The 72,089-nt window shown below is 44.6% G+C and overlaps 2 protein-coding genes across 2 annotated transcripts; both read right to left on the bottom strand.

Moving 5' to 3' along the window:
• Positions 1 to 10,373: 10,373 nt before the first annotated feature.
• LOC123405245 (TANK-binding kinase 1-binding protein 1-like) lies at positions 10,374 to 12,903 on the bottom strand. The gene is made up of 5 exons (XM_045099009.1): positions 12,818 to 12,903; positions 12,766 to 12,775; positions 11,706 to 12,137; positions 11,510 to 11,602; positions 10,374 to 10,888 (listed from the first exon to the last, which is right to left on the bottom strand). The coding sequence occupies exons 1-5, from the start codon at positions 12,901 to 12,903 to the stop codon at positions 10,862 to 10,864; spliced, it is 648 nt and encodes a 215-aa protein (XP_044954944.1). The 3' UTR covers positions 10,374 to 10,861.
• A 278-nt stretch (positions 12,904 to 13,181) lies between these two features.
• Positions 13,182 to 16,926, bottom strand: LOC123403377 (histone H3-like). The gene is made up of 4 exons (XM_045097317.1): positions 16,684 to 16,926; positions 16,391 to 16,486; positions 15,386 to 15,461; positions 13,182 to 13,535 (listed from the first exon to the last, which is right to left on the bottom strand). Exons 1-4 carry the CDS (start codon positions 16,876 to 16,878, stop codon positions 13,483 to 13,485), a joined length of 420 nt encoding a protein of 139 aa, XP_044953252.1. The 5' UTR covers positions 16,879 to 16,926; the 3' UTR covers positions 13,182 to 13,482.
• Positions 16,927 to 72,089: the final 55,163 nt, after the last annotated feature.

Raw genomic sequence — 72,089 nt, forward strand, 5'->3', positions numbered from 1 at the left:
TTTTCTCTCTTGGCGCATAGGGGATTGGTGGGCTGTCCCACCATCCCACTAAGGGCTGGTGTGACCCCCCCAAATGCCTATGGGCTTCCCCGGAGTGGGTTGCCCCCCTCCGGTGAACTCCCGGAACCCATTCGTCATTTCGGTACATTCCCGGTAACTCCGAAAACCTTCCGGTAATCAAATGAGGTCATCCTATATATCAATCTTCGTTTCCGGACCATTCCGGAAACCCTCGTGACGTCCGTGATCTCATCCGGGACTCCGAACAACATTCAGTAACCAACCATATAACTCAAATACGCATAAAACAACGTCGAACCTTAAGTGTGCAGACCCTGCGGGTTCGAGAACTATGCAGACATGACCCGAGAGACTCCTCGGTCAATATCCAATAGCGGGACCTGGATGCCCATATTGGATCCTACATATTTTACGAAGATCTTATCGTTTGAACCTCAGTGCCAAGGATTCGTATAATCCCGTATGTCATTCCCTTTGTCCTTCGGTATGTTACTTGCCCGAGATTCGGTCGTCAGTATCCGCATACCTATTTCAATCTCGTTTACCGGCAAGTCTCTTTACTCATTCCGTAATACAAGATCCCGTAACTTACACTAAGTTACATTGCTTGCAAGGCTTGTGTGTGATGTTGTATTACCGAGTGGGCCCCGAGATACCTCTCCGTCACACGGAGTGACAAATCCCAGTCTTGATCCATACTAACTCAACTAACACCTTCGGAGATACCTGTAGAGCATCTTTATAGTCACCCAGTTACGTTGCGACGTTTGATACACACAAAGCATTCCTCCGGTGTCAGTGAGTTATATGATCTCATGGTCATAGGAATAAATACTTGACACGCAGAAAACAGTAGCAACAAAATGACACGATCAACATGCTACGTCTATTAGTTTGGGTCTAGTCCATCACATGATTCTCCTAATGATGTGATCCCGTTATCAAGTGACAACACTTGCCTATGGCCAGGAAACCTTGACCATCTTTGATCAACGAGCTAGTCAACTAGAGGCTTACTAGGGACAGTGTTTTGTCTATGTATCCACACAAGTATTGTGTTTCCAATCAATACAATTATAGCATGGATAATAAACGATTATCATGAACTAAGAAATATAATAATAACTAATTTATTATTGCCTCTAGGGCATATTTCCAACAGTCTCCCACTTGCACTAGAGTCAATAATCTAGTTCACATCACCATGTGATTCCAACGAATCCAACACCCATATAGTTATGGGGTCTGATCATGTCTTGCTTGTGAGAGAGGTTTTAGTCAACGGTTCTGAAACTTTCAGATCCGTGCGTTCTTTACAAATCTTTATTTCATCTTATAGATGCTGCTACTACGTGCTATTCGGAAATGCTCCAAATATCCACTCTACTATATGAATCCGTTTCACTACTCATAGTTATTCAGATTAGTGTCAAAGCTTGCATCGACGTAACCCTTTACGACGAACTCTTTAACCACCTCCATAATCGAGAAAAATTCCTTAGTCCATTTGTTACTAAGGATAAATTTTGACCGCTGCTAGTGATTCAATCATGGATCACTCTCTGTACCTCTCAACATACTTTGAGTCAAGGCACACTTCAGGTGCGGTACACAGCATGGCATACTTTAGATTCTACGGCTAAGGCATAGAAGACGACCTTCGTCTATTCTCTTTATTCTGCCGTGGTCGGGTTTTGAGTCTTACTCAAATTCACACCTCACAACGCAACCAAGAACTCCTTCTTTGCTGGTCTATTTTGAACTCTTTCAAAAACTTGTCAAGGCATGCATCTTGTTGAAACTTCTATTAAGCGCTTTCGATCTATCTCCATAGATCTTTGATGCTCAACGTTCAAGTAGCGTAATCCAGGTACTCCTTTGAAAACTTATTTCAAACAACCTTGTATGCTTTACAGAAATTCTACATTACTTCTGATCCACAATATGTCAACCACATATACCTATCAGAAATTCTATAGTGCTCCCACTCACTTCTTTGGAAATACAAGTTTCTCATAAACCTTGTACAAACCCAAAATCTTTGATCATCTCATCAAAGTGTATATTCCAACTCCGAGATGCTTGCACCAGTCCATTGAAGGATTACTGGAGCTTGCATACTTGCTAGTATCTTCAGGATCGACAAAACCTTCTGGTTGTATCACATACAATGTTTGCTCAAGGAAACCGTCGAGGAAACAATGTTTTGACATCCTACGTGCAATATTTCATAAATAATGCAGCAACTACTAACATAATTCTAACAGACCTTTAGCATCGCTACGAGTGAGAAAGACTCATCATAGTCAACTGTTTGATCTTGTCGAAAACATCTTTGCGACAAGTCGAGCTTTTCTTAATAGTGACTTATCACCATCATCGTCTGTCTTCTTTTAAAGATCCATTTTTACTCAATAGTCCTATGACCATCAAGTAGTTCTACCAAAGTCTACACTTTGTTTTCACACATGGATCCTCTCTCGGATTTCATGGCTTCCAGCCATTTGTCGGAATCTGGGCCCACCATCGGTTTCTCCATAACTCGTAGGTTCACTGTTGCTCAACAACATGACCTCCAAGACAGGGTTACCGTACTACTCTGCAGCAGTACGCAACCTTGTCGACCTACGAGGTTTGTAGTAACTTGATTCGAAGCTCAATGATCATCATCATCAGCTTCCACTTCAATTGGTGTAGGCGCCACATGAACAACTTCCTGCGCCCTGCTACACACTGGTTGAAGTGATGGTTCAATAACCTCATCAAGTTCTACTACCCTCCCACTCAATTCTTTCGAGAGAAACCTTTCCTCGAGAAAGGATCCGTTTCTAGAAACAAACACTTTGCTTTCGGATCTGAGATAGGAGATGTACCCAACTGTTTGGGATATCCTATGAAGATGCATTTATCCGCTTTGGGTTCGAGCTTATCAGACTGAAACTTTTTCACATAAGTGTCGAAACCCCAAACTTTCAAGAAACGACAGTTTAGATTTCTCTAAACCTCAGTCTATACTGTGTCATCTCAACGGAAATACGCGGTGCCCTATTTAAAGTGAGTGCGGTTGTCTCTAATGCATAACCCATAAACGACAGTGGTAATTCGATAAGAGACATCATAGTATGCACCATACCAAATAGTGCGTGGCTATGACGTTCAGACACATCATCACACTATGATGTTCCAGGTGGCATGAACTGCGAAACAATTTCCACATTGTCTTAACTGTGTACCAAAACTCGTAACTCAGATATTCATTTCCATGATCATATCGTAGACAGTTTATCCTCTTGTTACGACGAACTTCACTCTGAACCGGAATTGAACTTTTCAACATTTCAGACTTGTGATTCATTAAGTAAATACTCCTCTATCTACTCAAATCGTCAGTGAAGTAAGAACATAATGATATCCACTGCGTGCCTCGGCACCCATTGGACTGCATACATCAAAATGTATCACTTCCAACAAGTTACTATCTTATTTCATCTCAATGAAAACAAGGCCTTGCTCATGTGGTATGATTTGCATGTCACTAGTGATTCGAAATCAGGTGAGTACAAAGATCCATCAGCATGGAGCCTCTTCATGCAATTTATACTAACATGACTCAAGCGGCAGTGCCACAAGTAAGTGGTACTATCATCATCAACTCGTATCTTTTGGCACCAATATCATGAACATGTGTAACACTACGATCGAAATTCAATAAAACCATTAAAGGTGATTATTCAAGAAAATAGAGTAACCATTATTCTCTTTAAATGAATAATCGTATTGCAATAAACACGATCCAATCATGTTCATGCTTAACGCAAGCACCAAATAACAATTATTTAGGTTTAACACCAATCCCGATGGTAGAGGGGGCGTGTGACGTTTGATCATATCAACCTTGGAAACACTTCCAACACGTATCGTCACCTCGCCTTTAGCTAGTCTCCGTTTATGCCGTAGCTTTCATTTCGTGTTACTAATCACTTAGCAACCGAACCGGTATCCAATACCCTCGTGCTACTAGGAGTACTAGTAAAGTACACATCAACATTATGTATATCAAATATACTTCTCTCGACTTTTGCCAGCCTTCTTATCTACCAAGTATCTAGAGTCGCTCCGCCTCAGTGACTGTTCCCCTTATTACAGAAGCACTTAGTCTCGGGTTTGGGTTTAATCTTGGGTCTCTTCATTAGTGCAGCAACTGTTTTGCCATTTCACGAAGTATCCCTTCTAGCCCTCGCCTTTCTTGAAACTTAGTGGTTTCTCAAACCATCAACTATTGATGCTCCTTCTTGATTTCTACTTTCGCAGTGTCAAACGTCGCGAATCGCTCAAAGATCATTGTATCTATCCTTGATATGTTATAGTTCATCACGAAGCTCTCAAAGCTTGGTGGCAGTGACTTTTGGAGAACCATCACTATCTCATCTGGAAGATTAGCTCCCACTTGATTCAAGTGATTGTCGTACTCAGACAATCTGAGCACACGCTCAACGATTGAGCTTTTCTCCTTTACTTTGTGGTCAAAGAATTTTGTTGGAGGTCTCGTACCTCTTAACAAGGGCACAAGCATGAAATCAAAATTTCATCTCTTTAGAACATCACTTATGTTCCGTGACGTTTAAAACGTTTTCGGTGCCTTGCTTCTAAGCCATTAAGTACTTTGCACTGAACTATCGTGTAGTCATCAGAAACGTGTATGTCGGATGTTCACAGCATCCACAAATGACGCTTGAGGTGCAGCACACCGAGTGGTGCATTAAGGACATAAGCCTTCTGCGCAGCAACGAGGACAATCCTCGGTTTTACAGACTCGGTCTGCAAAGTTTGCTACTATCAATTTTCAACTAAATTTTCTCTAGGAACAAAAAAAAACAGTAGAGCTATAGTGCAAGCTACATCGTAATTCGCAAAGACTATTAGACTATGTTCATGAAAATTAGTTCAATTAATCATATTACTTAAGAACTCCCACTCAAAAAGTACATCTCTCTAGTCATTTGAGTGGTACATGATCCAAATCCACTATCTCAAGTCCGATCATCACGTGAGTCGAGAATAGTTTCAGTGGTAAGCATCCCTATGCTAATCATATCAACTATACGATTCATGCTCGACCTTTCGGTCTCATGTGTTCCGAGGCCATGTCTGCACATGCTAGGCTCGTCAAGCTTAACCCGAGTGTTCTGCGTGTGCAACTGTTTTGCACCCGTTGTATGTGAACGTTGAGTCTATCACACCCGATCATCACGTGGTGTCTCGAAACGAAGAACTGTCGCAACGGTGCACAGTCGGGGAGAACACAATTTCGTCTTGAAATTTTAGTGAGAGATCACCTCATAATGCTACCGTCGTTCTAAGCAAAATAAGGTGCATAAAAGGATTAACATCACATGCAATTCATAAGTGACATGATATGGCCATCATCACGTGCTTCTTGATCTCCATCACCAAAGCACCGGCACGATCTTCTTGTCACCGGCGCCACACCATGATCATCCATCAACGTGTTGCCATCGGGGTTGTCGTGCTACTTATGCTATTACTACTAAAACTACATCCTAGCAAAATAGTAAACGCATCTGCAAGCACAAACGTTAGTATAAAGACAACCCTATGGCTCCTGCCGGTTGCCGTACCATCGACGTGCAAGTCGATATTTCTATTACAACATGATCATCTCATACATCCAATATATCACATCACATCGTTGGCCATATCACATCACAATCATACCCTGCAAAAACAAGTTAGACGTCCTCTAATTTTGTTGTTGCATGTTTTACGTGGTGACCGAGGGTATCTAGTAGGATCGCATCTTACTTACGCAAACACCACAACGGAGATATATGAGTTGCTATTTAACCTCATCCAAGGACCTCCTCGGTCAAATCCGATTCAACTAAAGTTGGAGAAACAGTCACTTGCCAGTCATCTTTGAGCAAAGGGGGTTACTCGTAACGATGAAACCAGTCCCTCGTAAGCGTACGAGTAATGTCGGTCCAAGCCGCTTCAATCCAACAATACCGCGGAATCAAGAAAAGACTAAGGAGGGCAGCAAAACGCACATCACCGCCCACAAAACCTTTTGTGTTCTACTCGAGAAGACATCTACGCATGAACCTAGCTCATGATGCCACTGTTGGGGAACGTCGCATGGGAGACAAAAAATTTCCTACGCGCACGAAGACCTATCATGGTGATGTCCATCTACGAGAGGGGATGAGTGATCTACGTACCCTTGTAGATCGTACAGAAGAAGCGTTAGAGAACGCGGTTGATGTAGTGGAACGTCCTCACGTCCCTCGATCCGCCCCGTGAACAATCCCGCGATCAGTCCCACGATCTAGTACCGAACGGACGGCACCTCCGCGTTCAGCACACGTACAGCTCGACGATGATCTCGGCCTTCTTGATCCAGCAAGAGAGACGGAGAGGTAGAAGAGTTCTCCGGCAGCGTGACGGCGCTCCGGAGGTTGGTGATGATCTCGTCTCAGCAGGGCTCCGCCCGAGCTCCGCAGAAACGCGATCTAGAGGAAAAACTATGGAGGTATGTGGTCGGGCAGCCGTGAGAAAGTCGTCTCAAATCTGCCCTAAAAGCCCCATATATATAGGAGGAGGGAGGGGGACCTTGCCTTGGGGTCCAAGGGATCCCCAAGGGGTCGGCCGAGCCAGGGGGAGGACTCTCGCCCCCCAAACCGAGTCCTACTTGGTTTGGTGGGAGGGAGTCCTTCCCCTTTCCCACTTCTCCCTTTTTTTTTTCCTTTCCTTTGATTTTTTCTCTCTTGGCGCATAGGGGATTGGTGGGCTGTCCCACCAGCCCACTAAGGGCTGGTGTGACCCCCCCCCCAAATGCCTATGGGCTTCCCCGGAGTGGGTTGCCCCCCTCCGGTGAACTCCCGGAACCCATTCGTCATTTCCGGTACATTCCCGGTAACTCCGAAAACCTTCCGGTAATCAAATGAGGTCATCCTATATATCAATCTTCATTTCCGGACCATTCCGGAAACCCTCGTGACGTCCGTGATCTCATCCGGGACTCCGAACAACATTCGGTAACCAACCATATAACTCAAATACGCATAAAACAACGTCGAACCTTAAGTGTGCAGACCCTGCGGGTTCGAGAACTATGCAGACATGACCCGAGAGACTCCTCGGTCAATATCCAATAGCGGGACCTGGATGCCCATATTGGATCCTACATATTCTACGAAGATCTTATCATTTGAACCTCAGTGCCAAGGATTCGTATAATCCCGTATGTCATTCCCTTTGTCCTTCGGTATGTTACTTGCCCGAGATTCGGTCGTCAGTATCCGCATACCTATTTCAATCTCGTTTACCGGCAAGTCTCTTTACTCATTCCGTAATACAAGATCCCGTAACTTACACTAAGTTACATTGCTTGCAAGGCTTGTGTGTGATGTTGTATTACCGAGTGGGCCCCGAGATACCTCTCCGTCACACGGAGTGACAAATCCCAGTCTTGATCCATACTAACTCAACTAACACCTTCGGAGATACCTGTAGAGCATCTTTATAGTCACCCAGTTACGTTGCGACGTTTGATACACACAAAGCATTCCTCCGGTGTCAGTGAGTTATATGATCTCATGGTCATAGGAATAAATACTTGACACGCAGAAAACAGTAGCAACAAAATGACACGATCAACATGCTACGTCTATTAGTTTGGGTCTAGTCCATCACATGATTCTCCTAATGATGTGATCCCGTTATCAAGTGACAACACTTGCCTATGGCCAGGAAACCTTGACCATCTTTGATCAACGAGCTAGTCAACTAGAGGCTTACTAGGGACAGTGTTTTGTCTATGTATCCACACAAGTATTGTGTTTCCAATCAATACAATTATAGCATGGATAATAAACGATTATCATGAACTAAGAAATATAATAATAACTAATTTATTATTGCCTCTAGGGCATATTTCCAACACCGCCGCCCCCCCCTTTCCCTGCCCTGGCCGCCACCCCCTCTCCCATGTGGGTTGCCGCACCACCTAGGGTGGGAACCCTAGGGGTGGCGCACCCCCCTCCCCTCCTCCTATAAATAGTGGGGGTTTTGGGGCTGTTGGAGACACCGTTTTCCCTCTCCCTCGGCGCAGCCCTGCCCCCCTTCTTCCACCTCTCCCACGGTGCTTGGCGAAGCCCTGTCGGGAGACCTCGTCTCTCCATCGACACCATGCTGTCGTGCTGCCGGTGATCTTCCCCAACCTCTCCCTCCTCCTTGCTGGATCAAGGTGCGGAAGACGTCACCGGGATGCACGTGTGTTGAACGCGGAGGTGCCGTGGTTCGGCACTAGATCAGAGTTACACCGCGATCTGAATCGCCGCGAGTACGACTCCATCAACCGCGTTCTAGTAACGCTTCCTCTTAGCGATCTTCAAAGGTATGAAGATGCACTCATCCCTCTCTCGTTGCTGGTCTCTCCATAGGAAGATCTGAATATGCGCAGGAAATTATTTGAATTTATGCTACGTTACCCAACAAGATATACTTATTGAACACTTCAGAATTATTGTTCAACAACACATCACACTTGGGGAATTCATTTTGAAATGCCCTCACCCATGTTTTAGGTTCTAACTCCTCCAACCAATCATGAGCCTCTTTGTTTATAACTAACATTCTAATCATGTTCTCCCTCCACTAACCATAGCTCTTGTCGTCCTGAATTCAACAAGCTTTAGTTTGCTTGATTCGGAGTTCGTATGTGAAAGTTATGACAATTTCAGTATCCAGCGGTCGTACCGCTCATGGTGCCAGCGGTAGTACCACTTCTGGAGCGGTACTAGTTTCTTACTACCGCTCTTGGGCGGTAGTACCTCTTCCTCGAACTTTCTTTGCATGTACAACCTCAACGGTGGTAGGCACGATAGTAATTTTTTACTACCGTGTGGTAGTACCGCTCCGCTCGGGCTGTGAGTGGGGGTAATGGTTGGATTCTTTCCCCCACTATATAAAGGGGGTCTTCTTTCCCATTGGATTGTATCCATCTGTTGATCTCGTGTTCTTCCCCATTGTTGACCTTCTTAGGGCTTGCTAACTCTCAGTCCCTCTAATGATTCTTGCTAGTTCTTGAAGGAAAAGAGAGAGGAGATCTAGATCCACATCTCCACCAATCACTTTCTCCTCTATGTGAGGGGAACCCCTCGGATCTTGATCTTGGAGTTCTTTGTGAGGTCCTTGTTCTTCCTCACATATTTCTCCATAGATTTTGTTGTTGTGGAGGGATTTGAGTGTGAGGGACTTGACCACTTCGTGTGTTCTTGCCATTGCATTAGTTGCAATAGTTTGAGTTCTCCACGGTGATACGTGGAAGTGAGAAGTTGATAAGCTTATTACCCTTGGGTATTTGGTACCCCTAGAAGCTTGATGGTTCCTCGGAGCTCAATCATTGTGTTGTAAAGCTCCTGCAAGCGTCGGGGTTTCCAATTAAGTTGTGGAGATTGCCCCGAGAATTTGTGGTCACCTTGAAGCCATATGCCATTGTGGTGAAGCTTCATGGTGTTGTTGGAGCCTCCAATTAAGTTGTGGAGATTGCCCCAATCTTGTTTGTACGGGTTCGGTTACCGCCCTCAAGGGTGCCTTAGTCGAATCAAGGCATCTTGCATTGTGCGAGGGCATGAGGAGATTACGATGCCTTAGTGGCATCTTGGGGAGCATTGTGCCTCCACACCGCTCCAAACGGAGATTAGCATCCGCAAGGGTGTGATCTTCGGGATACATTGTCGTCTGCGCGTGCTTCGGTTATCTCTTACCCAGACCCTTTACATATGCATTTTACTTTGTGATAGCCATATTGTTTCTTGTCATATATCTTGCTATCACTTCGTTGTTTATCTTGCTTAACATATGTTCTTGGTGTACATAGGTGAGCCTAGTTGTTTTAGGTTTTGTGCTTGACAAATTAAATGTTAGTTTTATTCCGTATTTGCTCAAGCCTAAACCATAATTATTTTAAAGCGCCTACTCACCCCCCAGACCCTTTACATATGCATTTTACTTTGTGATAGCCATATTGTTTCTTGTCATATATCTTGCTATCACTTAGTTGTTTATCTTGCTTAACATATGTTCTTGGTGTACATAGGTGAGCCTAGTTGTTTTAGGTTTTGTGCTTGACAAATTAAATGTTAGTTTTATTCCGTATTTGCTCAAGCCTAAACCATAATTATTTTAAAGCGCCTACTCAACCCCCCCCCCCCCCCCCTCTAGGCGACATCCACGTCCTTTCAGCATGACATGCATAAATTCAGAAAAGTAACACATGAAACAAGCATCAGTTTCTCAAATAAGAAATTCAAAGAAAAGCATGTTAGAAGAACAAAATGAGAAGTGCATTTTGTAAGCATAGCAACCTTACATGACTGCATACAGGTCTATTATATAGCATAGCAGAACATATGTTCAGGTTCTCACATTTCAGCATAAATAAAAGGAAAATTAGTCTTATGACATGTCTGCTGAACAAAAGTTCATACATGAACGTGCACTTCCATCTAGTTCAGTTTGCTAATGGACTAATTCAGTTGGCATTAGGATCTACTTCTTTTGTACCTAAATAATTGTTGTTGGGGAGAACTGAGAACTAACCTAGTTCTCCCCAACAGAAAATATTTAGGTATGGAGGGAGTACAAAGATTGGAAATCATCAATCCACTCTTCACTTGATGCATTTTGTGCGGCTGGCTCTTGTTCGGCTGGCACATAGGAGCTCTCTGAATCTGGTCCAAACATAAGGTTTCAGTGTGAGTTACAATGATCAAACCAATCAACTTCATAGTGTCACAGTCACAACGATCAAACCAATCTACCGTGAACTGGCCATCAAAATCACCTACAATGCAGAGAATGCAAAAACAATCGGTTAACACATAAAGCTTCAGTTAACACTACATAAAATAGATAAGATGTTCACTTCCGAGTGTCAAAAACAACATGCATTTACAATTCCAAACTGCCAAAAATAGCAGAGCTCTATAGTTAACATATCCACTTTCCAAATCAACTACTGTACCCACACCAACTTTCCAAATATTCAGTTAGCTACTGTAAAAAAATCCAGTTATCTTTTGTCCAGAAATTCAGCTATCTGCTGTCGAAAAATTTAGTTATCTACAGTTTCATGAAAATTACAAAATTCGGTACACTCATCCACTGTTTTGAGAGGAGCAAACATGTTCTAACAATCTTGTACACCGGGTGGTTAATTTTGCAGATATCTGAATACTCCAGTTAACAAATCACAACCCTTTTAAACCAGGTAGAAACCATGTGCAGTCGGCTCTATCGATGAATGTGAAGGGGGTTTCTTACATATCTGCGATTAAAAAGCATCCATCGATGAAATCAAGACCTAACTAACATCCACCGATTCGAGAAATTGAAAAAAAACCTAACATAAACAGGGGAGAGAAAGATCGCGAAGAGAGAAATCAAGGGCATGCTCATCATATACAGAGGGGCTCGCTCCCCAGGACCTCGCCGGCGGGGCTCCGTCGTCGTCGACGCCGCCGATCAACGTCGTCGTCCCAATCCACGCCGCCGTCACCTGCGAACGATCGAGAGGAGGGACATATGTCACGAAATACTCTGAATCGCTTGTACAGTAATTTATGTCGGGCTTGTCCATGACGACAAGCCAGTGCTCGTACTCGCATCCGGGAAACAGCGGCACCATCTTCGTGGGCGCGCGGTCCCCACCCTTCCCCGGCTGCAACGGCGACGAGCCATGCAGCGGACGGTGCCGCGACCGACACGACGCCGCTAAGCGGGGCGGGCGGACGGGCGCGCGAGGCGTCGCGACAGGAGCGCCGGGTGCGCGACGGCAGTAACAGCGCGCGCTGAGTTGGTCCGCTGGCGAAAGGAGACGATCGGAGGAGGAGGTGGGCGCGGGGAGAGGAGGATCGGCGGGGCACGGAGCGGGGCACGAAGGTCGCGGTGGCGGGCACGTCGGTGGCGGGGCGGGGCGAGGAGGACGCGGTGGAGGGGCACGTCGATGACGGAGGGCGCCGGCGGTGGTGGGGCGCAGGGGCGGGAGGTGCGTGAGGCAAGCGGCCGACGCGAGGCGGCGCGAGCGACGGTGGCTGCGCGAGGCGAGTTCGTGAGTGCGGGGCGTTTTGCGAGCGTGGATGTGGGGTGGGTTTCGTCAGCCATGGGATTAGTGGTTGGTTTCGTTAACGAAGGGATTAGCGCTTCATTAACGTTTCATTAGTGTTGTTTAAGGCCATTAGATTATCTAATATTCTTAGTTGGATCTTCCCTCTCGTGCTTTTTTAGTGGTAGTAGATAGATAGATAGATAGTAGATTACCACCATACCGGTACCTCATTACAGCGCTATCCAAATTCGCTCCCGTGTTTGGTTGAGTTACACTGTTAATAAATACCGCGTAATCGAATTACACTGCTATACAAATCCCATTACGCCCACCCCTGACCGTAAAGCAATCCCATCCCGATCCGTTGTTCTCGCGCCAAAGAAGCGAGAATCCATCCATCAGTCGAAACATTGCGAGATATTTTTCTCCCTCTCTCACTCAATCTGCCATCGCCCTGCCGGAGCGCCGCCATCACCAACAGCGTCACCAGCAGTAGCGCCACCTGAGCTTGTTGTCCATGACCGATGACCTATCCATGGAGCAGGAGATTCACGCGACGGTAGCCTGCCTTTTCTTGTCTCTTAAGGAATCGTTGCGTTCTCTGTTACCGTTACCTGAATTAACCTGAACGAACCAAACAACGTCAACATGGTGTAATCTCATTACGCGTTAACGGTGACGCAACCAAACACCTCCCATATTTCAAAAGCGTCTCCAATCTTCAGTGATACCAGAGCTATCTCAGGTGGCATATTTCAAAAGCGTCTCCAATCTTCAGTGATATCAGAGCTATCCCAGGTGGCCGTCAGTACAATCGTTTACAATATCTGAAGAGTAAACTTGGAGGCTGTGATTTAGCACCAGTCTGAACTTCCTGATGATACAAGTTCAAGGCGACCTCAGGAAATTCACGGAGAAAATTTCCAAACTCATTTTTTCTTGGTACTGATGAATGTTGGGGAGATTTTTTAGAGTGAAATCTTTAGGTGATAGCAAACAGTTTCAAACGCGTGATGTAAATCCACAACAATTTCAAGCCATTTGACAACCCATATTATTGGATCATTTGCAGAAACTCTGTCCGAATTAGATCAATTCAAATGGAGCAAAAGCCGACAAGTCAGATGATCCCAGCCATGCAACCAACCGGATCAACTTCGAAGACATGCTACCTAGATGAAAACACACCTACATTACTTCCTAATGATACACTCACAAACATATTGGATCACTACCATCAGCTCCTTCGCATTGCACTCATACAAAAAACATCTACCATTAGCATCACCAGTGTTTGCTCCCTACGATGCCTAAAACATCCTCCATTAGTATCACCAAAGGCTTCTCGTCCCGATACGCCTCGCAAGCTGCATGTCCTTTAGCACTGTAGCAGCAAAAAAAAAAAAGTCAGGTGAACAGAAACATGCTAATGTATACATGTATTTTCTGCATAAATAGGTTCAGTTTGTTCAGGAGCATCCTTTTCAAGATAATACATATGAAGTCATCCCTAACTGAAAACATTTATTTATTATTAGAATAGAAACAACAACCTTGTTGGTGATAATTCTAAGAGTGAATTGCAAAAAACCACCACATTTCGGGCATGTGTTGCGGAAAACCACCTAGTCACTAATTTGTTGCAAAAATCATCGCATATTCGGTAATCTTTTTGCAAAAAGCACTGACTGAGTGATTTAGCCCGTTTGATCACTTTCTAAAAAGTAAGGTCAGATTGTAAGGAGATGATTTGATGAAAATTGACATATTGTTCCCTGGATTTCACGAAGACACACTTATTCAGAAAATGAAAAAGCAATCAACCCATTCCCATCCCCGTCGTCTCCCTCCTCCTGGTCTTGCTAGCGGGGCGGGGCGGCCTCCCTCCTCCCTGGCCATCGGCTCGCCCCTAGCAGCTGTGGCTGCCCACGGCTGTTGCTGCTCGCCGCAGGTTTCTGCAAGAGACAGGAGAGGAGGGAGGACGACGACAGGGTTGCAGCTAGCCAAGGGGCAGCCATGGCGGGCAACAGGCGGTCGGATCCGGTCCGTCCAACGCCAAGGATGCGAGCTAGGGTTGAGGGGCATGCTCGCGGCGCCGAAACAGAGCCATGGCGGCGGTGCAAGAGATCAGAGAAGGGAAGGAGGGAGCTGGAGGGGGGAAGAGGCGCGCAGAGGAGGGTGCGATGCATTGCTCGTCCAACCGGGGTTGTGGGACGCCTGCAAGGCGGGCTGCACGTGAGCCTCGAGGTGCTCAAGCACTGCGCCGGCGTGCTGCTCCTCGAGTCCAGCCTCCGCGGCGACGTGCCCGCCGGCGCCACGCGCGGGAGCAAGCTGGCGCCGCCGCTGCTCGCTACTCACGGTCGCGCCGCTGCTGCTCGCCACCACCGCCGCGCAGCTGCTGCCCGCCGCTCCTGCTCGTTGCCGCGACCGCCCGAAGAAGCACAACGGCCAGGATAGGAGGAGAGAGGGTTGATTGCTTTTCTATTTAAGCTCTAAGGGTGTGTTTGTAATTTTTTTCACCAAATCATCTCCTTACAATCTGGCCCCACTCGTCAGAAAGTGATCAAACAGGCTAAGTCAGTCAATCAGTGCTTTTTGCAAAAAGATTACAGAATACACGATGATTTTTGCAACAAATTATTGCCTCTGTGGTTTTCCGCAACACATGCCCGAAATGTGGTCGTTTTTTGCAATTCACTCTAATTATAGTGATATCTATTTGTCACGGTAAAACAGTACACAAGCTTTAAGAGGAAACAAAAAATATTTTGCGAATAAAGTTCTGATTTGAAACCATATTTATATCAAGTACTCCCTCTGTATCAAAATTTAAGACTATGACAGTGTTAAAATACGTGCTATATTTTGATATGGAGGGAGTAGTGAGCAGGGTAATCAACCCTGAATTTCCTACTACACAATGACCAGATTTTATACGTAAAATGCATCATTAAGAAACTCTGGCCCATTCACAAGCCATTAGCATATCTGCTGTTTGTTTGTTACATGTTCACTAAGAACAAAATTTACAAGAAGTTGCTAAGATCGGATAACTGTGGATCTTCTGATCATAAATAATCATTGAATTCTTGCAGCTTGAAACAAAATCAAAACTAGATATCACATCAAATAGAAGGAGAGATGACCCTGAAGTTGAAATGCTTTTATAACTACCATGTTTCCTTCTGCATAATAATGTAAAAGAAAGAAAGTGTTCATTCAGTGATAACTTACTGATGGTAACACGGTGCGAATGAATGGCACACAGATTTGCCTTTCCAAATAGATCGACCAAGTGATACTCTGCAGACTGCAGAGGAAAAGGAAAAGAAATCATGTGTCAGTTCAAAGCAAATATACAGGACAGTGACTGAAAGTACAATTAGGACATTCAACTTATTTCACAGGACACATATGGAATATAGTCAACTCTATGTTAATTTTTCTGCTTGTGCAGAAGAATGCATTTCTGGCAAGAGGCGACTAAAGTAAGTCTATCGTGCAAATAACAATCTTGTATAAATGCACAACAATCTTGTATAAATGCACAATAAACTTGAGTGGTTCTAAAGTACTTCTGTGGTGCTGGATAGTGGATAAAGATTAATCCTTGGGCGTTCAGACTCATAACCATCACATGATAAAATTCAACTTTTTTTGGATCGCGCGAACTTATTCCTGTATAAATGCACAACAATCCTGTATAAATGCACAATAAACTTGAGTGGTTCTAAAGTACTTCTGTTGTGCTGGATAGTGGGTAAAGATTAATCCTTGGGCGTTCAGACAAGTAACCATCACATGATAAGATTCTTTTTTTTTTTGGATCGCCCGACCTTATTCCTGTATCAAAATTGAAGGTAGCGCTGGTCAGTGGTCACTACCTGTTCCAAGCAAAATGCAATCTGAACAACAATTCAGTTTTGCGTATGTGGCATGATTACGTTGCAAGACACAGTGCATGACTTAGACCAAACAAGAAGGAACTATGAATTATGGCACAAAGACAGTCGATTTCGGTTTTGAGTTACCAGCCACCACTCACAAAAAAAAACAATCATGCTGTCAAACAATCAACTGCATTACTACCAGAGCATTCAGGTTCAGAAACTATGAATTATGGTGATAAATTTATCCGTGTCACAATTCTCAGAACTATATTGCAGTTGCTGGTTTCTTTAATGGGAAACATCAGATCTAATAGTACACTGCAGGTTCCAGCACTGGCCATTGACCGACCTCTTGCAACGAGAGGAGCGCGAGAGGAGTCCATGGCGTCGGCTTGCTCTCCTTCTTGTTCGACAATGGCGTCAAGTTGTCGGCGATGTCCCTGACCTGCAAATTTACCATCAGCACAAGACAGCCAGCTTCCATCACACACAGTCTCCCCATCCTCAATCGGTGATGGAGATTCACATCTGAGGACAGGAAGAGCAGATCCTGAATCGGTGATGGAGATTCACATCTGAGGACAGGAAAAGCAGAGAGGGCTCAGGGGGGGCACGGGTACGGGGTACCCAACCCGCACTCACCAGGCGGACGAAGGGCGCAAAGGGGATGAGCATATTGGTGGACTTGCGGTACTTCCGGATCTCCCGCAGCGCCACCGTGCCCGGCCGGAACCGGTACGCCCGCTTCTCCTTCTTCTTCGGCTGCGACTGCGGCTCCGACTTGGAGCAAGGGGGGCGCTTCTCCTTCGCCGCCACCGTTTTCTTCGTGCGAGCCATCGCAGGTGGGGAAAGCAGGCAGAGAGAGAGATAGAGTTCGTTCAAAAAAGAGAGAGAGTGTAAAGTAGTACTTGTAGGAGTACTCGCTGGCTTGTAACAAGATCATCCTTGTATTTAAAAAATGCTTCGATATAGTCTTCAGACTTGCAAACACGTGACAAAAATGATCTTATGTACTCCCTCCATTTCAAAATAAGAGATTGTTTGGTCGTTCAAAAAAGAGAGAGAGTGTAAAGTAGTACTTGTAGAAGTACTCGCTGGCTTGTAACAAGATCATCCTCGTATTTAAAAAATGCTTCAATACAGTCCTCAGACTTGCAAACACGTGACAAAGATGATCTTGTGTACTCCCTCCATTTCAAAATAAGGGATTGTTTGGTTCCAGCCTAAGGTTGCCACGCCTAACCTTAGTCATGCCACAATATCTTAGGCATGTGTTTGGTTCATTGCCACACTTGTGGTTTGCCACACTTATTTAGTTATATGATCCACATGTCATACACTTAATTTTTTGCCAAATCTTGCCACACTTGTGGTGTCCATTTTGTTAGCCACACTTTTTGTGGCAGCCACACTTTGCCTAAGGTTAGTTGTGGCAAAGTTAGTCATGAACCAAACAGGCCTAAGTGTCTCAACTTTATACTAACTCTAGTATAAAATTATACTAAGCTTGAGACACTTATTTTGGAACGGAGGGAATACATTTTAAGATACATTCCATGTTTCCCCATTGTCATGTGAGATGCGGTTTGATGTAGCCAAACCGATGTGACGCACTTGACTTAAGCTGAGACGAGATCAACCGAGCCACGTGTCCATCACAAAAAAATCCCTAATCTCTCAAATCCCTAACCAAATCCCTAACGTGAACCTTTCTTTTGTGTAGAGATGGACGGCTAGAGCATGATTGGCGGCCCGCTGTTCGGCTTTGGCGAAGCGTGTGCGACAACGAGACGTCCCCCGTAGGCTGCGCCGCGGTTTTCATCAGAGGGTTGCGCACTAGGTCGTTTTTTGCAGTAAGTGTAGGGTTGCGGCTAGCCATAGCTCCAGTCAAAGACCGTATGTCTGCTCTTCACGTGCACGCCGGAATGGACACCGTGGACGAGCTCTACCGAGGGCTGGTTATGGCGGCGACGACCTTTGGCGACCGAAGCGATGAGCCGACGCCGACTGCAAAGGTTGTTGTCCTGGAGAATATGCACTTGGACAACTCCAGCAAAGTAGACATGAAACACGAGAGACCCTGCCAATTTTTGCTATGAATATGAACTTGTATAGCTCTAGCATAATTGACATGAAACGGTAAAGTAGACATGAATGCGCTTGAACTGATCTATGACTTTTGCTATGGTTTAAAAGTGCACTTGAACTAGTCCAGCAAATTAGGCAGGAAACTATCTACAAATAAGAAACACCATGGTATGAAATGAGAAACACCATGCCGATTATAGAACAACACATACATGTGTATGAACACAATCTGGCAGTGGGCGGACAAACAAGTTCATATATGACAACATAGAATAGTAAAAAGGAGTCTTTGAAAAAGATAAACAAGTTCATACATAACATCGTCTAGCAAGTTTAAAAAATAAATATGCAATGATCTCTCAATCCCTAAATACATCAAACATGCTTGTCCTTCTTGGCATTTTAAAACCTCTGGGGGACTGACTGGAATTTTCTCTTTTGGCATTCTTTTGCTGGCCCATACTTCCGTCATTTCCTTGCCTATCCTGCTCATTTCTTGCCCTCATTTTTTATGATCCCTGGAACTCTGATGATCTCTCCAACTCAAACCGCCCCTCCAATGCTTGTTGCCTTGCTTGCTCCTCTCTTCACATGTATTCTTTCATACCTTGTTGCATTTCACGCCCGTCTTCCCGCATCATCAAAAATTGTGCTTCTTCATATATTTATGCGTCCTCAACATGTTTTCTCTTCTCGTGTGCAACTCTTTTTCTCTCTGCAACTCTCTTATTTTTTTCTTCCTCCGCCTGTTTCTTTCTAGCTTGTATAGCTTGCTGTTTGTTATATGCTAGGGTTTTTTGCTTCTTTTTCATGTTGTGCCTTTTGCTTCCTTTCCTCGGCTGATTTTCTTCTTTCTTCAACAACCAGTTGTTTTTGTTGCAACAAAGCTTTCTGTTTCTCCTCTTTCTCCAAATTATTTGCTGCTGTTTGCTCTTTCCTCTTCTGCCCAGCTTGCGAAATCTTCAACTCTTCTTCTCTAAGCTTTGTCATTGTTGCATTAAATTTTGCCTGGTCTGCAGTTTCTCTATTTTCAGCTGCTGTCCTCAGTTTGGCTATTGCTAGAACTTCTCTCTTTCTAATAACATTACCCTCTTTTGTTATAGTAGTTGGTTGCACAGGGGATTGGCTCTGGACATGATCTGCAATAAAAGAAGATCCATGCAGAGGGTCTAGTTCAGGTTGCTCCAAGTTCTGGCATGCTTGATGCTGCAAGTATATAAGAAAAAAATGAATATTATTAAGAAGACAAAGCTCAATAATAATAAGAAGACAGAGCTCACTTATGAAAAAGCACACAAAACTCAATAATAAATGAAGAAAACAAAACACCTCTTCCATCAATGAAGAAATGATAGTATCCTCATAATTAAGTGGATCATGGTGTGCCAACTCCATAGTTTGCAAGTTTGGCTCATAAATTGTGAAATCAGATAATTACTAAGTAAATTATAGAAAATGATAGATATGATTCAATGATTATTGTACGTGTGTTATGACATGAGCTTCTTCATCAGAGGAGACCTCCGACTGTGCTCTCACTCTAATATTTTGTCCCTCTTTCTTCGGTTTAAGGCCTAGTTTGAAATCTTTGCATCCACCAATGCTATGTCCAGCAGCTCCACTATGGCTGCAATGAATAACAGCCCCACCCCTCCCAACTTTCTTCCATGCCCTCCTCGCTTTCTCTTCAAGTTGTTTTCTTCTATTCTTTTGTTTTCTCCCCTTCTTCGTTTTTACTTTGGGTGGAATTATTTCCTTGCCAAACATGTTGTGCCACTCCCTTACATCCTTGCAAGGCATAATTATGTGCGCATATGCCTTGCAGTATGTCTCAATGGAGTAGCATTTGTGCACCATTGATTCTGGACCAATCTTCTCATATCTACAAACTGAAACACCATGACAACAAGGAATCCCTGTTAGATCCCATCTCCTACAACTACATTTCTTCAAGTTTATGTCAACACTGAACTGAACACTTCTATCATCCACTTCAAAGATTCCCATTCCAGTTGGATCTGGAATGCAAGTATTTACTGCATCAATATGCCTATTAAGTCTTTTTCTAATTTTGGGGCATATAGGACCAGACCACTTTTGGCATTCCTCCTGCTTACCACATATTCTCCCCATGCACTTCCCTTTTATCCTCTAAATCATGCTTAAAAACGGAATCTCTCGTGCATCTAAGATATACATATTGAACACTTCACAATTATTGTTCAACAACACATCACACTTAGGGAATTCATTTTGAAATGCCCTCACCCATGTTTTAGGTTCTAACTCCTCCAACCAATCATGAGCCTCTTTGTTTAGAACCGACATTCTATTCATGTTCTCCCTCCACTAACCATAGCTCCTGTCGTCCTGAATTCAACAAGCTTGAGTTTGCTCGATTCGGAGTTCGTATGCGGAAATTATGGCAGTTTCAGTATCCAGTGGTAGTACCGCTCCTGGTGCCACCGATAGTACCGCTACTGGAGCGTAGTGGTTTTTTACTACCTCTCTCGGGCGGTAGTACCGCTCCCTCAGACTTTCTTTGCATCTACAGCCTCAGCAGTGGTAGGCACGGTAGTAATGTTTACTACCGTGCGGTAGTACCGCTCCTCATAGCGGTAGTACCGCTCCTATCAGCGGCAGTACCGCTCCACTCGGGCTATGAGTGGGGGTAACGGTTGGATTCTTTCCCCCACTATATAAAGGGGGTCTTCTTCCCCATTGGACTGTATCCATGTATTGAGCTCGTGTTCTTTCCCATTGTTGACCTTCTTAGAGCTTGCTAACCCTCAATCCCTCCAGTGATTCTTGCTAGTTCTTGAGGGAAAAGAGAGAGGAGATCTAGATCCACATCTCCACCAATCACTTTCTCCTCTATGTGAGGGGAACCCCTTGGATCTTGATCTTGGAGTTCTTTGTGAGCTCCTTGTTCTTCCTCTCATATTTCTCCATAGCTTTTGTTGTTGTGGAGGGATTCGAGTGTGAGGGACTTGACCACTTCGTGTGTTCTTGCCATTGCATTAGTTGCATCGGTTCGAGTTCTCCATGGTGATATGTGGAAGTGAGAAGGTGATAATCTTATTACCCTTGGGTACTTGGTACCCTAGAAGCTTGATGGTGCCTCCGAGCTCAATCATTGTGGTGTAATGCTCTGGGCAAGCATCGTGGTCTCCAATTAAGTTGTGGAGATTGACCCGAGCATTTGTGGTCACCTCGAAGCCATATGCCATTGTGGTGAAGCTTCGTGGTGTTGTTGGGAGCCTCCAATTAAGTTGTGGAGATTGCCCCAACCTTGTTTGTACGGGCTCGATGACCGCCCTCAAGGGTCCCTTAGTCGAACCACGACATCTTGCATTGTGCGAGGGCGTGAGGAGATTACGGTGGCGTTAGTGGAATCTTGGGGAGCATTGTGGCTCCACACCACAAACAGAGATTAGCATCCACAAGGGTGTGAACTTCGGGATACATCATCGTCTCCGCGTGCTTCGGTCATCTCTTACTCGAACCCTTTACTTATGCACTTTACTTTGTGATAACCATATTGTTTCTTGTCATATATCTTGCTATTACTTAGTTGTTTATCTTGCTTAGCATAAGTTATTGGTGCATATAGGTGAGCCTAGTTGTTTTAGGTTTTGTGCTTGACAAATTAAGCATTAGTTTTATTCCGCATTTGTTCAAGCCTAAACCATAATTATTTTAAAGCGCCTATTCACCCCCCTCTAGGCGACATCCATGTCCTTTCAGTATGACATGCATAAATTCAGAAAAGTAACACATGAAACAAGCATCAGTTTCTCAAATAAGAAATTCAAAGAAAAGCATGTTAGAAGAACAAAATGATGAGTGCATTTTGTGAGCATAGCAACCTTAGATGACTGCATACATGTCTATTATATAGCATAGCAGAACATATGTTCAGGTTCTCACATTACAACATAAATAAAAGGAAAATTAGTCTTATGACATGTCTGATGAACAAAAGTTCATACATGAATGTGCACTTCCATCTAGTTCAGTTCGCTGATGAACTAATTCAGTTGGCATTAGGATCTACTTCTTTTGTACCTAAATAATTGTTGTTGTGGAGAACTGAGAACTAACCTAGTTCTCCCCAACAGAAAATATTTAGGTACGCAGGGAGTACAAGAATTGGAAATCATCGATCCACTCTTCACTCGATGCATTTTGTGTGACTGGCCCCTCTTTGGCTGGCACATATGAGTTCTTTGAATCTGGTCCAAGCATAAGGTTTCAGTGTGAGTAACAATGATCAAACCAATCAACTTCATAGTGTTGGGGAACGTTGCATGGGAAACAAAAAAATTCCTACGCACACGAAAGACCTATCCATGGTGAGATGGTCATCTACGAGAGGGGAGATCGGATCCACATACCCTTGTAGATCGCTAAGCAGGGAGCGTTAAGAAACACGGTTGATGTAGTCAAATGTCTTCACAATCCAAATCGCAAGTCGTCCCACGAACTCCGTCCCGATCTACGTCGAACGGACGGCAACTCCGCGTTCAGCACACGTACAACTCAATGATGATCTCCGCCTTCTTGATCCAGCAAGTGGGGCGAAGAGGTAGATGAATTCTCCGGCAACACGATGGCGTTGTGGTGGTGGTGGTGAACTAATCCAGCAGGGCTTCGCCAAGCTATGCTGGACTAATCTAGACGAGGGAGACGATCTATGAAGGAGAGGGCAGCACGTGGCTTTTCTGGTGTTGTTTGCCCTCAAAACCTCCGCTATATATAGGAGGAATAGGAGGTAGGGCTGCTTTGCCTCCTACTCCAAGGAGGAGGGCGCGTCCAAGCCAAGGGAGGAGAGTTCTCCTCCAATTCGGTTTGGTGGAGGACTCCCTTCCTACTTGGCCACCTCCTTCCTTTTTCCCTTTTTCCTTTTCCTTTTGCATTTGGCCGAAATGTGCCCTCTTGGGCTGGCCGCGGATGGTGCACCACCTTTAGGCCTATTAGGTTCTCTCCCGAGTGGGTGTCCCCTCCTGGTAAAACCCCGGAACCCATTCGCCACTCCTGGTACTTTACCGGTAATGCGTGAAAACTTTCTGGCAGCCAAATGCAGCTTTCCTATATGTCAATCTTTACCTACGGACCATTATGGAGCTCCTTGTGACATCTAGGATCTCATTTGGGACTCCGAACAACTTTCGGTCAGCAACACACATAACTCAATAATACCAAAAAGTCAACAAACCTTAAGTGTGCACACCGTACGGGTTCGAGAACTACGCAGACATGACCTGAGACACTTGATACGTCCAAAACGTATCTATAATTTCTGCTTGTTCCATGATCTTTTGGGTGACATTGTTATATGTTTTGGTACACTTTTATATCATTTTACACATATTTGGACTAACCTACTAACTCAGTGCACCCAGTGCCAGTTTCTGTCTGCTGATGTCTATTTTGCACGGGCTTTTACCCAATTTTCCGAAGCCTGAAAAATCCGAGAAATATATATATATAAAATCAACGTAACGGAAGCTTCCAGATGACCGAAGATGGGCTAGAGGGGGGCCAGGGGCTGTCCAGGTGACCTCGTGGCGCGGCCTACCCCCTGGTCGCGCCCACAGGCCGCCTCGGTGGGTCCCACCTCCTCGGGTGCCCTCCTTCGGCCTATATTTACCCCTCTGAGAAAAAACCCTATAGGGGATCCAGAATCGCGAATTTCTCCATCGTTCCGCCGCCGCAGCGCTTCCGAGATCGGGAGCGTCAGGAGACCTCTTCCCGGCACCGTGCTGATAACCCACAAGTATATGGGATCGCAATAGTTTTCGACGGTAGAGTATTCAACGCAAATTTATTGATTCGGCACAAGGGGAAGCCAAAGAATATTCTCAAGTATTAGTAGTTGAGTTGTCAATTAAACCACACCTGAAAGATTTAGTATCTGCAGCAAAGTATCAGTAACAAAGTAGTATGATAGCAGCAGTAGCAACAGTAACCAGTAGCAGCAAAGTGACAGCAGTACCAGCAAAGTAATGTAGCAAGGACCATTAGGAAAAACTCGTAGGCATTGGATCGATGATGGATGATTATGTCGGATGCTATTCATCATGCAACAGTTATAACACGGAGAGATACGTAACTAGCTCCAGTTCATCAATGTAATGTAGGCATGTATTCCGTATGTAGTCATACGTGCTTAGGGAAAAGAACTTGCATGACATCTATTGTCCATCCCTCCCGTGGCAGCGGGGTCCTAATGGAAACTATGGGATATTAAGCTTCTCCTTTTAATAAAGAGCCAGACCAACGCATTAACACTTGGTGAATACATGAAATCCTCATACTATGGTCATCTCCGGGAGTGGTTCCGGCTATTGTCACTCCGGGGTTGCCGGGTCATAACACATAGTAGGTGACTACAACTTGCAAGATAGGATCAAGAACACACATATATTGGCGACAGCATAATAGGTTCAGATCTGAAATCATGTCACTCGGGCCCTAGTGACAAGCATTAAGCATGGAAAAGTAGTAGCAACATCAATCTCAGAACATAGTGGATACTAGGGATCAATCCCCGTCAAAACTAACTCGATTACATGATAGATCTCATCCAACCCATCACCGTCCAACAAGACTACGATGATATTACTCACGAACGGTGAAGAGCATCATGGAATTGGCGATGAAGGAAGGTTGGTGATGACGATGGCGATGATCTCCCTTCTCTGGAGCCCAGAACGGACTCCAGATCTGCCCTCTAGAGGAAGAACAGGTGGTGGCGGCGCCTCCGTATCATAAAACGCGATGAATTATTCTCCTTTTATTTTTTTTCCGGACAAAAGGGACTAAATAGACCTGAGATTGGAGGCGGTGGAGCAACGTGGGACCCACAAGCCTGCCAGGCGCGGCCAGGGGGGCGCCTGGTGGGCTTGTGGACTCCACGCTCCAGTTCCTCTGTTGATTCTTGCGCCAGTATTTTTATATATTCCACAAAAATTCTCCATAAATTTCCAGGTCATTCCGAGAACTTTTATTTCTGCGCAAAAACAACACCATGGCAATTCTGCTGAAAACAACGTTAGTCCGGGTTAGTTCCATTCAAATCATGCAAATTAGAGTCCAAAACAAGGGCAAAAGTGTTTGGAAAAGTAGATACGATGGAGACGTATCAACTCCCCCAAGCTTAAAACCTTGCTTGTCCTCAAGCAATTCAGTTGACAAACTGAAAGAGACAAAAGAAAAACTTTTACGAACTCTGTTTGATCTTGTTGTTGCGACTATGTCTAACTCATATCCAGAATTTCAACAAGATCACAAGCTAACCACATAAGCAAATGACATCTAGGTCTCACGGTAAACTCATATGAATGACATAATCAACTAGTGAGCAAATAATAATAAGTTTCAAACGTCAACACTTCAATCAAAACAATCATGAAGCAGTGTGAACAGATGGTATCTCGCTAGCTCCTTTTGGGACCGCAAAACATAAATGCAGAGCACCTTCAAAGACCGAGGGCTGACTAAACATTGTAATTCATAGCAAAGAAGATCCAGTCACAGTCATACTCAACATTAGTCAAAAGCAAAGAATAAAAATGACAGAGGTGCTCTCTAATTGGTGCTTTTATAACAAGAGGATGACTCAACAGGAACATAAATAGATAGGCCCTTCGCAGAGGGAAGCATTGATTTGCAGAGGTGCCAGAGCTCAAGCTTTGAAAACAGAGATAATAATTTTGGGTGGCATGCTTTCATTGTCAACGCAATGACCAAGAGTTTTCATCATCTTCCATGCTACACATGCTATAGGCGGTTCCCAAACAAAAAAGTAAAGTTTTGACTCCCCCACCACCGATCAATCACACTCCATGACTAGCCGAATACTCGGGTGCCGTCCATACCAACATCAATCTAGGGGGAGTTTTCTTTGCAATTATCTTTTCGATTTGAGCATGGAACTCGGCATTCCAATTACCGACCCCTTTCTCGTGAGTGATAGTGAATAAACACATATCGAGGATAAGACGCCTAGCATGGAAGATACTGATAGCCCCCTGTCACCACATGAGCAGTTCGGGCATGCAAAACAGATTATTTCTTGAAGGTTTAGAGAGTGGCACATGCAAAATTACTTGGAACGGCAGGTAGATACCGCATATAGGTAGGTATGGTGGACTCATATGGAACAACTTTGGTTTTATGGAAGTGGATGCACAAGCAGTATTCCCGCTTAGTACAAGTGAAGGCTAGCAAAAGACTGGGAAGCGACCAACTAGAGAGCGACAACAGTCATCAAAATGCATTGAGATTAACCAACAATGAGTGCAAGCATGAGTAGGACATAAATCACCATGAACATGAATATCATAGAGGCTATGTTGATTTTGTTTCAACTACATGCGTGAACATGCGCCAAGTCAAGCCACTTGAATCATTCAAAGGAGGATACTATCCTATCATACTACATCATAGTCATCTCAAGATTCATGTTGGCATCCAAGACAAACCATTATAAGCTCCTAGCTAATTAAGCATGGCATCAGAAACTATGATCTCTAAGTTGTCATTACAAACATGTTTCTCTCACAACAAAGCCGAATCAGGAACGATGAGCTAGTCATATTTGCAAAAACAAAATAGATCGAGTTCATACCAACTTTTCCAGGCTCAGTCACTTCATCATATATCGTCATTATTGCCTTTCACTTGCACGACCAAATGATGTGAACAATAATAAGAGTGCTCGTGCATTGGACTAAGATGGAATCTGCAGGCAAACACAAAGGAGAAGACAAAGTAATATGGCTCTTTGACAGATAAACAGATATGCATGGGAGAGCCACTAAACATTCTAACCATGGTCTTCTACCTTGACCCAAAGAAAAAGAAAACTATTTACACGGGAAAGCTCCCAACAAGCAAAAGAAGAACAAGGGAATATTTTTGGGTTTTTCTCAAACTAGACAAACACACGAAAAGAAAACGAGAAAAATAAATAAACTAGCATGGATGATACAGTGGCAAAGTCAAAGTGAAAGTGTAAGCATAAATATAAAGTCGGTGAGAAACACGTACTCCCCCAAGCTTAGGCTTTTGGCCTAAGTTGGTCTACTCCTAAGGAGGGAAATAACCAACTCCGGGGTACTCCGGAGTGTACTGAGGGTGCCACTGCTATGTGAGCTCCTCTGGCTCCCACTGATAAACTGGCGTCTGGTACTCGACTGGTAGCTCGGGCACGGGCGCGTGTGGTTGGGCTATGCCCCAATATGCGTAGATGTCCGAGGGCATAATAATGTACCTGCCTGTATGAAGATTGAACAAAGAAGGAGCAGGCAAGGTAATAGTCTCACGAGTACCCTGACTAAATACCAGGTTATAAATCATCCTCTTATTTATATCTTTATCAAGAAAGTCATGGCGAACCATGCTATCATAATCTAGATATCTCTAAGGAAGAAGCATCTCTTCTCCCTCATGTAGTCTAATAGGTATCTCAGAATGTCTAGCAAGACGGGTGGCATAGATACCTCCATAAACAACGCCTTTAGAACGGTTCGTGTTCAACCATTGAGCCACTATAATGCCCAAGCTATAAGTTTTATCATTATAAAGGGCTTTGCGCAAAACCACAAGATCTGGAGAGCTAAGGGCTTCAGCTTTCCCATGGCCAATCAAACATTTTCCTACGAATAATGAGAAGTACCGAAGCACGGGAAAATGTATGCTAGCAGCTCTAGCGCAAGACACTCCTCTCTCCTCTCCTACATCAATAGTATCTATGAAAGCTTCCAAGTCCCGTGAACGAGGTTCATGAATATCCCCAACAAAAGGCAATTTGCAAACATTGCAAAAATCCTGGAGTGACATGCGCTGGGGGATATCATATAATTTGAACTCAACCATATGAGGATTCTTCCTTGGATAGAAGTTAAAGCTTTGCACGAAGATATTAGTGAGGAGGAGGTATTGCGGACACTTATCTTCAACGAAGGCAGTAAGGACTGCGTTCTCCACCAAGTAATAAAAGTCCTCATAAAGTTCGGCGGCGCGTAAGAACACATCGCTTGGCCATTCGCATGCTCGAACTTCTGCAACTCGGGGGACCGGATACTTGGGTCTCTTCTTCTCATTCCCATCATCCTTGGGATCATGGCTTGAAGAGCCTCTTAAGAACCTCCTCATCTTTTCCCTTTTCTATCTCTGAAAAATTCTGAAATTTTAGTGACTCTAAGGAAAAGTGAATAAGGCCCAACGAAACTCGTAGCAACTACTCCTTCAAGTGCCTAGAGGCCATATTACGCATCAAAACTACTTGGGACCAGCTAAAATTAGCATGCAAAGCTCAAGAACAGGGTCACCAAGGCAGCAAAAATACGTGAAGTATAAGGCACTAGAGAAAAAACTAATTGGACCAATGGAGGGGTCACCTACCAAGGAGCATTTTCCCCCAAAACAGTTTGGTGAATGGTGCTTTGCACAAGGAGATCGAAAATCCCAGCAAGAAGAGCAAGAACACGGTTTTGAGCTGTGAAACGATTTTTTTTCTGGAGGTAGGAGAAGCAGATGGGAGCTAGAATGAGTGAAGGGATGCACGTGGGCCTCACAAGCTTGGGTGGCGCGGCCAGGGGGTGCCCGCGCCTCCAGGGCTTGTGGCCCACTGGTGCAGCCCCTGACTAGCTCTTCGTCTCAGTATTTTTCAAAAATTCCAGAAAAAGTCATACTTGATTTTCAGGACGTTCGGAGAACTTTTATTTTTGGGGTACTTTTCTACGAGACGCAAAAAGCAAAAAACAGGGAAAACTAAACTAAATCTATCATTTTTCTTCTAAGCAGCCGAAGGTGAAAGCTTGGAAAAGAGGTTTGTGACTCCTCGATTCATCCATCTCATGGTTATCGGAAGAAATCCGTCAATGAGGTTGATCAAGTCTCCTTGACAAACTTTTTCGAATCGCAAAAGAAGACGGAGAATTTTCAAATAGCCACTAGGTTACCTCAATGGGGATGTGAATATCCCAACAAGCAAATCATACTTCATCTTGACAGTAGGTATAGGGCATTCGAAGCTCCCAATAAGAATCGATGAAGTCTTTTCAATAACATTGATGCAATGTACTCGATATTGTTTCTTCGGAAAGTGCATCGTATGCTCACTACCGTTGACATGGAACGTGACATTGCCTTTGTTGCAATCTATAACAGCCCCTGCGGTGTTTAAAAAGGGTCTTCCAAGGATGACCGCCATGGCATCATCCTGGGGATATCCAGAATAACAAAGTCTATTAAGATAGTGACGTTAGCAACCACAACAGGCACATCCTCGCAAATGCCGATAGGGAAAGCAGTTGATTTGTCGGCCATTTGCACAGAGATTTCAGTGGGTGTCAACTTATCCATTTCAAGTCTATGATAAATATAAAGAGGCATAACACTAACACCGGCTCCAAGTTCGCATAAAGCAGTTCTAACATAGTTTCCTTTAATGGAGCAAGGTATAGTGGGCACTCCGGGATCACCTAGTTTCTTAGGAGTTCCACCCTTGAAGGTATAGTTAGCAAGCATGGTGGAAATCTCAACCTCCGGTATCCTCCTCTTATTAGTCACAATATCCTTCATGCACTTAGCATAGAGAGACATTTTGAGCATATCTGTCAAACGCATTTGCAGAAAGACAGGTCTAATCATTTCAACAAAGCGCTCAAAATCCTCATCATCCTTTTTCTTGGATGGTTTGGGAGGAAAGGGCATGGGTTTCTGAACCCATGGTTCCCTTTCTTTACCATGCTTCCTAGCAGCGAAGTCATTCTTATTCTTAGGCTGTGGGTTATCAAGATCAATAGGTTCAATCTCCACATCCTTATCATTGCTAGGTTGAGCATCATTATGAACATCACTATTGATATTATCATTAGGCTCATGTTCATCACCAGATTGTGTTTCGGCATCAGAGACAGAGACATCGTTAGGATTCATGGGTGTAGCAGCAACACGGTTGCTAGCGTGTAAGTTCCTATCATCTTTCTTCTTCTTTCTAGGATGACTAGGTGCATCAGTGCTAAATCCTTGAGAATCTTGTTCAATTCTCGTAGGATGACCCTCAGGATACAAAGGTTCCTGGGTCATTCTACTGCCTCTAGTGACGACTTTGACAGAATTGTCATTCAACTCATTGAGAAAGTCATTCTGAGCCTTAAGTACTTGTTCTACCGGAGTAGTAACCATAGAGGCATGTTTACTCAAGAGCTTAAGATCATTGACGTTACTGTCCACACAAACACTTAAATGACTAAGCATACGAGCATTCTGTTCCAATTGTCTGCTAACATAATCATTGAAACTCTGTTGTTTGGCAACAAAGTTATTAAATTCATCCATGCATAAGCTAGCAGGTTTATCAAAAGGAACATCACTCTCATCGAATCTACGCAGAGAATTTACTTCTACTACCTGTATCGGGTTATCGAGACCATGGATCTCTTCGATAGGTGGTAGATTTTTGACATCTTCAGATTTAATGCCTTTCTCTTTCATAGATTTCTTAGCTTCTTGCATATCTTCAGGACTGAGGAATAGAATACCTCTTTTCTTCGGAGTTGGCTTCGGAGGTGGTTCGGGAATAGTCCAAGCATTCTCATTGCACAAGATGTTATTCAATAGGATCTCAGCTTGTTCTATAGTTTGTTCCCTAAAAACACAACCGGCACAATTATCTAGGTGGTCTCTAGAAGCATCGGTTAATCCATTATAGAAGATATCAAGTATTTCATTCTTCTCAAGAGGGTGATCAGGCAAAGCATTCAGTAGTTGGACGAGCCTCCCCAAGCTTGTGGGAGACTCTCTTCTTCAACTTGCGCAAAGTTGTATATTTCCTGCAAGGCAGCTTGCTTCTTATGGGCAGGGAAATATTTTTCAGAGAAGTAGTAGATCATATCCTGGGGGCTACGCACACAACCAGGAGCAAGAGAAGTGAACCAAGTCTTAGCATCATCCTTTAGTGAGAAAGGAAACATCTTAAGGATATAGTAGTGGCGGATCTTTTCCTCACTCGTGAATAGGGTGGCTATATCATGCAGTTTGGTAAGATGGGCTACAACCGTTTCAGACTCATAACCATGAAAAGGATCAAATTCGACCAAAGTGATTAACTCAGGGTCGATAGAGAATTCATAATCCTTATCGGTCACAAAGATAGCCGAAGTAGCAAACTTTGGGTCGTATTTCATCCTTGCGTTCAGAGATTTTTCTTTCCACTTGCGCAGTAATTTCTCAACATCATAGCTATCCTTACAATCAAGAAAGTCCTCAGCTATCTCTCCCTCCATAACATAACCCTCAGGCATATCAGGCAATTCATATCTAGGAGAGCTAGTTCTAACAGGCAAAATAGCAGGTTCTACTTCAATAGTATCAGCAGTTTCAGAGGTATCATCACATCTAGCAGCAACTCTAGCAATTTGTGCATCATGGAATGCACCTAGTGGCAAAGCAGTATCAAGCATAGCATCATCATAAGCACCATGGGCAGCAGAAGTAGCATCATCAAGCACATGCGACATATCAAGATTTCTAGCAGGAGGTGGTGTCGCAAACTTACTCATAACTGAAGGTGAATCAAGTGCAGAGCTAGACGACAGTTCCTTACCTGTCCTCATAGTTGAGGGCAAGACTTCAGTTCTTGGATCTTTCTGATTCCTCATAGTGACCAGCAGACGTAAATCCCAAGTGACTCAGAGAATATAGTTGTGCTTCCTCGGCAACGGTGCCAGAAAATAGTCTTGATAACCCACAAGTATAGGGGATCGCAACAGTTTTCGAGGGTAGAGTATTCAGCCCAAATTTGTTGATTCAACACAAGGGAAAGCCAAAGAATATTCTCAAGTATTAGCAGTTGATTTGTCAATTCAACCACACCTGAAATATTTAGTATCTGTAGCAAAGTATCAGTAGCAAAGTAGTATGATAGCAGCAGTAGCAACAGTAACCAGTAGCAGCAAAGTGACAGAAGTAGCAGCAAAGTAATGTAGTCAGGACCAGTAGGAAAAACTCATAGGCATTGGATCGGTGATGGATGATTATGCCGGATGCTATTCATCATGCAACAGTTATAACACGGAGAGATATGTAACTAGCTCCAGTTCGTCAATGTAATGTAGGCATGTATTCCTTATGTAGTCATACATGCTTAGGGAAAAGAACTTGCATGACATCTATTGTCCATCCCTCCCGTGGCAGCGGGGTCCTAATGGAAACTACAAGATATTAAGGTTCTCCTTTTAATAAAGAACCGGACCAACGCATTAACACTTGGTGAATACATGAACTCCTCATACTATGGTCATCTCTGGGAGTGGTTCCAGCTATTGTCACTCCGGGGTTGCCGGGTCATAACACATAGTAGGTGACTACAACTTGCAAGATAGGATCAAGAACACACATATATTGGCGACAACATAATTGGTTCAGATCTGAAATCATGGCACTCGGGCCCTAGTGACAAGCATTAAGCATGGCAAATTAGTAGCAACATCAATCTGAGAACATAGTGGATACTAGGGATCAATCCCCATCAAAACTAACTTGATTACATGATAGATCTCGTCCAACCCATCACCGTCCAACAAGCCTACGATGAGATTACTCATGAACGATGAAGAGCATCATGGCATTGGCGATGAAGGAAGGTTGGTGATGACGATGGCGATGATCTCCCCTCTCCGGAGCCCAGAATGGACTCCAGATCTGCCCTCTAGAGGAAGAATAGGTGGTGGCGGCACCTCCGTATCGTAAAACACGATGAATTCTTCTCCTTTTATTTTTTTTCCGGGCGAAAGGGACTAAATAGACATGAGATTGGAGGCGATGGAGCAACGTGGGCCCCACAAGCCTGCCAGGCGCGGCCAGGGGGGCCCACGCCTGGTGGGCTTGTGGGCTCCACGCTCCACTTCCTCCGTTGATTCTTACGCCAGTATTTTTTTATATATTCCACAAAAATTCTCCGTAAATTTCCAGGTCATTCCGAGAACTTTTGTTTCTGCGCAAAAACAACACGCTGACAATTCTGCTGAAAACAGCGTTAGTCCGGGTTAGTTCCATTCAAATCATGCAAATTAGAGTCCAAAACAAGGGCAAAAGAGTTTGGAAAAGTAGATACGATGGAGACGTATCACCTGCCGGAGGGAGGATTGACCTCCCGGAGCTTGTCCACCGCCATGGACGCTTCCAGACGTGCCGTGAGTAGTCATCCTTGGACCATGAGTCCATGACCAGTAGCTATGTGATGTCTTCTCTCCAATCTTGTGCTTCCATGATTAGCCCTTGTGATCTGCCCTACATGATCAAGGCATCTATGTAATTCTCTTGCTATTGCTATGTTGTTTGTTGGGATCCGATGGATTATGAGATTATGTTCAGATTTTTATGAGTTATATATTTGATTATCCTTTTATATGATGTTCCTTAGTGATTCATGCATGTACTCCGTTGCTATTTATTTCTTTGGCCGAGTAGTAGATTGTAACTCCAAGAGGGAGCGTTATGCATGATTGTGAGTTCATGCCCCTGGATGTCTAGCTTGAGTGACATAAACATGAGACTAGGGGATGTGTTGCTGCCACCAGGGACAAAACAATGGTGCTTGTGACCACGGTTGCAAGGATTGTTTACCTTACGCATAGTTCGTCAATGCAGTTGCCCGTTGCTTTGAGTTTACACTTTGGATGGGGCTCGCAACTTAATACTGGCGAGATGTTCTGGATAGATATCTCAAGGTGGATGATTAGTAAGTGGATGCTGATGAATAAACGGTCTACTTGTCTTGGCGTACTGCCCATTACTATTGAACCTCTAACTATCAAGTAGCATAATTAGCATTGCGGTGCGTTCATAATTCTGTCAATCGCCCAACTGCAATTTGTTTACCCAAGTATAGTTGTTTATCATCTTTTGGGATAGAGACATCACTAGTGAACATCATGTGACTCCGGTCCATATCACCACCATTGTTTACACATCCATCATTTACTGCTTTCTTTTACTTTTCCGTTGCAATCACTATTACTATTCTCACTTGTGTTTTGATCCTTTGCAAACTACAAGGCCGGAGAGATTGACAACCTCTCTGTACTCGTTGGGAGCAAAGTTATTTGTGTGTGTGCAGGTCCACGTCTTCTGCTAGCGCCAGGGTGGGAGACACCTACTTGTTGATCCTAGGGTCCTCCTGGTTCGATAAACCTTACAGTCTCCGTGTAAGGGAAAACTTGCTGCTGACTACATCTCAACCTTCCACTTGGGGTAACCCACGAGGAGCGAGAAGTATATACACCATCTCGTCATCAACACTCCCCAGTCAATAACCAATAGCGGGACCTGGATGTCCATATTGGCTCCTACATATTCTACGAAGATCTTTATCGGTTGAACCTCTATGTCAAGGATTCAGTTAATCCCGTATAACATTCCCTTTGTCCTTCGGTATGTTACTTGCCCAAGATTCGATCGTCGATATCTCTATACCTATTTCAATCTCGTTACTCGCAAGTCTCTTTACTACTTCTATAATACAAAATCATGTGGCTAACTCTTTAGTCACTTTGCTTGCAAGGCTTGTTTGTAATGTTGTATTACTGAGTGGGCCCCGAGATACCTCTCCATCATACGAAGTGAAAAATCCCAGTGTCGATCCATGCTAACTCAACAGACACCTTTGGAGATACCTGTAGAGCACATTTGTAGTCACACAGTTACATTGCGACTTCTGATACACACAAGGCATTCCTCCGGTGTCAGTGAGTTACATGATCTCATGGTCATAGGAACAGATACATTGACATGCAGAAAACAGTAGCAATAAAATAACACGATCACATGCTACGTTTATGGTTTGGGTCTTGTCCATCACATCATTGTCCTAATGATGTGATCCCGTTATCAAGTGACAACACTTGTCTATGGCTAGGAAACCTTAACCATCTTTGACCAACGAGCTAGTCAACTAGAGGCTTACTAGGGACAGTGTCTCGTCTATGTATCCACACATGTATTTGTGTTTCCATTCAATACAATTCTAGCATGGATAATAAATGATTATCATGAAACAGAAAATATAATAGTAACATTTATTATTGCCTCTAGGGCATATTTCCAATAGTCTCCCACTTGCACTAGACTCAATAATCTAGCTTCAGATTACTATGTGATTTACAATGTAACAAATCTAACACCCATACAGTTCTAGTGTTGATTATGTTTTGCTTGTGGAAGAGGAATATCTGTGTGCACTTTGCAAATATTTATGTCCTCCTCTTTGATGTAATCGGGGATGGCATTGAAGCGTCGTTTTATGTGTCTGGTCCTCTTGTGAAACCTTGGTTCCTTGGTTAGAGAAATGGCACCATTGTTGTCACAAAACAGATTTATTGGATCTAGTGCACTTGGCACAACTCCAAGATCTGTCATGAACTACTTCATCCAAACACCCTCTTTAGCCGCCTCCAAGGCAGCTATGTACTCCGCTTCGCATGTAGAATCAGCCACGACACTCTTCTTGGAACTGCACGAGCTTACCGCACCCCCATTAAGAATAAATATGTATCTGGTTTGTGACTTAGAGTCATCCGGATCAGTGTCGAAGCTTCCATCAATGTAACCCTTTATGACGAGCTCTTCGTTACCTCCATAAACGAGAAACATTTCCTTAGTCCTTTTCAGGTACTTCAGATTATTCTTGATCGTTTTCCAATGCTTTATTCATGGATTACTTTGAAACCTTCTCGCCATACTTATGGCAAGGCTGACATCAGGTCTTGTGCACAACATTGCATACATGATAGACCCTATGGCTGAAGGATAGGGGACGACAATCATCTTTTCTCTATCTTCTCCACTCACTGGGCATTGACTCTTACTCAACTTTATACCTCGTAACACAAGCAAGAACCCTTTCTTGGATTGTTCCATTTTGAACTTCTTCAAAATCTTGTCAAGGTATGTGCTTTGTGAAAGTCCTATCAGGTGCCTTGATCTATCTTTATAGATCTTGATGCCTAATATGTAAGCAACTTCTCCGAGGTCCTTCATTGAGAATCTTTTATTCAAGTAATCCTTTACGCTTCCCAAAAGTTCTATATTGTTTCCAATCAACAATATGTCATCCACATCTAATATTAGAAACATATAGAGATCCCACTCACTTTATTGTAATTACAAGCTTCTCCAAAAACTTGTATAAACCCGAACTCCTTGATCACCTCATCAAAGCACTGATTCCAACTCTGAGATGCTTGCACAAGTCCATAAATGGATTGTTGAAGTTTGCATACTTTGTCAGCATTCTCTGGATCGACAAAACCTTCCGGTTGCATCATATACAACTCTTCCTTAAGAAACCCGTGAAGGAACATTGTTTTGACATCCATCTGCCAAATTTTATGATAAAAAAATGCAGCTATTGCTAACATGATTCTGACAGACTTAAGCATCACTACTGGTGAGAAAGTCTCATTGTAGTCAACTCCTTGAACTTGTGAAAAACCCTTTGCCACAAGTCGAGCTTTATAGACGGTCACATTACCGTCCGCGTCCGTCTTCTTCTTAAAGATCCATTTGTTCTGAATGGACTTTCGCCCTTTAGGTAATACTTCCAAAGTCAATACTTTGTTTTTCATACATAGATCCTATCTCAGATTTCATGGCCTCTAACCATTTGTTGGAATCTGGGCCCACCATTGCTTCTTCATAACTCGTAGGCTCATTGTTGTCTAACAACATGATAGACAAGACATGATTCCTGTACCACTCAGGAGCAGTACGTGCCCTTGTCAACCTACGAGGTCCGATGGCAACTTGATCTGAAGTTTCATGATCATCATCATTAGATTCCTCTTCAACTGGTGTAGTTTCGACAAAAACTTCTTTCTGTCCCGCGCCACCATCTGGTTGAAGCAAAGGTTCTACAACCTCATCAAGTTCTATCTTCCTCCCACTCAATTCTTTTGAGAGAAACTCTTGCTCAAGAAATGCTCCGTTTTTAGCAACAAACGGTTTGCCTTCGATTCTGAGATAGAAGGTGTACCCAACTGTCTCTTTTAGGTATCCTATGAAGACGCACTTTTCTGCTTTGGGTTCCAACTATTCAGGGTGAAGCTTTTGTTGGAAATATGCCCTGGAGGCAATAATAAATTGGTTATTATTATATTTCCTTGTTCATAATAATCGTTTATTATCCATGCTAGAATTGTATTGATTGGAAACTCAAATACATGTGTGGATACATAGACAACACACTGTTCCTAGTGAGCCTCTAGTTGACTAGCTCGTTGATCAAAGATGGTCAAGGTTTCCTCGCCATAGACAAGTGTTGTCACTTGATAACGGGATCACATCATTAGGAGAATGATGTGATGGACAAGACCCAAACAATGAACATAGCATATGACCGTGTCAGTTTATTGCTACTATTTTCTGCATGTCAATGTATCTATTCCTATGACCATGAGATCATGCAACTCCTAGACACCGGAGGAATACCTTGTGTGTATCAAACATCACAACGTTACTGGGTGACTATAAAGATGCTCTACAGGTATCTCAGAAGGTGTCTGTTGGGTTGGCATGAATCAAGACTGGGATTTGTCACTCCGTATGACCAAGAGGTATCTCGGGGCCCACTCGGTAATACAACATCACAACAAGCCTTGCAAGCAATGTGACTAAGGAGTTAGTTACGGGATCTTGTATTACGGAACGTGTAAAGAGACTTGCCGGTAACGAAACTGAACTAGGTATGGACATATCGACGATCGAATCTCGGGCAAGTAACATACCGAAGGACAAAGGGAACAACATACATGATTAACTGAATCCTTGACATAGAGGTCCGACCGATAGAGATTTTCGTAGAATATGTAGGAGCCAATATGGACATACATGTCATGTCTGCATAGTTCTCGAACCCGCAGGGTCTGCACACTTAAGGTTCTGTGACGTTTCGGTATAGTTGAGTTATAGGTGTTGGTGACCGAAGGTTGTTCATAGTCCGGGTGAGATCCTGGACGTCACGAGGAGCTCCGAAATGGTCCGGAGGTAAAGATTGATATATAGGAAGTCCTGTTTTGGTGACCGAAAAAGTTTCGGGCTCATCGGTAGTGTACCGGGAGTGTCGGGAGGGTACCGGGGGAACATCGGGAGGGGTGTCTCGACCCAAGAGGCCTCATGGGCTGTGGGAGGATTCAAACCAGCCCCTAGTGGGCTGTCCAAACCAACCACTAAGTCCCATGCGGCTAGAGGTGGGAAAAACCCAAAGGAAAGGAATGGAAGGAGTCCAAGTAGGAAAGGAATCCTACTTGGAGTAGGATTGGAGGTGGACTCTTCCAGCTCCTCCTAGTTCTGCCGAACCGCTAGATGGTTTTTTGGCTGCCTCCTCCCTTCCCTCCCTCCTATATATACTAGAGCATTTAGAGGTAAAAGCTAACCCTAATTTCCACGTGTTTCCTCTACTTCTCTCTAGATCTGGTTCTCCTCTAGACTAGTTCGCCAGTGCTTAGGCAAAGCCGTGCTGGATTAGTTCACCACCACCACCACGCCGCCACCGTGCTGGAGAACTCATCTACCTCTCCGCCCCACTTGCTGGATCAAAAAGGCGGGGATCGTCATCGAGCTGTACGTGTGCTGAACACGGAGGTGTCGTCTGTTTGGCACTAGACCAGGATGGATCGTGATGGGATCGCGGGACGAATCGTGATGAGATCGCGGACGGGCTGCGATTTGGATCGCGAAGATGTTCCACTACATCAACCGCGTTATATACGCTTCCGCTTAGCGATCTACAAGGGTATGCAGATTCACTCTCCCCTCTCATAGATGATCATCACCATGGATAGGTATTGCGCGTGCGTAGGAAATTTTTGTTTCCCATGTAATGTTTCCCAACAGTGCTATCAGAGCTAGGTTCATTTATAGATGATATCTCGAGTAGAACACAAAAGACTTTGTGGGTGTTGATGTTCAATTTTCTGCCCTCCTTAGTATTTTCTTGATTCAGCGGCATTGTTCGATTGAAGCAGCCCGAACCAATTTACTCGTACGCTTATGAGAGACCAGTTCCATCAAGTGACATGCAACTTGTTGCATAAAGATGAGTGGTGGGTGTCTGTTTCTTCAACTTTAGTTGAATCGGATTTGACCGAGGCGGTCCTTGGAGAAGGTTAAATAGCAATTTGCATATCACCGTTGTGGCTTTGCATAAGTAAGATTCGATCATGCTAGATACCCATAGTAGCCATGTAAAACATGCAACAACAAATTAATGGACGTCTAACTTGTTTTTGCAGGGTAGGCATGCGATGTGATATGGCCAAAGACATGATACGATATATTGTATGTATGAGATGATCATGTTGTAATAGTTAAATATCGACTTGCATGTCGATGCTACGGCAACCGCCAGGAGCCATAGGGTTATCTTTAAACTAACGTTTGTGCATGCCGATGCTTTTACTATATCGCTAGGTTGTAGATTTAGTAGTAATAGCATAGATAGCGCGACAACCTCGATGGAGGCACAATGATGGATATCATGGTGCAACGCCGGTAACGATGGAGATCATGCCGGTGCTTTGGTGATGGGGATTAAGAAGCACAAGTTCATGGCCATATCATGTCACTTACGATTTGCATATGATGTTAATCCTTTTATGCACCTTGTTTTGCTTAGGACGATGGTAGCATTATAAAGTGACCCCTCACTAAAATTTCAAGATAAAATTGTGTTCTCCCCAACTGTACACCATTGTGACAGTTCGTCGTTTCGAGACACCACGTGATGATCGGGTGTGATAGAATCAGCGTTCACATACAACGGGTGCAAAACAGTTGCACACGCGGAACACTCAGGTTAAACTTGACGAGCCTAGCATGTACATATATGGCCTCGGAACACAAGAGACTGAAAGGTCGAGCATGAATCGTATAGTTGATATGATCAACATGGAGATGTTCACCATTGAAGCTAAACTCAACTCACGTGATGATCGGACTCGAGTTAGTGGGGATCATGCACCACTTGAATGACTAGAGGGATGTCTATTTGAGTGGGAGTTCTTAAATAATATGATTAATTGAACTCATTATCATGAACATAGTTAAAAGGTCTTTGCAAATTATGTTGTAGCTCGCGCTGTAGCTCTATTATTATAGATATGTTCCTAGAGAAAATTTAGTTGAAAGTTGATAGTAGCAATTATGCGGACTGGGTCCGTAAACTGAGGATTGTCCTCATTGCTGTGCAGAAGGCTTATGTCCTTAATGCACCACTCGGTGTGCTGAACCTCGAGCGTCGTCCGTGGATGTTGCAAACATCTGACATACACGTTTTGATGACTACGTGATAGTTCAGTGTGTAATGCTTAACGGCTTAGAATTAAGGTGCTGAAGACGTTTTGAATGTCACGGAACATATGAGATGTTCCAGGAGATGAAATTGGGATTTCATGCTCGTGCCCTTGTTGAGAGGTATGAGACCTCCGAAAAGATTCTTTTTCTACAAAGTAAGGGAGAAAAGCTCAATCGTTGAGCATGTGCTCGGATTGTTTGAGTGCTACAATCGATTGAATCGAGTGGGAGTTGATCTTCCAGATAAGATAGTGATGGTTCTCCAAAGACACTGCCACCAAGCTACTAGAGCTTCATGATGAACTATAACATAGCAAGGATAGATATGATGATCCTTGAGCTATTCACGATGTTTGACACCGCGAAAAAAGAAATCAAGTAGGAGCATCAATTGTTGATGGTTAGTAAAACCACTAGTTTCAAGAAGGGCAAGGGCAAGAAGGGATACTTCATGAAACGGCAAACCAATTGTTGCTCTAGTGAAGAAACCCAAGGTTGAAACCAAACTCGAGACTAAGTGCTTCTGTAATAAGGGGAACGGTCAGTGAAGCGGAACTACCCTAGATACTTGGTAGATGAGAAGGCTCGCAAAGTCGACAAAAGTATATTGGATATACACCATATTTTTTTTGAAAGAAAACTGTAAGGGAAACCCCCACAACGAGTTTTTTTTTGAAATAATAAGAACCCAAATTCGTGCCCGTGGGGACTTGAACCTGGATGGCTGGGTTGTACATCCACTCCACTAGCCAAGTGAGCTAGGCTCATTTCCTGATATACATCATATTGATGTGTACTTTACTAGTGCTCCTAGTAACACGAGAGTATAAGATACCGTTTCGGTTGCTAAGTGTTAGTAACTCGAAATAAAAATTATGGAATAAATGGAGGTTAGCTAAAGGCGAGGTGACGATATGTGTTGGAAGTGTTTCCAAGGTTGATGTGATCAAACATCGCACGCTCCCTCTACCATTGGGATTAGTGTGAAACCTAAATAATTGTTATTTGGTGTTTGCGTTGAGCATAGTCATGATTAGATTGTGTTATCTCAATAGGGTTATTCATTTAAAGAGAATAATGGTTACTCTGTTTGTTCGAATAATACCTCCAATGGTCTTCACCTAAAATGAATGGTTTACTGAATCTCGATCGTAGTGATATACATGTTCATAATATTGATGCCAAAAGATATAAAGTAGTAATGATAGTACCACTTACTTGTGGCACTGCCACTTGAGTCATATTGGTATAAACGCATGAAGAAACTCCATGCAGATGGATCGTTTGGACTCACTTGATTTTTTGAATCACTTGAGACATGCAAATCATACCACATGGGCAAGATGACTGAAGGCCTCGTTTTCCAGTGAGATGGAACAAGAAAGTAACTTGTTGGAAGTAATAGATTTTGATGTGTGCAGTCCAATGAGTGTTGAGGAACGCAGTGGATATCGTTATGTTCTTACTTCACAGATGATTTGAGTAGATGCTAGTATATTTACTTGATGAATCACAAGTCTGAATTATTAAAGGTTCAAGTAATTTCAGAGTGAAGTTGAAGATCATCATGACAAGGGGATAAAATGTCTATGATATGATCATAGAGATGAATATCTGAGTTGCGAGTTTGGTGTACAATTAAGACATTGTGGAAATTGTTTCACAATTAATGCCACCTGGAACACCATGGTGTGATGGTGTGTCCGAACATCATAGCCACGCCCTATTTGATATGGTGGATGCTATGATGTTTCTTATCGAATTACCACTATCGTTTTTGGGCTAGACATTAGAGACGACCACATTCACTTTAATTAGGGCACCACATATTTCCTTTGAGATGACACCGTATGAACTATGGTTTGGAGAAACCTAAGCTATCGTTTCTTAAAAGTTTGGGGTCGCGATGCTTATGTGAAAAAGTTTCAGCTTGATAAGCTCGAACCCAAAGCGGATAAATGCATCTTCATAGGACACCCAAAATAGTTGGGTATACTTCCTATCTCAGATATGGAAGCAAAGTGTTTGTTTCTAGAAACGAGTCCTTTCTTGAGGAAAAGTTTCTCTCGAAAGAATTGAGTGGGAGGATGGTGCAAACTTGATGAGGTTATTGAACCGTCACTTCAACCAGAGTGTAGTAGGGCGCATGAAGTTGTTCCTGTGGAGACTATACCAATTAAAGTGGAAGCTAATGATAGTGATCATGAAGCTTCGGATCAAGTTACTACAAAACTCATAGGTCGACAAGGTCATGTACTGCTCAAGAATGGTACGGTAACCCTGTCTTGGAGGTCATGTTGTTGGACAACAATGAACCTACGAGCTATGGAGAAGCGATGGTGGGCCCGGATTCCGACAAATGGCTGGAGGCCATGAAATCCGAGAGAGGATCCATGTATGAAAACAAAGTGTGGACTTCGGAAGAACTACTTGATGGTCGTAAGACTGTTAAGTACAGATCGATCTTTAAAAGGAAGGCAAACGATGATGGTGAAAAGTCACCATTAAGAAAGCTCGACTTCTCGCAAAGATGTTTCCGAAAAGTTCAAAGACTTGACTATGATGATACTTTCTCACTCGTAGCGATGCTAAAAGTCTGTTGGAATTATGTTCGCAGTTGCTGCATTATTTATGAAATCTTGCAGATAGGATGTCAAAACATTGTTTCCTCGACGGTTTACTTGAGGAAAGGTTGTATGTGATACAACCAGAAGGTTTTGTCGATCCTAAGGATACTAACAAGTATGCAAGCTCCAGCGATCCTTCTATAGTCTGGAGCAAGCATCTCGGAGTCGGAATGTACGCTTTCATGAGATGATCAAAGTTTTTTGGTTTATAAAAGGTTTGTGAGAAATTTGTATTTCCAAAGAAGTGAGTGGGAGCACTATATAATTTCTAACGAGTACATGTGGTAGACATATTGTTGATTTAAAATATTGTAGAATTTCTCGAAAGCATAAAGAATTTCTGGAAAATCTGGATAGAGCTACTTGAATATTGAGCATCAAGATCTATAGAGATAGATCAAAATGCTTAATAGAACTTTCAATGAAATGCATGCCTTGACAAGTTTTTAAGGAGTTCAAAATAGATCAACAAAGGAGTTCTTAGCTGCATTGTAAGGTGTGAATTTGAGTAAGGCTCAATGCCCGACCACGGCAGAAGAAAGAGAAAGGACGAAGGTCGTCCCCTATGCATTAGCCGTAGGCTCTATAGTATGCTATGTTGTGTACCACACCTGATGTGTCCCTTGCCATGAATATGTCAAGGGGTACGAAAGTGATCCAAGAGTGGATTACTGGACAACGATTGAAGGTTATCCTTAGTAACTAGTGGACTAAGATTTTTTTTCCCGATTATGGCGGTGATAAAAGAGTTCGTCGTAAAGGGTTACGTCGCTGCAAGCCTTGACACTAATCCGAATAACTCTGAGTAGTAAACCGAATTCGTAGAGTGGAGCAGTCATTTGGAATAGTTCCAAATGGCACGTGGTAGCAACATCTATTGGATGACATAGAGATTTGTAAAGCACACACGGATCTGAAAGTTTCAGACCTATTGACTAAAAACCTATCTCACAAGCAAGACATGATCGAACCCCAGAACTATATGTTGGAATTATGCCCTAGAGGCAATAATAAATGTATAGTTATTATTATAATTCCTGTATCAAGATAATAGTTTATTATCCATGCTATAATTGTATTGAATGAAGACTCATTTACATGTGTGGATACATAGACAAAACACCGTCCCTAGCATGCCTCTAGTTCGCTAGCCAGTTGATCAATGATAGTCAGTGTCTTCTGATTATGAACAAGGTGTTGTTGCTTGATAACTGGATCGCGTCATTGGGAGAATCACGTGATGGACTAGACCCAAACTAATAGACGTAGCATGTTGATCGTGTCATTTTGTTGCTACTGTTTTCTGCGTGTCAAGTATTTATTCCTGTAACCATGAGATCATATAACTTACTGACACCGGAGGAATGCTTTGTGTGTATCAAACGTCGCAACGTAACTGGGTGACTATAAAGATGCTCTACAGGTATCTCCGAAGGTGTTAGTTGAGTTAGTATGGATCAAGACTGGGATTTGTCACTCCGTGTGACGGAGAAGTATCTCGGGGCCCACTCGGTAATACAACATCACACACAAGCCTTGCAAGCAATGTAACTTAGTGGAAGTTGCGGGATCTTGTATTACGGAACGAGTAAAGAGACTTGCCGATAAACGAGATTGAAATAGGTATGCGGATACTGACGATCGAATCTCGCGCAAGTAACATACCGAAGGACAAAGGGAATGACATACGGGATTATACGAATCCTTGGCACTGAGGTTCAAACGATAAGATCTTCGTAGAATATGTAGGATCCAATATGGGCATCCAGGTCCCGCTATTGTATATTGACCGAGGAGTCTCTCGGGTCATGTCTACATAGTTCTCGAACCCGCAGGGTCTGCACACTTAAGGTTCGACGTTGTTTTATGCATATTTGAGTTATATGGTTGGTTACCGAATGTTGTTCGGAGTCCCGGATGAGATCACGGACGTCACGAGGGTTTCCGGAATGGTCCGGAAACAAAGATTGATATATAGGATGACCTCATTTGATTACCGAAAGGTTTTCGGAGTTACCGGGAATGTACCGGGAATGACGAATGGGTTCCGGGAGTTCACCGGGGGGGGGGGGGGGCAACCCACCCCGGGGAAGCCCATAGGGCTTGGGGGAGACACACCAGCCCTTAGTGGGCTGGTGGGACAGCCCACAAGTGCCCTATGCGCCAAGGAGAAGAAAATCAAGAGAGAAAGAAAAAAAAGGAGGAGGTGGGAAGGAAGGGGGACTCCCTCCCACCAAACCTAGTCCAACTCGGTTTGGGGGGGGGGGGAGAGTCCTCCCCCTTGGACTCGGCCGACCCCCTTGGGGCTCCTTGAGCCCCAAGGCAAGGCCCCTCCCTCCCACCTATATATACGGAGGTTTTAGGGCTGATTTGAGACGACTTTTCCACGGCAGCCCGACCACATACTTCCACGGTTTTTCCTCTAGATCGCGTTTCTGCGGAGCTCGGGCGGAGCCCTGCTGAGACAAGGTCATCACCAACCTCCGGAGCGCCGTCACGCTGCCGGAGAACTCTTCTACCTCTCCGTCTCTCTTGCTGGATCAAGAAGGCCGAGATAATCGTCGAGCTGTACGTGTGCTGAACGCGGAGGTGCCGTTCGTTCGGTACTAGATCGTGGGACTGATCGCGGGATTGTTCGCGGGGCGGATCGAGGGACGTGAGGACGTTCCACTACATCAACCGCGTTCTCTAACGCTTCTGCTGTACGATCTACAAGGGTACGTAGATCACTCATCCCCTCTCGTAGATGGACATCACCATGATAGGTCTTCGTGCGCGTAGGAAATTTTTTGTTTCCCATGCGACGTTCCCCAACAGTGGCGTCATGAGCTAGGTTCATGCGTAGATGTCTTCTCAAGTAGAACACAAAAGTTTTTGTGGGCGGTGATGTGCGTTTTGCTGCCCTCCTTAGTCTTTTCTTGATTCCGCGGTATTGTTGGATTGAAGCGGCTTGGACCGAAATTACTCGTACGCTTACGAGAGACTGGTTTCATCGTTACGGGTAACCCCCTTTGCTCAAAGATGACTGGCAAGTGACGGTTTCTCCAACTTCAGTTGAATCGGATTTGACCGAGGAGGTCCTTGGATGAGGTTAAATAGCAACTCATATATCTCCGTTGTGGTGTTTGCGTAAGTAAGATGCGATCCTACTAGATACCCTTGGTCACCACGTAAAACATGCAACAACAAATTAAAGGACGTCTAACTTGTTTTTGCAGGGTATGATTGTGATGTGATATGGCCAATGATGTGATGTGATATATTGGATGTATGAGATGATCATGTTGTAATAGAAATATCGACTTGCACGTCGATGGTACGGCAACCGGCAGGAGCCATAGGGTTGTCTTTATACTAACGTTTGTGCTTGCAGATGCGTTTACTATTTTGCTAGGATGTAGCTTTAGTAGTAATAGCATAAGTAGCACGACAACCCCGATGGCAACACGTTGATGGATGATCATGGTGTGGCGCCGGTGACAAGAAGATCGTGCCGGTGCTTTGGTGATGGAGATCAAGAAGCACGTGATGATGGCCATATCATGTCACTTATGAATTGCATGTGATGTTAATCCTTTTATGCACCTTATTTTGCTTAGAACGACGGTAGCATTATGAGGTGATCTCTCACTAAAATTTCAAGACGAAATTGTGTTCTCCCCGACTGTGCACCGTTGCTACAGTTCGTCGTTTCGAGACACCACGTGATGATCGGGTGTGATAGACTCAACGTTCACATACAATGGGTGCAAAACAGTTGCGCACGCGGAACACTCGGGTTAAGCTTGACGAGCCTAGCATGTGCAGACATGGCCTCGGAACACATGAGACCGAAAGGTCGATCATGAATCATATAGTTGATATGATTAGCATAGGGATGCTTACCACCGAAACTATACTCAACTCACGTGATGATCGGACTTGGGATAGTGTAAGTGGATCATGAACCACGCAAATGACTAGAGAGATGTACTTTTTGAGTGGGAGTTTAGCATATAATTTGATTAAGTTGAACTCTAATTATCTTGAACATAGTCTAAGTCCACTTTGAATTTATTTGTGTTGTAGATCATGGCTCACGCAACAGTCATCCTGAATTTTAATACGTTCCTAGAGAAAGCTAAGTTGAAAGATGATGGAAGCAACTTTGTAGACTGGGCTCGTAATCTTAAGCTAATCTTACAAGCTGGGAAGAAGGATTATGTCCTTAATGCTGCGCTAGGAGATGAACCACCCGCTACGGCTGATCAGGATGTTAAGAACGCTTGGTTAGCGCGTAAGGAGGACTACTCAATAGTTCAATGTGCAGTCTTGTATGGCTTAGAACCGGGACTTCAACGTCGCTTTGAGCGTCATGGAGCATTTGAGATGTTCCAGGAATTTAAGTTTATCTTTCAGAAGAACGCCCGGATCGAGAGGTATGAGACCTCCGATAAATTCTATGCTTGCAAGATGGAGGAAAACTCGTCTGTCAGTGAACATGTGCTCAAAATGTCTGGGTACTCAAACCGTCTAGCTGAGCTGGGGATTGAACTCCCGCAAGAAGCTATCACTGACAGAATCCTTCAATCACTGCCGCCAAGCTATAAAGGCTTTGTGTTGAACTACAACATGCAAGGGATGAACAAGTCTCCCGGCGAGTTGTTTGCGATGTTGAAAGTCGCAGAGTCTGAACTCCGTAAAGAGCATCAAGTGTTGATGGTGAATAAGACCACTAGTTTCAAGAGAAATGGCAAAGGCAGAAAGGGCAATTCGAAGAAGAGCGGCAAGCCTGTTACCAATCCGCCGAAGAAACCCAAGGCTGGACCTAAGCCTGAAACGGAGTGCTTCTATTGCAAGGGTATGGGTCACTGGAAGCGCAATTGCCCCAAGTATCTCGCAGATAAGAAGGCGGGCAAAGAAAAATCAGGTATATTTGATATACATGTTATTGATGTGTACTTAACCGGCTCTCGTAGTAGTGCCCGGGTATTCGATACCGGTTCTGTTGCTCATATTTGCAACTCGAAACAGGAACTGCGGAATAGACGAAGGCTGGCGAAAGATGAAGTGACGATGCGCGTAGGAAATGGTTCCAAGGTTGATGCAATCGCCGTCCGCACAGTGTCACTTCAGCTACCGTCGGGATTAGTGATGAACTTAAATCATTGTTATTTAGTGCCTGCGTTGAGCATGAACATTATATCTGGATCTTGTTTATTGCGAGACGGTTACTCTTTTAAGTCTGAGAATAATGTTTGTTCTATTTCTATGAGTAACATCTTTTATGGTCATGCACCGAACGTGAGAGGATTGTTCATATTGAATCTTGATAGCGATACGCATATACATAACATTGAGACCAAAAGAGTTAGAGTAAACAATGATAGCGCCATATTTTTGTGGCACTGCCGCTTGGGTCATATTGGTGTAAAGCGCATGAAGAAACTCCATGCTGATGGACTTTTGGAGTCACTTGACTTTGATTCACTTGACACGTGCGAACCATGCCTCATGGGCAAGATGACTAAGACTCCGTTCTCCGGAACAATGGAGCGTGCAAGTAACTTATTGGAAATCATACATACCGATGTGTGTGGTCCAATGAGCGTAGAGGCACGCGGCGGATATCGTTATTTTCTCACCTTCACTGACGATTTAAGTAGATATGGTTATGTCGACTTGATGAAGCACAAGTCTGAAACATTCGAAAAGTTCAAGCAATTTCAGAGTGAAGTGGAAAATCATCGTAACAAGAAGATCAAGTTCCTATGGTCTGATCGTGGGGGTGAATATCTGAGTTTCGAGTTTGGTGCTCACTTAAGAAAATGTGGAATTGTTTCGCAGTTAACGCCGCCTGGAACACCACAGCGTAATGGTGTGTCCGAACGTCGTAATCGTACTTTGTAAGAGATGGTGCGATCTATGATGTCTCTTACTGATTTGCCGTTATCATTTTGGGGTTATGCATTAGAAACAGCTGCATTCACTTTAAATAGGGCACCATCGAAATCCGTTGAGACGACACCATACGAACTGTGGTATGGCAAAAGGCCAAAGTTGTCGTTTCTTAGAGTTTGGGGATGTGATGCTTATGTCAAAAAGCTTCAGCCTGAAAAGCTGGAACCCAAAGCGGAAAAGTGCGTCTTCATAGGTTACCCAAAAGAGACAGTTGGGTACACCTTCTATCTCAAATCCGAGGGCAAAGTGTTTGTTGCTAAAAACGGAACTTTTCTCGAGAAGGAGTTTCTCTCGAGAGAATTGAGTGGGAGGAAGATAGAACTTGACGAGGTTGTCGAACCTCTCATCCCTCTGGATGGTGGCGCAGGGCAAGGGGAAACCTCTGTCGTTGCGACGCCGGTTGAGGAGGAAGTTAATGATGATGATCATGAAACTCCAGTTCAAGTTTCTGTTGAACCACGCAGGTCGACGAGATCACGCGCTGCTCCAGAGTGGTACGGTAATCCCGTCTTATCAATCATGTTGTTAGACAACAATGAACCTGCGAATTATGAAGAAGCAATGGTGGGCCCAGATTCCAACAAATGGCTAGAAGCCATGAAATCCGAGATAGGATCCATGTATGAGAACAAAGTGTGGACTTTGGAGATACTGCCTGAGGGCCGCAAGGCTATTCAGAACAAATGGATCTTTAAGAAGAAGACGGACGCTGACGGTAATGTGACCGTTTATAAAGCTCGACTTGTGGCAAAGGGTTTTTCACAAGTTCCAGGAGTTGACTACGATGAGACTTTCTCACCCGTAGCGATGCTTAAGTCCGTCAGAATCATGTTAGCAATAGCTGCATTTTTCGATTATGAAATCTGGCAGATGGATGTCAAAACGGCGTTCCTTAACGGTTTCCTTAAGGAAGAGTTGTATATGATGCAACCCGAAGGTTTTGTCGATCCTAAGAATGCTAAAAAGGTGTGCAAGCTCCAGCGATCCATTTATGGACTGGTGCAAGCATCTCGGAGTTGGAACAAACACTTTGATGAGGTGATCAAAGCATTTGGGTTTATACAAGTGGTTGGAGAATCTTGTATTTACAAGAAAGTGAGTGGGAGCTCTGTGGCGTTTCTAATATTATATGTGGATGAGATATTACTGATTGGAAACAATGTAGAGCTTTTGGAGAGCATAAAAGGTTACTTGAATAAAAGTTTCTCTATGAAGGACCTAGGAGAAGCTGCTTACATTCTAGGCATTAAGATCTATAGGGATAGATCAAAACGCCTGATAGGACTTTCACAAAGCACATACCTTGATAAAGTTTTGAAAAGGTTGAAAATGGAACAGTCCAAGAAAGGGTTCTGGCCAGTTTTACAAGGTACAAGATTGAGTAAGACTCAGTGCCCAGCAACTGATGAAGATAGAGAGCATATGCGCTCCGTCCCCTATGCTTCAGCCATAGGTTCTATCATGTATGCGATGCTGTGCACTAGACCGGATGTTAGCCTGGCCATAAGTATGGCAGGTAGGTTCCAGAGTAATCTAGGAGTGGATCACTGGACAGCGGTCAAGAATATCCTGAAGTACCTGAAAAGGACTAAGGAGATGTTTCTCGTGTATGGAGGTGACGAAGAGCTCGCCGTAAAAGGTTACGTCGATGCAAGCTTTGACACAGATCCGGACGACTCTAAGTCGCAAACCGGATACGTATTTATTCTTAATGGGGGTGCAGTAAGCTGGTGCAGTTCCAAGCAAAGCGTCGTAGCAGATTCTACATGTGAAGCGGAGTACATGGCTGCCTCGGAGGCGGCTAAGGAAGGTGTCTGGATGAAGCAGTTCATGACGGATCTTGGAGTGGTGCCAAGCGCACTGAATCCAATAACCTTGTTCTGTGACAACACTGGTGCCATTGCCTTAGCAATGGAACCACGGTTTCACAAGAAGACCAGACACATCAAACGACGCTTCAACCTCATCCGCGACTACGTCGAGGAAGAGGACGTAAATATATGCAAAGTGCACACGGATCTGAATGTAGCAGACCCGCTGACTAAACCTCTTCCACGGCCAAAACATGATCGACACCAGAACTGTATGAGTGTTAGATTTATTACAATGTAATTCACATGGTGATGTGAGGGCTAGATTATTGACTCTAGTGCAAGTGGGAGACTGTTGGAATTATGCCCTAGAGGCAATAATAAATATAGGTATTATTATAATTCCTGTATCAAGATAATCGTTTATTATCCATGCTATAATTGTATTGTATGAAGACTCATTTACATGTGTGGATACATAGACAAAACACCGTCCCTAGCATGCCTCTAGTTGGCTAGCCAGTTGATTGATGATAGTCAGTGTCTTCTGATTATGAACAAGGTGTTGTTGCTTGATAACTGGATCACGTCATTGGGAGAATCACGTGATGGACTAGACCCAAACTAATAGACGTAGCATGTTGATCGTGTCATTTTGTTGCTACTGTTTTCTGCGTGTCAAGTATTTATTCCTATGACCATGAGATCATATAACTCACTGACACCGGAGGAATGCTTTGTGTGTATCAAACGTCGCAACGTAACTGGGTGACTATAAAGATGCTCTACAGGTATCTCCGAAGGTGTTAGTTGAGTTAGTATGGATCAAGACTGGGATTTGTCACTCCGTGTGACGGAGAGGTATCTCGGGGCCCACTCGGTAATACAACATCACACACTAGCCTTGCAAGCAATGTAACTTAGTGTAAGTTGCGGGATCTTGTATTACGGAACGAGTAAAGAGACTTGCCGGTAAACGAGATTGAAATAGGTATGCGGATACTGACGATCGAATCTCGGGCAAGTAACATACCGAAGGACAAAGGGAATGACATACGGGATTATACGAATCCTTGGCACCGAGGTTCAAACGATAAGATCTTCGTAGAATATGTAGGATCCAATATGGGCATCTAGGTCCCGCTATTGGATATTGACCGAGGAATCTCTCGGGTCATGTCTACATAGTTCTCGAACCCGCAGGGTCTGCACACTTAAGGTTCGACGTTGTTTTATGCGTATTTGAGTTATATGGTTGGTTACCGAATGTTGTTCGGAGTCCCGGATGAGATCACGGACGTCACGAGGGTTTCCGGAATGGTCCGGAAACGAAGATTGATATATAGGATGACCTCATTTGATTACCGGAAGGTTTTCGGAGTTACTGGGAATGTACCGGGAATGACGAATGGGTTCCGGGAGTTCACCGGGGGGGGGGGGGGGGCAACCCACCCCGGGGAAGCCCATAGGGCTTGGGGGAGACACACCAGCCCTTAGTGGGCTGGTGGGACAGCCCACAAGTGCCCTATGCGCCAAGGAGAAGAAAATCAAGAGAGAAAAAAAAGGAGGAGGTGGGAAGGAAGGGGGACTCCCTCCCACCAAACCTAGTCCAACTCGGTTTGGGGGGGGGGGGGGAGAGTCCTCCCCCTTGGACTCGGCCGACCCCCTTGGGGCTCCTTGAGCCCCAAGGCAAGGCCCCCTCCCTCCCACCTATATATACGGAGGTTTTAGGGCTGATTTGAGACGACTTTTCCACGGCAGCCCGACCACATACCTCCACGGTTTTTCCTCTAGATCGCGTTTCTGCGGAGCTTGGGCGGAGCCCTGCTGAGACAAGGTCATCACCAACCTCCGGAGCGCCGTCACGCTGTCGGAGAACTCTTCTACCTCTCCGTCTCTCTTGCTGGATCAAGAAGGCCGAGATCATCGTCGAGCTGTACGTGTGCTGAACGCGGAGGTGCCGTCCGTTCGGTACTAGATCGTGGGACTGATCGCGGGATTGTTCGCGGGGTGGATCGAGGGACGTGAGGACGTTCCACTACATCAACCGCGTTCTTTAACGCTTCTGCTGTACGGTCTACAAGGGTACGTAGATCACTCATCCCCTCTCGTAGATGGACATCACCATGATAGGTCTTCGTGCGCGTAGGAAAATTATTGTTTCCCATGCGACGTTCCCCAACAAGTTCCGCTTCCAGCGACCAGTCCCCTTCCAATGATAACACCCAGTCTCCGGCTTGGGTCCAAACTTGGGTTTCTTCGTCGGAGGGGCAACAACTTTGCCACTCTTCTTGGAGTTACCCTTCTTGCCTTCACTGTTTTTCTTGAAACTAGTGGTCTTATTGACAATCAACACTTGATGTTCTTTCTGGATTTCTGACTCATCGACTTTCAGCATCACAAATAGCTCGGCGAGTGACTTATTCACCCCTTGCATGTTATAGTTCAACACAAAGCCTCTGTAGCTAGGTGGCAGTGATTGAAGAACTCTGTCAGTGATAGCCTCTGGTGGGAGAGCAATTCCCAGCTCACCCAGACGGTTAGAGTACCCAGACATTCTAAGCACATGTTCATTGACAGACCCGTTCTCCTCCATTTTGCAAGCACAGAACTTATCGGAGGGCTCATATCTTTTGATCCGGACATTCTTCTCAAAGATAAACTTCAACTCCTCGAACATCTCATATGGTCCATGACATTAAAAATGTATTTGAAGTCCCCATTTTGAGCCATACAAAACTGCACATTGAACTAATGAGTAGTCATCCTTGCGTGTCTGCCAGACGTTCATAACTTCTAGCAATGCCGGTTGGGGTGGTTCATCACCTAGCGGTACATCAAGGACATATTGCTTTTGGCAAGTCGTGAGGATAAGCCTTAGATTACGGGCCCAGTCAACAAAGTTGCTTCCTTCATCTTTCAGCTTAGCTTTCTCTAGGAACGCACTAAAATTCAGGGTTGCTACTGCGCGAGCCATTGATCTACAACATAAAATTTTGCAAAGATTACTTAGAATATGTTCAAGATAATTGAGTTTAGTTAATCATATTAAAAATAAACTCCCTCTCAAATTGACATCCCTCTAGTCATTCGAGTGTCACATGATCCAAATTCACTAACTCAAGTCCAATCATCACGTGAGTTGAGTTAGCTTCAATGGCGAACATCTCCATGTTCATCATATCCACTATATGACTCATGTTTGACCTTTCGGTCTCTTGTGTTCCGAGGCCGTGTCTGTACATGCTAGGCTCGTCAAGTTTAACCCGAGTGTTCCACGTGTGCAAATGTTTTGCACCCGTTGTATGTGAACGTAGAGTCTATCACACCCGATCATCACGTGTTGTCTCGAAACGACGAACTGTCGCAACAGTGAACACTCAGGGAGAACGCAATTTTATCTTGAAATTTTAGTGAGGGATCACCTTATAATGCTACCATCGTCCTAAGCAAAATAAGGTGCATAAAAGTATTAACATCACATGCAAATCATAAGTGACATGATATGGCCATGAACTTGTGCTTCTTGATCTCCATCACCAAAGCACCGGCATGATCTCCATCGTCACCGGCGCCACACCATGACCTCCATCATCATGATCTTCATCATTGTGCTGCCATCGAGGTTGTCGCGCTAACTATGCTGTTACTACTAAAGCTACTGACTAGCGATAAATCAAAGCATCACCAAGCGCAAAATAATTAAAGACAACCCTATGGCTCCTGCCGGTTGCTGATGATTGTGATCTGCGTTGGTTTTTCCGTGAAGAGGAGCGAGTTTCGTAGCACAACCCGGGTAAGTATTTCCCTCAGTTATGAAACCAAGGTTTATCGAACCAATAGGAATACCAATCCTCAACCGTCTTCAGCGACTGCACACAAACAAACAAACAACTTGCACCCAACGCGGGCAAGAGGGTTGTCAATCCCCTTGATGTCGTTATTTTCAAGCAAATGAGGTGTGTAGATAATTGTTGATAATTGTAAATTCCAAAACAAAATAAAACACAAATAATGGAAGCAAGGTAATAGTAGCGTTTGTAAATATATAAGTGAATAGACCCGGGGGGCGTAGTGTTCCCTAGTGGCATCTCTCATGGCAAAGGCATATGGTGGGTAAACAAATTACTATTGGGCAATTGATAGAACATCGAATAATTATGCAATTTCCACGGCAATGATCATGTGTATATAGGCATCATGTCCATAAGCAAATAGGCCGACTCCTGCGTGCACCTATTACTATTACCCCACTTCAAGAGCGCTTCTATGCTTGCCTCTCTACGTATTAAGTAAAAACAGAGTAATGCTTGGAGAACAATGACATGATGTAGACAAAGTAAACTCAATTAATATGAATAAACCACATCATTTTATCCTTAGTAGTAGAAACACAAAGACGCATCTTGTCCCCTTCTGTCACTGGGATATAGAAATTCGCCAAGTTGAACCTACTACAATGCACCACTCCCACTGAAGAAATATTAATCTAGTTGGCCAAACTATCTCCATAGATAGGAGAGCATTACGAAGCTATGATGATCATGCAATTAAGAATCATAATAATCAGAGGTGACTCAAATACTTTTCGTGGATAATCTGAACATAAACTCACAATTCATCGGATCCCAACAAACACACCATACATAGTGATTACATTAGATAGATCAAAGCGAATATGCGATGAACATGGTATTGAAGATCATAAGAGACAGATTGCCATCTAGGTACTTGATACGTCTCCAACGTATCTATAATTTTTGATGGTTTCATGCTATTATCTTGTCAAACTTTGGATGTTTTGCATACCTTTTATATATTTTTGGGACTAACTTATTAACTCAGTGCCAAGTGCCAGTTCCTGTTTTTTCCATTTTTTGACCCCTTTCACAGGAGATTTTTAAACGGAGTCCAAACGGAATAAAATCCTCGAAAAGAATTTTTCCATAACGGAAGAAGATCAGGAGACATGAGAGCCAAGACAGGGAGGCCCAGGGGCCCCACAAGCCCCCACCCCGCGGCCCTCAGGCTTGTGGGCCCCCTGGACGGCCTCTGCCCTAGGGGTTGCGCCTATATATTCCCTAAAAATCCCAAAAAAATCAAGAGATCATTGAAAGTACTTTTCCACCGACGCAAGCTTCTGTCTCCGCAAGATCCCATCTGGGGCACGCTCTAGTGCCCTGCCGGAGGGGGATTCGGATACGGAGGGCTTCTTCATCAACACCATGACCTATTCGATGGTGCGTGAATAGTTCACCATAGGCCTACGGGTCCATAGCTAGTAACTAGATGGCTTCTTCTCTCTCTTGGATCTTGAATACAAAGTTCTCCATGATCTTCATGGAGATCTATCCGATGTAATCTTCTTTTGTGGTGTGTTTGCCGAGTTCCGATGAATTGTGGATTTATGATCAGATTATCTATGAATCTTATTTGAGTTTCTTCTGATCTCTCTTATGCATGATTTCATATCCTTGTAATTCTCTTCAAGTTGTGGGTTTTGTTTGGCGAACTAGATATATGATTCTTACAATGGGAGAAGTGCTTGGTTTTGGGTTCATACCGTGCGGTGACCTCACCCAGTGATAGAAGGGGTAGCGAGGCACGCATCGTGTTGTTGCCATCAAGGGTAAAAAGATGGGGTTTTCATCATTGATTTGAGATTATCCCTCTACATCATGTCATCTTGCTTAAGGCGTTACTCTGTTCGTCATGAACTCAATACACTAGATGCATGCTGGATAGCGGTCGATGTGTGGAGTAATAGTAGTAGATGCAGAAAGTATCAGTCTACTTGTCTCGGATGTGATGCCTATATGTATGATCATTGCCTTAGATATCGTTATGGCTTTGTCTCGGACGAGACATTAATTTGTTTACCCACCGTGATATTTGCTATTTTGAGAGAAGCCTCTAGTGAACACTATGGCCCCCGGGTCTACTCCACACCATATTTTCAGCCTTACACTTTTTACTTCGTTGCACTTTCCGCCTTCAGATCTCACTTTGCAAACAATCTTGAAGGGATTGACAAACCTTTATAGCGTTGGGTGCAAGCTCTTTTGTGTTTGCGCAGGTACTCTGGACTTGACAAGATTCTCCTACTGGATTGATACCTTGGTTCTCAAACTGAGGGAAATACTTACTGCTCCTGTGCTGCATCACCCTTTCCTCTTCAAGGGAGAACCCAACGCAAGCTCAAGAGACGACAGAAGGATCTCTGGCACCACTGTCGGGGAACGACTTTTGTTGACGTAGCAGTACTGCCAACGGACCCATAGGTCTGTGGTGAATTATGATAATACCTAGATCTATTGCATTATGCCTAGCTAGGGGCGTTAAACAATAGCGCTTGTTGGAGGCAACCCAATTTTATTGGTTTTGCTTTTGTTTTTGTTTATGTTTTTGTGTGCTTCACCTATTATTACCTATTTATTAATTGTGTTTTCTTGTTTTAATTAGTGTTTGAGCCAAGTAAGACCTTTGGGATGATCTATGGTGCTCGCAAGTTGATTTTGCGGAAAAACAGAAACTTTAGCTCTTAGTCCAGGAATTTTATAAATTCACTTGAACCTGCTTTTGAATTGATTTTTTACACAAGATTTCTTTACAAATGTTCCAGATCGTCCTAATTTTTCAGAATGTTTAGAGTTACATAAGTATTCAAAGTTAACAGATTGCTACAGACTGTTTTGTTTTTGACGGATTCTGTTTTCTTTGTGTTGTTTGCTTATTTTGATGAATCTATGGGTTGTATGAGGGGGTATGAACCATGGAGAAGTTAAATACAGTCAATATTACATCAATATAAATAAAGAATGAGTTCACAACAGTACCTAAATCGTGATCTATCTTTCTTATACTAACGGATCTCTTGAGTTTTCTGTTGAGTTTTGTGTTGTGAAGTTTTCAAGTTTTGGGTAAAGATTTGATGGACTATGGAATAAGGAGTGGCAAGAGTCTAAGATTGGGGATGCCCAAGGCACCCAAAGCCATATTCAAGGATACCAAAGAGCCTAAGCTTGGGGATGCCCCGGAAGGCATCCCCTCTTTCGTCTTCAATCCATCGGTAAATTTACTTGATGCTATATTTTTATTCGCCACATGATTTGTGTTTTGCTTGGAGCGTCTTCTATGATATGAGTCTTTAATATTTAGTTTGCCACAATCATCCTTTCTGCACACATCTTTTGAGAGAGAGACACAGATTGAATCGTGAATTTATTAGAATACTCTTTATGCTTCACTTATATCTTTTGAGCTAGGCAATGTTATTCTAGTACTTCACTTATATCTTTTAGAGCATGGCTGTGTTGTGGAATTATTAAACTCTCGTACTTCGCTTACATTATTTCAAGAGTTCTTTAAACAACATGGTAATTGGTTTAGGTTATGAATTTAGTCCTAATATAATAGGCATCCCAAAGGGATATAATAAAAACTTTCATATTAAGTGCATTGAATATGATGAGAAGTTTGATTCCTTGCATATAGTTTTGAGATGTGAGGATGGTGATATGAGAGTCATGCTAGTAAGTAATTTTGAATTAGAAAAAATACTTGTGTTGAAGCTTGTTATTCCCGTAGCATGCACGTATGGTGAACCGTTGTGTGATAAATTCGGAGCATGACTTGTTTAATGATTGTCAACCTTTGTGTGGAGGTCGGGGTCGCGCGATGGTTAACTCCTACCAACCCTTCTCTTAGGAGCATGCGTCTAATACTTTGCTTCGATAACTAATAAGCTTTTGCAATAAATATGTGTGTTCTTTATGACTAATGTTGAGTTCATGGATTATACACACTCTCATCCTTCCACCTTTGCTAGCCTCTCTAGTACCGTGCAACTTCCGCCGGTACATTAATCCCACCTGATGGGTTTATGGCCCTAGGGTAGGGTCATAGGCCTGACCTATAAGTCCTACCCAAGGACACCTCATTATTAGCTTAAGGATCACAAGATACGTACCGACTGGATTAAGACAACCTCTGATCCACTCGGTAAAAAACCACTCGGAAGATTACCTAATACTCGACAACTGGATTCCACTCGGTAAAGACCAGAAGCCAGTCAACATAGAAGGCAAGAAGCCACTCCAGCGAGGCTAACAGTCAGACGTTAGACTACTGTAGTTAATGTCATTTATGGCATACATTATCTGTAACATATGCATTCAATCTCACTTATTGCACCCTTTAAGGCTGGACACTTATGAGGGGCAACACGCTCTATATAAGCCACCCCTCCCCTCTGACACCAGGGTTCGCATTCTGTAACATTCATATTCCACTCGACACTAAAGCTCCACAACACTGAGACGTAGGGCTGTTACCTCCACCGCAGAGGGGCCTGAACTCATACAACCTTGCCGTAGCTAGGACTCTGCCCTCTACTTTCGTACCCTACACATCTATTGTCAGGCTTATATCCACGACAATTGGCGCCCACCTTGGAGAGGATGAAGGGTCCTTCCCAGGCGGGGGCTAGCTTGTGTGGTCTCTGCTGACGCACTCGGAGCACCAAATCGCCTGCTTGAAACGTCCGACTCCTGACGTGCCTGGAATGGAACCGTCGCAAGTCTTGCTGGTAGATTCTTGACCGAATCAAAGCCATCTTGCGCTCCTCCTCAAAGAGATCAACTACATCTTGTCGGGCTTGTTCAGCTTCGGCTTTTGAGAAGAGTTCAACTCTAGGGGAATTGTGAAGCAAATCACTCGGAAGGACAACTTCTGCACCGTACACAAGGAAGAATGGAGACCGCCCAGTCGACCTGTTCGGGGTCGTTCTAAGACCCCAGAGCACATAAGGTAACTTGGTGACCCAAGCACCTGCAGCATGTCCAATCTCCCTCATGAGACGAGTTTGTAACCCCTGAAGTATGAGTCCATTCGCTCGTTCAGCCTGGCCATTTGTTTGGGGATGAGCAACGGATGCGTAATCCACTCAAGTTCCTTGGTTGAAGCAAAAAGTCTTGAATTCGTCCTGTAGCTATAACCCCATCATTAGCCCCTGAATGGATCGAGGTTTGAGTGGTGAAGGTGCAACTACAAATCCTTATATGACAGACTGAATTTGAACGCTCTTCGAAGTTTTGTCGAATTGGATGTTGATTGCAATCTTCGTCAGCCGCCCTAATCAATTCTGCTTGGTATAGAATATCCAAGTGGATTCGAAGATCTGAGTGAGCAAAAGAAACGACGCGTCTGACACGATATTTTGATGTGACCAATCGCCCTGTCAGTTCTGGCTTTTCTGGGATTTGAAAATTTCGGTTGCCGCGCGTTATGCGGTGGTGACGTCATCGCCATCAAGTGGATCTCGTCGCCTAGATTCTTGTGCCTCAATCTCTGCCACGTATCTTGTGGTGGCTTGCGAAGAGATAGGCCAAGGGTCCACTTGCCACAAACTCAGTCGGCTAGTTATAAGGGCCTTCAATGCTAGGGTTTGGAACGACATCGTCTTCTTCCTCTCTTTTGCTCTTCCTTCTCCTTAGCCACCAGCGCACACCAAAGCAACCAATATCGTCGCTGCCACTATGACAAAAGGGCAGACCGGCAAGCTGGAGAAGGCGAAGAAGAAGGGCATCGCCAAGTCAAAGAAGCAAGCTCTACCGCCATGCTGGATCCACAGGGATTTCCTCCCCTCCACTGTGTGGAAGGAGGATCCCCTCGACATCGTCGAGCACGACATGCTGGTGGACAAATCTTGGCGCCTTCCTGGAAATGAGGCTGAGCCTGAGCCGCGAGAGGGAGAGCGGGTCCTCCTCCTGACTCATGTAGAAAGAGGTTTCTCTCTGCCACCCCATCCTTTCATTCGGGGTTTTCTGAACTTCTTTGGGGCGCAGTTGCATCACCTTCTGCCGAATGCTATTGCCCACCTTTCTTGTTTTATCACCTTGTGTGAATGTTTCTTGGGGTGTCCTCCTCACTGGGGACTCTTCAAATCCATCTTGACCGTGCGATCTCAGTCGGTGAAGAAAGTTAATCGGACTAATGACAAAACGGTCATCCAGTTGTGTGGGGGTTTAGAGCTTCAGAAAAACCCAAAAGTAGTTATCCTGCCATGACCTTTTCCGAGTCGGTTCACAATTGGCAATCTACTTGGTTCTACTGTAACGATGTAGCTTGCCCAAACATGTCGAGTGGACTCCCTTCCTTTACTCTAGAGAGACCGAGTGCTCCGAGGACGTTAGCGTTGATGAAGGAGGAGAAAACTCTGGTTGATCCCTTGGTCAAAGCACTGATTTGTCTGGTCCGCAACAGAGTGACATGAATGGATCTATTAGAGACCTTGCTAGGCAAATGCATCCAGCCTCCCGAGGCTCGAGATCATACCATGTGGCATTACACCGGTCCTGAAGACTCCACTCAATCTCATCCCGAGGAAGTGAGTGAAGACACACTAGCAAAGTGGATCCGTGCAATAGTAGGTCCTTGTGATAATCCGATGGAGGCAAAAAGGGTCCTGCCTTTCTTAGCTGACAATCCGCTGACGAACAAGGTTAGTTCTTCTCTATTGAACATTGTTACGTTCGAACAGAGTGCTTGTAATTTCCTTGTTGACTGAGTTTGTGGATTGTATCTTGCAGGAGTGGACGAACTTGCATTCTCCGGTCCCGAATGGCAACACACTCGACCTTGACGAGGGGAGCATGGAGGACAGTGCAGACAGTGAGGAATATGTTGAAGACAGCGAAGAAACTGAGGAAGACGAGTCAGAGGAAAGTGATGAAGAAGACTCATTTCCATTTCGCCATGAACCTCGGTCCAAGCTGCGTCATGATCCCGCGGGCACCCCGAGCAAGCCTTTGGTGTCGAGTGGAAGGTGTGCCAAACGTACTAGGGGATCGGATGGTGAACCAGTGGAGCAACCTGCAAAGGTGCCCAAGCCCAGCGGACCTAAACCTCAGAAGGCTCTGCCTAGGATGAGGATCACCGTGCCAGTTGCCTCAGCGTAAGTACTTGACCTTGTACTCTTATCTGAATGAAAAAAATTAGTTGATGATGACCGACTAGAACTGTATCGACAGAGCCGCTACCTCTATGACGTCACCACTGCGAGGGGGCTAAGACCCCATGGAGGTTGACACCGCAAATGCAACCACTTCTCAACTAGGTATTGCTGGTTTACCGCTATGTATTACTCTTCCATGTGTATGATTTCTTGTCTGTAATCTCTAGTGTTTCTGTCCGCCAGCCGCGCCTGCTGCAAGGGAGGTCATTCAGTTGGACGACGACGATCAAAGGCAACCAATTACTGCGATGGAACCTGTTGTGTCCGAGGTGCCCACAGCGGAAACGGCTGTAACGAGTGCTCCGCGTGTTAGTTCAGTCATTGTCACTACGATTCCGACTGGATTGCAGTCGAGTGTCCCAGTTGTTTCTGCTGCCGCCTCAGGATTGATATCACCCGCGACCGTGTACACCACGCGTCGTGTCCCTGAAGACCATACTGGTGCCGCCAAGGAGGCTATGATCCAGGCAGAGTTGATGACGCAACAAGCAAGAACAGCTTACGACGCCATCGTCTTGGTGTATAACCATACCGTGGTGCTCAAAGGCAACGTCCGAGTAAGTTCGACCATAAGTTTAAATTCTGACTCACACCCGGTGGGTGGTTTTGTAGAAACGTCTTTGTTTTGTTTGTGTTTCTAGTGGGCGCACTCCGAGTGAACCCACTGGGTGTAGTCCCCGAGGCCGGTGTCGAGTGCTTGCACTCGTAGGGGTCTTAATCGGTAGAGACTTTTTCTTTGATGTTGATCACAATCAACCAGAGCTGATTTTGTTGATTTCTGAATCCAGTGGAGGCACGCTAAGTGCATCCACTGTGTGTAGTCCCCGTGACTATTAACAATTCTGTAGTGAATGATAATGGTCTGAAGTTTTTGGAGTGTATAAACTTTTTGGCTCGTCAGGACAGACCTGATCGAGCGGTAAGTCAGTGGGGTCACTCCGAGTGAACCCACTCGGTGTAGTCCCCGAGGCCACTATCGAGTGCTTGCACTGGCAGGGGTCTGATCGAAAACATGTCTTGTTATTCAATTCGGATGAAGTTATTGTCAATCGGAAGTGATTTTATTTTGACTATATATATCACTCGGAGTTGTTATATATGTCGACTGATATTTGTCTTCTAACTCTTTCAGAAAGCTTGTGAAGTAGGTTCTGCGTATGCTACCTTAGATGCAGAAAAGACCGAACTGACTGCGAACCTGGAGACAGCCACACATGAAGTAGCTGCTCTGAAGAAAACACTAGAGGAGAAGGACAAAGCACTGGTAGGGGTGAGGCAACCAGTAAGAGTTTGTAAGTGGAGGTGGAGAAATTGCAGAATGAGCGAAAGAAGTGGATGAACTAGCTGAGGGATATGAGAAAGAGGGCGAATGCTCAAGAGAAGTACGTAAAAGACTTTGCCACCAAGATGCTGGAGTTACTCACTGGTAAGTTTATCATCGAATGAATAATGCTATTGATTGTGTGGTGTTTCGTTGATGATCTTAAAAGTTCTCCCCCACAGAGTTTTGTCAAGACTTGAAGAAGGAAACTGAGGAGGTTGAGCCTTCGCTTGATCCAGTCAACACTCCACTCAGTGACGGCCCAGCTTTGAATCTTTTTCGTATGAGTTCCCGATTGATGAAGGTGGAGAAGTATGTCACGCGACTGAGGGCTGCTGTGAGCAAGATTGACAAGGAGCTATGGCCAGAGGATGAACTCCAGCATGACCTGGAGGCTATGATGACTCGAATGGAGCAGATTCCTTAGCGGGTTCAAGCGTGGAACAAGTATGCTGCTCGGTGTGGGGCGAACGTAGCTTTGTCACTCATCAGGGTCCATTGCAAGGAGACTTGGGAGGATAAGCTAAAGGCGTTGCAGGTTGCGAACACGAAGAAGCTTCATTTTGCAGACTTCCTGGAGACCTTCATTGATGCCGCAACTCGCATCGCAGATGTCATCGGCCTAGATACCTTTGTGAAGCCAACCAGTCCAGGTGAGCCGTGAGGAAGTTGATCACTCGTGAGAAAAACAGTTATTTGCCTTGGTATGTCGAGTGGTTCTTGTAAATGCTGAAAACTTCGTTCGGGTAATAACACGACTACTTTTGTCCTGCGTGGATAACCTTTATCTGTGCCGGGTATTATTTATTTGCTCACTTCGACTGAATTTGATTTTATATTTGTCGAATGAACTTTTTCTTTTCGGGGATGCTCTTGGCATACCCCAAGTCTTCCCACCTAAGCGAAGCTTGATTCGCGATTAGGCAGGGATTTGGGCGGGATTTCGTTACTTAGGCGAATCTGGTTCGCGGCTAAGCCTTCGAGTGAGAGGGTGGTCCTTCACTCAGAGGAATGTTTTAACTTAGGCGAATCTGGTTCGTGGTAAGCTCCCGAGTGAGAAGGTAGCTCTTCACTCGGAGGAATGTTTTAACTTAGGCGAATCTAGTTCGCGGCTAAGCCCCCGAGTGAGAGGTTAGCTCTTCACTCGGAGAAGTTTTTTAACTTAGGCAAATCTGGTTCGTGGTTCAGCCCACGAGTGAGAGCGTAGCTCTTCAATCGGAGAAGTTTTTTAACTTAGGCGAATCTGGTTCACGGCTAAGCCCACGAGTGAGAAGTTAACTCTTCACTCAGAGAAGTTTTTTAACTTAGGCGAATGTGGTTCGCGGCTAAGCCCCCGAGTGAGACGTTAGCTCTTCACTCAGAGAAGTTTTTTAACTTAGGCGAATCTGGTTCGCGGCTAAGCCCCTGAGTGAGAGGGTAGCTCTTCACTCGGGGAAGTTTTTAAACTTAGGCGAATCTGGTTCGCGGCTATGCCTCCGAGTGAGAGGTTAGCTCTTCACTCGGAGAAGTTTTTTAACTTAGGCGGATCTGGTTCGCGACTAAGCCCCCGAGTGAGAGGTTAGCTCTTCACTCGGAGAAGTTTTTTAACTTAGGCGAATCTGGTTTGCGGCTAAGCCCCCGAGTGAGAGGGTAGCTCTTCACTCGGAGAAGTTTTTTAACTTAGGCGAATCCGGTTCACGGCTAAGCCTCCGAGTGAGAGGTTAGCTCTTCACTCGGAGAAGTTTTTTAACTTAGGCGGATCTGGTTCGCGGCTAAGCCCCCGAGTGATAGGTTAGCTCTTCACTCGGAGAAGTTTTTTAACTTAGGCGAATCTGATTCGCGGCTAAACCCCCGAGTGAGAGGGTAGCTCTTCACTTGGAGAAGTTTTTTAACTTAGGCGAATCTGGTTCGTGGCTAAGCCTTCGAGTGAGAGGTTAGCTCTTCACTCGGAGAAGTTTCTTAACTTAGACGGATCTGGTTCGCGGATAATCCCCCGAGTGAGAGGTTAGCTCTTCACTCGGAGAAGTTTTTTTTAACTTAGGCGAATCTGGTTCGCGACTAAGCCCCCGAGTGAGAGGGTAGCTCTTCACTCAGAGAAGTTTTTTAAATTAGGCGAATCTGGTTCGTGGCTAAGCCTCCGAGTGAGAGGTTAGTTCTTCACTCGGAGAAGTTTTTTAACTTAGGCGAATCTGGTTCGCGGCTAAGCCCCCCGAGTGAGAGGTTAGCCCTTAACTCAGAGAAGGTTTTTAACTTAGGCGAATCTGGTTCGCGGCTAAGCCCCCGAGTGAGAGGGTAGCTCTTCACTTGGAGAAGTTCGCTAGACCGGAGTCGACAGATATATTGTGGTAATCAAATCTTTTGGCAAGTAAATTGCTTTAGGCAATCTTGTTCGTTACATCAAAATAGTCGTAAATCAGGCATAAATACAGTTGAGTAAGTCTCCGTTCCTTGCTCGCGGCTCGTCGATCCTCTTCTCCAAATTGTCGAGTCTGTATGCTCCGTTCTTCAGCACCTTGGAGACGATGAAGGGTACTTCCCAGGCGGGGGCCAGCTTGTGTGGTGTGTGCTGATGCACTAGGAGCACAAAATCGCGTGCTTGAAACGTCCGACTCCTGACGTGCCTGGAATGGAACTGTCGCAAGTCTTGCTGGTAGATCGTTGACCGAATCAAAGCCATCTCGCGCTCCTCCTCCAAGAGATCAACTCCATCCTTTCGGGCTTGTTCAACTTCGGCATCTGAGAAGAGCTCAACTCTGGGGGAATTGTGAAGCAAATCACTCGGAAGGACAGCTTGTGCACCGTACACAAGGAAGCATGGATACCGGCCAGTCGATCTGTTTGGGGTCGTTCAGAGCACCCAGAGCACGGAAGGTAACCCGGTGACCCAAGCAACTACAGCGTGTCCAATCTCCCTCATGAGACGAGGATTTAACCCCTGAAGTATGAGTCGATTCGCTCGTTCAGCCCGGCCATTTGTTTGGGGACGAGAAACGGATAAGTAATCCACTCGGGTTCCTTGGTTGAAGCAAAAACTTTTGAATTCGTCCAAGTCAAAGTTTGATCCATTGTCAGTGATGATGCTGTGTGGGACTCCAAATTTGACAGTGATTTCTCTCATGAATTCTGACTGTAGTGCGAGCATCTAGCTTTTTGATTGGCTTGGCTTCTATCCACTTAGTGAATTTGTCGACTGCAACTAGCAAATGAGTAAATCCACCTTGTCCTATACGAAAGGGTCCAACCATGTCCAAGCTCCACACGGCAACAGGCCATATGAGGGGGATTGTCTTCAGAGCAGATGACGGCTTATGCGATTTGTTGGAGTAAAATTGACATCCTTCACAGCGGTCTACAAGCTCTTTAGTCATTTCGCCGGCACGTGGCCACAAGAATCCAGCTCGGAATGCGTTAGCAATGATGGCTTTGGAGGATGCATGATGACCACAGGTTCCCAAATGAATTTCCTCCAAAATCAGTCGGCCTTCCTCAGGGGAAATGCACCGTTGAGCTACGCGAGACACACTTTCCTTATAGAGCTGATTTCCCATGACTGTGAAAGCTTTTGATCTGCGAACAATCTTTCTAGCTTCATCTTCGTCTTCAGGTAGTTCTTGCCTCAAGATATATGCAATATACGACACTGTCCAATCGGGCGTGACTACTCGAATCTCCATGATCAGGTCGACAACTGCCAGGATTTCGACTTCATTCGGATCAAGTGCACTTGTAGGTTGAGGAGGTTCTTTGGTGAATGGATCTTCTTGGACTGAAGGGGTATGTATGTGCTCCAAACAAACATCACTAGGCACAATTTTCCGAGTGGATCCGATTTTTGCCAATTCATCAGTAGCTTGATTCTTCAGTCGAGGAACGTGATGAAGTTCCAAACCTTCACACCTTTTCTCAAGTTTTCTTACTCTGTTGCAGTATCTAGTCATGGCAGGGTTTCGCACATCCCACTCTTTCATTACTTGATTAACCACTAGATCCGAGTCACCGTATACCATCAAGCGAAGGACGCCGAGTGAAATGGCCATACGCAACCCGTAAAGGAGAGCTTCATACTCTGCCTCATTGTTAGAGGAATCAAAGTGAATCTGCAATACATAACTGAGCTTGTCACTTTTTGGGGATATAAGAACTACGCGTGCACCAGAACCACTCAACATCTTCGAGCCGTCAAAGAACATAGTCCAATGTGCCGAGTGAGTAGGGGTTGGTTGCTGTTGTTCCACCCATTCAGCCATGAAATCCGCCAGAGCTTAAAATTTGATGGCTTTCTTGGCTTCGAACTTTATGTCACAGTATAATAGCTCCATTGCCGATTTCTCCACTCGGCCCAATGCATCCCGATTGTGAAGGATTTCAGACAATGGGGCATCACTGACCACAGACACCGAGTGATCTTGAAAATAATGAGCTACCTTCTTCGCAGTCATATAAATCCCATAAAGGAGCTTCTGATAGTGGGGATATCTTTTCTTGGAAGGAGGCAATACCTCAGAAACATAATATAATGGGCGCTGAATCTTGTAAGCCTTGCCTTCCTCCTCTCGCTCGACTGTCAGGACTGTGTTGACAACTTGATTTGTAGCCGCTATGTATAAGAGGAGTGGCTCTTTGCTGTACGGAGCAGCAAGAACCGGCTGGGTGGATAGCAGAGTCTTTAACTCGACGAATGCGTCTTCTGCTTCGGGAGTCCACTCAAAGTTATCTGACTTCTTCATGAGTCGGTACAATGGTAAGGCTTTCTCTCCGAGTCAAGATATGAATTTGCTTAATGCTGCCAAACATCTTGTAAGCTTCTGGACGTCGTGCACTCGCACAGGGCTTTTCATTCAGATGATTTGGCCCGAGTGTTCATCAAGACCTTCGAGGGCACCTGCAAGCTCCCTGCTGGTCTCTCAGAGCTACAACATTGTATCCAGAAGCCGAATGAGTCTTTGCGCGATTATATCCAGCGCTGGACCACTCTTCACCACACTGTGGAGAACGTCACCGAGCATCAAGCAGTCTGCGCTTTCAAGGCAGGCGTCAAGTACCGCGAGTTGTACTTGAAGTTCGGTCGGACAGGAGATATGTCTATGAGCAAGATGATGGAGATAGCAACCCGCTATGCCAATGGAGAAGAAGAAGGCCGTCTCCGCAGCGGCAAAGGCAAAGCAGTCCACGGAGATGCCAATTCCAACCGAAAGCAGAAGCAGAAGGTGGAGTGCACACCGCCGACAGAAGCAGCCGTTCTGGGAGTGGGAAAGTTCAAGGGAAAGGGCAAGAGCTAATTCCTCCCCAAAGAAATTCAAGAAGCAGCCGGGACTAGATGTCCTTGATCACCCGTGTGCAATTCACACGAAGATAGATGAAGAAGGCAACACAATCGTGCCTAAACATACCACTCGGCAGTGCAGACTGTTGATCCAGAGATTTGGAGAGGATCAGTCAAGTGAGAAAGACCAAGAGAAAGAGGATGAAGAACAAGAAGACCCCTTCCCAAAGGTCCATGCTACTCTGATGATCTTCGCTGATGTTGAAAGCAAGAGTCGACTGAAAGTGGTCAACCGAGAGGTCAACATGGCAGCTCCTTCCGCCCCGAAGTATCTCAAGTGGTCGCAGACAGCCATCACCTTCGACCAGTCAGATCACCCGACCCATGTCTCCACTCCGAGACGTCAGGCTCTTGTTGTCGACTCGGTGGTAGAAGGAGTTCGACTCCGCAAGGTGTTGATGGATGGAGGGAGTGGTTTGAACATCATGTACGCCGACACTCTCAAAGGGATGGGCACTCCGATGTCCAAGCTCAACGACAGCAATATGCAGTTTCACGGAGTGATCCGAGGGAAGAAGGATGTCACTCCGTCAGATCGCGTTAGATGTCGTCTTCGGCTGTGACAAGAACTTCCACAAGGAGAAACTCACGTTCGTGGTGGTGGACTTCCAGAGTGCCTACCACGCCATACTTGGTCGACCAGCGTATGTACGTTTCATTGCCCGACCATGTTACGTTTATTTCAAATTGAAGATGCCAGGACCGAAGGGAGTCATCACCATCACTGGCGATCGGTAGAGAGCAGAAGAATGTTTGCAGCAGGGCTCCAAGATCGCCGACCAGCAGATGGCAATGGCAGAGCTCGATGAGTACCGACAGACAACAGATCCCGTCGAACTGATGCGCGCGAAGAAGCCAACTTCCGAGTCTGCATTCCAGTCGGCAGGCGAAATCAAGAAGGTCATCATCCACCCGACGGATCCTACGGCTTCCCGGACCAACATCTCAACAACCCTTGACCCTAAATAGGAAGCCGAGCTTATCCAGTTCCTTCGTGAGAACTGGGACTTCTTCGCATGGAAGCCCACTGACATGCCTGGTGTACCCAGGGAACTGGCTGAGCACCGAATGAGGGTCGACCCCAAAGCTCGACCTGTCAAGGAGCATGTGCGTCGGTCCGCCATGCAGAAAAGGAAAGCAATCGGCAAGGAGGTGGGTAAGCTCCTAGAGGCCAAGTTCATTCGCGAGGTTTACCACTCCAAGTGGCTCGCGAATGTTGTCATGGTGCCTAAGAAGGACAAGTCACTCCGAATGTGCATCGACTTCAAGCATATCAATTGGGTCTGCCCGAAAGACCACTTCCCACTCCCCCGCATAGATCAGATCATCGACTCGACTGCGGGATGTGAGCGATTGTCTTTTTTAGATGCTTACTCTGGGTACCACCAGATCCGTCTGTATGGCCCAGATGAAATAAAAACAGCCTTCATCACCCCTTTCGGGTGCTTCTGCTACATCACCATGCCATTCGGTCTCAAAAATGCAGGAGCCACTTTTATGCGCATGATTCAGAAATGCCTCCTCGACCAGATCAGTCAGAACGTGGAGGCATACATGAACGATATCATAGTCAAGTCACGCAAAGGTTTCGACCTGCTGACTGACTTGGCTGAAATGTTCGCCAACCTTTGAAGGTACTACATCAAGCTCAACCCAGCCAAGTGCACATTCGGAGTCCCCAGCGGCAAGTTACTCGGTTTCCTTGTTTTCGAACGAGGAATCAATGTTAACCCCGAAAAGATCGGGACAATCGTCCGAATGAAAAGCCCTATGCGAGTGCACGACGTCCAGAAGCTTACAGGATGTTTGGCAGCATTAAGCAGATTCATACTCTCGACTCGGGGAGAAAACCTTACCATTGTACCGACTCATGAAGAAGTTAGATACCTTCGAGTGGACTCCCGAAGCAGAAGCTGCATTCGTCGAGTTAAAGACTTTGCTATCCACCCAGCTGGTTCTTGTTGCTCCGTACAGCAAAGAGCCACTCCTCTTATACATAGCGGCTACAAATCAAGTTGTCAGCACAGTCCTGACAGTCGAGCGAGAGGAGGAAGGCAATGCTTACAAGATTCAGCACCCAGTATATTATGTTTCTGAGGTATTGACTCCTTCCGAGCAAATATATCCCCACTATCATAAGCTCCTTTATGGGATTTATATGACTGCGAAGAAGGTAGCTCATTATTTTCAAGGTCACTCGGTGTTTGTGGTCAGTGATGCCCCATTGTCTGAAATCCTTCACAATCGGGGATGCATCGGGCCGAGTGGCGAAATGGGTAATGGAGCTATTATATTATGACATAAAGGTCGAAGCCTAGAAAGCCATCAAATCTCAAGCTCTGGCGGATTTCATGGCTGAATGGGTGGAACAACAGTAACCAACCCCTACTCACTCGGCACATTGGACTATGTTCTTTGATGGCTCGAAGATGCTGAGTGGTTGTGGTGCAAGCATAGTTCTTATATCCCCAAAAGGCAACAAGCTCAGTTATGTATTACAGATACACTTTGATTCCTCTAAAAATGAGGCAGAGTATGAAGCTCTCCTTTACTGGTTGCATATGGCCAGTTCACTCGGCGTCCGTTGCTTGATGGTATACGGTGACTCGGATCTAGTGGTTAATCAAGTAATGAAAGAGTGGGATGTGACAAACCCTGCCATGACTGGATACTGCAACATAGTAAGAAAACTTGAGAAAAGGTTTGAAGGTTTGGAACTTCATCACGTTCCTCGACTAAAGAATCAAGGTGCTGATGAGTTGGCAAAAATCAGATCCACTCGGAAACTTGTGCCTAGTGATGTTTGTCTGGAGCACATACATACCCCTTCAGTCCAAGAAGATCCATTCACTGAAGAACCTCTTCAACCTACAAGTGCAGTTGATCCGACTGAAGTCGATATCCCGACAGTTGTCGACCTGATCATGGAGATTCGAGTACTCACGCCCAATTGTACAGTGCCGTATATTGCATATATCCTGAGGCAAGAACTACCCTAAGATGAAGATGAAGCTAGCCACATTGTTCGCAGATCAAAAGCTTTCACAGTCATGGGAGATCAGCTCTATAAGGAAAGTGTGACTGGCGTAGCTCAACTGTGCATTTCCCTTGAGGAAGGCCGACTGATTTTGGAGGAAATTCATTTGGGAACTTGTGGTCATCATGCAACCTCCAAAGCCATTGTTGCTAAGGCATTCTGAGATGGATTCTTCTGTCCACGTCCCGGCGAAATGGCTAAATAGCTTGTAGACTGTTGTGAAGGATGTCAATTTGACTCCAACAAATCGCATAAGCCATCATCTGCTCTGAAGGCAATCCCCCCATATGGCCTTTTGCCGTGTGGGGCTTGGACATAGTTGGACCCTTTCGTACAGGACAAGGAGGATTTACTCATTTGCTAGTTGGAGTCGACAAATTCACTAAGTGGATAGAAGCCAAGCCAATCAAAAAGCTAGATGCTCGCACTACAATCAAATTCATGAGAGAAATCACTATCAGATTTGGAGTCCCACATAGCATCATCACTGACAATGGATCAAACTTTGACTCGAACGAATTCAAGAGTTTTTGCTTCAACCAA

Source organism: Hordeum vulgare, chromosome 6H, assembly GCF_904849725.1.
Source record: "Hordeum vulgare subsp. vulgare chromosome 6H, MorexV3_pseudomolecules_assembly, whole genome shotgun sequence".
In the NCBI taxonomy this organism is placed as follows: Eukaryota; Viridiplantae; Streptophyta; class Magnoliopsida; order Poales; family Poaceae; genus Hordeum; species Hordeum vulgare.

Coding starts and splice junctions, on each gene's coding strand:
- LOC123405245 (XM_045099009.1), bottom strand. CDS start 12,903: ATGCCACCTGAGATAGCTCTGGTATCACTGAAGATTGGAGACGCTTTT. Junction 11,603..11,705: donor CCGCTGTTTCCCGGATGCGA/GTACGAGCACTG, acceptor GATCGTTCGCAG/GTGACGGCGGCGTGGATTGG. Junction 10,889..11,509: donor CCTGGGGAGCGAGCCCCTCT/GTATATGATGAG, acceptor TCTGCATTGTAG/GTGATTTTGATGGCCAGTTC.
- LOC123403377 (XM_045097317.1), bottom strand. CDS start 16,878: ATGGCTCGCACGAAGAAAACGGTGGCGGCGAAGGAGAAGCGCCCCCCT. Junction 15,462..16,390: donor CGCTCCTCTCGTTGCAAGAG/GTCGGTCAATGG, acceptor TTTCCTCTGCAG/TCTGCAGAGTATCACTTGGT. Junction 13,536..15,385: donor TTCGCACCGTGTTACCATCA/GTAAGTTATCAC, acceptor TTGCTGCTACAG/TGCTAAAGGACATGCAGCTT.